The 72,089-nt window shown below is 39.4% G+C and overlaps 1 protein-coding gene and 2 long non-coding RNA genes across 3 annotated transcripts in view; all 3 read right to left on the minus strand.

Annotated features, from left to right (window-relative positions):
• Positions 1-5,126: 5,126 nt before the first annotated feature.
• On the minus strand, positions 5,127-40,731 carry LOC133469480 (urotensin-2 receptor). The gene is made up of 5 exons (XM_061756631.1): positions 40,550-40,731; positions 40,231-40,416; positions 37,838-38,562; positions 34,444-34,822; positions 5,127-7,793 (listed from the first exon to the last, which is right to left on the minus strand). The coding sequence occupies exons 3-4, from the start codon at positions 38,549-38,551 to the stop codon at positions 34,445-34,447; spliced, it is 1,092 nt and encodes a 363-aa protein (XP_061612615.1). The 5' UTR covers positions 38,552-38,562; positions 40,231-40,416; positions 40,550-40,731; the 3' UTR covers positions 5,127-7,793; position 34,444.
• Positions 40,732-48,636: 7,905 nt separating this feature from the next.
• Positions 48,637-57,112, minus strand: LOC133469672 (uncharacterized). Its single transcript, XR_009785754.1, has 5 exons — positions 56,703-57,112; positions 56,508-56,537; positions 54,843-56,413; positions 49,858-49,969; positions 48,637-49,758 (listed from the first exon to the last, which is right to left on the minus strand). It is a non-coding gene; the product is annotated as an uncharacterized LOC133469672 (long non-coding RNA).
• A 12,082-nt stretch (positions 57,113-69,194) lies between these two features.
• LOC133469633 (uncharacterized) overlaps positions 69,195-72,089 on the minus strand; it is a 10,828-nt gene continuing 7,933 nt past the window's right edge. The window contains exon 2 of the long non-coding RNA XR_009785744.1: positions 69,195-72,089. This exon is cut by the window's right edge and continues 95 nt beyond it. This is a non-coding gene — a long non-coding RNA (uncharacterized LOC133469633).

The raw sequence follows: 72,089 nt of genomic DNA on the forward strand, positions 1-72,089 counted from the left end.
TGTGAATGTGAGTCCGAATGGTTGTTTGTTTATGTGTGCCCTGCGATTGGCTGGCAACCAGTTCAGGGTGTAACCCGCCTCCTGCCCGATGATAGCTGGGATAGGCTCCAACACGCCCTCGACCCTAGTGAGGAGAAGCGGCTCAGAAAATGGATGGATGGATGGATGGATATATATATTTCTGTGTGTTTGTGAATGTGTACAAATCGTCCCAAATCCAAATACTCCTAGATTTCTCCTGGGGATACCACGGTTAATTATACATCAGCATGGCAGTGTTTGCAGCCTGTCTTCTGTCGCTCAGTGAGGTAAATCAATAGATGCACCAGCTTGATGCACACCCGGAATGCGCCTGAAGGCTTCGCTCTCTCTCTGGTAGGACACAAAAGTCATAGCGTGATCAAGCCGTCACAAAATGTGAACAGAGCGAAAGAAAACACACACTAAGAGTTTTGGTCGCTTTTTATGTATTTAGTTGTGAATGTGATAATGTCATACCCTGAACATTATACGTCATATTGACATTCAAAGGAAATAATGTACAGTGGTGCCTTGAGATACGAGTTTAATTGATGTAATTCCGTGACCACTCAAATCACTTGCCCCATTGAAATGAACGGAAATACCATTAATACGTTCCATCCTCCCCTCAGAATTATTTTTTTTTGTGTGTTTGTTTTTTTTAATCAGGAAAAATAGTACTGTATAATATTGTACTTTACAAAATCATGGAGTAATAACATATCCGTATTTTCAGGACTATAGAGCGCATTGGAATATAAGACGTGCCCACTAAATTTGTAGAAATTCATTTTTTTTTACATTTATTAGCCGCACCAGACTATATGCCGCGGATATATACGTTTTGAAATTAAATATCTACACAGAAAGATTTTCTAAATGTTTATTTACATACTTTAATTGTTTCCAAACAGTGTCTGTAACACGGCAGTAATACGGCTCAAACATAACAGAAAAGGCATTGTTTATATTCATCCTCCTCCTGTTCACTGAAACCACTGAAGTCGTCTTCTTCAGTGTCGGAGTTGAAGAGCCTCAGAACAACTCCGTCACACACCATTTCAGTCTCTCAGTCGGTGTCACTCTCAATGTCATTTTCATCTCGAGACACAGTTACCCCTGAAGTGCTGTTCTCCTCACGTAGCAGTTCAGCCTTTCGAAATCTGTTGGTGATAGTACAACCCCAATTCCAATGAAGCTGGGACGTTGTGTTAAATATAAATAAAAACAGAATACAATGATTTGCAAATCATGTTCAACCTTTATTTAATTGAATAGACTACAAACACAATATATTTAATGTTCAAACTGATAAACTTGATTGTTTTTAACAAATAATCATTAACTTCGAATTTTATGGCTGCAACACGTTCCAGAAAAGCTGGGACAGGTGGCAAAAAAGACTGAGAAAGTTGAAGAATGCTCATCAAACACCTGTTTGGAAGATCCCACAGGTGAACAGGCTAATTGGGAACAGGTGGGTGTCCTGATTGGGTATGAAAGGAGCTTCCCTGAATTGCTCTATCATTCACAAGCAAAGATGGGGCGAGGTTTGTGCATGAGAAAATAGTTGAACAGTTTAAGGACAATGTTCCTCAACGTACAATTTTCATGATCTAGAGCCCATAATTTAATCAAAAGGTTCAGAGAATCTGGAGAAATCACTGCATGTAAGCGGCAAGGCCGAAAACCAACATTGAATGCCCGTGACCTTCGATCCCTCAGGCGGCACTGCATCAAAAACTGACATCAATGTGTAAGTGATATCGCCACATGGGCTCAGGAACACTTCAGAAAACCAATCTCAGTAAATACAGTTCGGCGCTACATCCATAAGTGCAACTTGAAACTCTACTATGCAAAGCAAAAGCCATTTATCAACAACACCCAGAAACGCCGCCGGCTTCTTTGGGCCTCAGCTCATCTAAGATGGACTGATGCAATGTGGAAAAGTGTTCTGTGGTCCGACGAGTCCACATTTCAAATTGTTTTTGGAAATCGTGGACGTCGTGTCTTCCGGGCCAGCATCTGTGATGGTATGGGGCTGTGTTAGTGCCAATGACATGGGTAACTTACACATCTGTGAAAGCACCATTAATGCTGAAAGGTACATAGAGGTTTTGGAGAAACTTATCCTCCCATCCAAGCAACGACTTTTTCACGGACGCCCCTGCTTATTTCAGCAAGACAATGCCAAACCACATTCTGCACGTGTTACAACAGCGTGGCTTCATAGTAAAAGAGTGCGGGCACTAGACTGGCCTGCCTGCAGTCCAGACCTGTCCCCCATTGAAAATGCGTGGCGCATTATGAAGCGTAAAATACGACAATGGAGACCCCGGACTGTTGAACAGCTGACGCTGTACATCAAGCAAGAATGGGAAAGAATTCCACCTACAAAACAATTAGTGTCCTCAGTTCCCAAACGTTTATTGAATGTTGTTGAAGAAAAGGTGATGTAACACAGTGGTAAACATGACCCTGTCCCAGCTTTTTTTGGAACGTGTTGCAGCCATAAAATTCTAAATTAATTATCCATCCATCCATTTTCTGAGCCGCTTCTCCTCACTAGGGTCACGGGCGTGCTGGAGCCTATCCCAGCTATCATCGGGCAGGAGGCGGGGTACACTCTGAACTGGTTGCCAGCCAATCGCAGGGCACATACAAAAAAAACAACCAGTCACACTCACAGTCACACCTACGGACAATTTCGAGTCTCCAATTCATGCATGTTTTTGGGATGTGGGAGGAAACCGGAGTGCCCGGAGAAAACCCACGCAGGCACGGGGAGAACATGCAAACTCCACACAGGTGGGAGCGGGGATTGAAACCCGGTCCTCAGAACTGTGAGGCTGATGCTCTAACCAGTCGCCCACTGTGCTGCCTAAATTAATTATTATTTGCTAAAAACAATAAAGTTGATCAGTTTGAACATCAAATGTCTTTTTAGTGTATTCAATTAAATATAGGTTGAACATGATTTGCAAATCATTGAATAAAGTTGTATTTTTTTTTTACAATTATTTTTCGTTATTTTGTTTTTCCATAAGAAAGTTTTTGGGCTCTCAGAGCCCAAAAAGTTTGGGGTTTTCTGAAAACTGTCATATTTTGGGGCGGGAAAGTTATATTTTTAGAGCTAAAAAGTACAAACATTCTTCAATAGCAATTGAATTAATATTCATGAGGGGATGTAGGCTGGAGGAGTAGGAAGGGGGAAGTGGGGTTGCCTGATCTTTTTATCTGGAATCTTTGATTGGAAAGTCACCGTGAAACAAGCATGGGAGTGAAGACACAGCTGATTGGGGATTAACTCACACTACTTTTCTTCCATTCTCCACCATTGTTGTAGTGTTTATTTTCCCAGGAAATTACTTTCTTCAGGTTTCTAATTGGCTCAAATGGGCTCACGGTTGGCGGTACAGTCGCCGACTGGTTAGCAGATACCCCTCACAGTTCTGAGGGTTCAAATCACGACCCCAGCTGTGTGGAGTTTGGATCTTCTCCCCGTGCTTGGGTGGGTTTTCTACGGTTTCCTCCCACATCCCAAAAACATGCATGGTAGGTTTATTCTAAATTGTCCGTAGGTGTGAATGTGAGTGCGAATGGTTGTTTGTTTATATGTGCCCTCCAATTGGCTGGCAACCAGTTCAGGGTGTACTCCGCCTCTCGCCCAAAGATAGCTGGGATAGACTCCAGCACGCCTGCGACCCTCGTGAGGATAAGCGGTACACAAAATGGATGGATGAACGGATTCTGTTTTGATTTATGTTTAACACAACGTCCCAACTTCATTGGAATTGGGGTTGTAGTTTTTTTCACACTACTCCACCCTTTTAAGATCCACTGGCAGACCTCAGAAAAGGATGATCTTCGCATGCGGCCAGTTTTAGTGAAAGATTTCTCGCCGCTGGTCTTCCAAGCCTCCCACTCACCTCGGAGTGCCGCTTTACAAGCACGATAGACAGATCGATGGCTTAAAAGCTGCATCATACGCTTGTCTTCTTGTACTTTCCATGATGAGGGTGTGAAAAATAAAAAAATATTTTGCGTTCGTGCGTGTCGTGCTGAGTTTTGCGTTGACTGCGCCAAAAACTTGCGTTGTCGTCTTCTCCACGCTGGAGGCATCTGCGCGTGTCCAAACCCTAGTGTATTATGGGAAACGGTCATGTTTTAAGCATTTAGCCTTGCATTACGTTCGAACAAGTTTGGCAATACGTTTAAACAGGTTGGGCCTGTTTGTTTTTGCACTTATTGCGCACCGTGATAGCCGTTAGCGTAAAAAAAAAATCTATATTTTAGCCACATCGTTGCATAGGTCGCAGGGTTCAGAATGCGGGAGAAAAGTATCGGCTTATCGTCTGGAAAATTCGGTAATTACATAGAACTAAAAAGTTCTATGTACAGTGTGCATCATGATTTAATACAACCCACTGGTGTGCCTGCCTTGGCCACTGGGAGGCAGTATAATACAGTCATGCAGACAGAAATGAAGAAAAATAGTACTTCTCCTGGTACTACTGTAAGAGACTGTAACATTAAATGCTGTAATATTAGTCATTTTTCGAAGTTGATAAAGCATATATATTATTATTATGTCTACATGGGTTGCGTGTGTTCAAATATTTATGGCTTCTAAAACAGTGACTATCGATGATAACTATAAGGATGTCAATGGCATTTTCCATTGTTTGTTAGCATTAAGCAAATAAACTTTTCTGAGACAAAACTATGTGGCCGTTTTAAATACACGACGTGTCATTCTCTTTGTTTTATGTTTAGGTTGACAGTTAACTTAAACTGGGAGTGGTATTAAACAGCTTGACACCTCTTTTTGGATGAATTGCTCAATATTTGCCAAACTGCTGCTTATTGTGAAGTGAGTTGAACTGTCACTTCCACCATACAAAGCTCATTCACAAGCTTGATTTAAAAAAAAAATTAAAAAAATGTCCCAATGAAAACTCCTAAATCAGGTCACTTGTATGTAAATATGTAAACTACAACGTCTCTATGGTAAATTAAATAAGACATTCAGATTCAAATGTGGAATGAATGATGTTGAATAGGTTTACGATAATAACAAGAAAGAACAAGCACAAAACAAATGCAGATTCAACACAATTTTATTGCATACTCTGACAATAACCAGCGTGTGTGTCTTTAAACAGCAAAATAGAATTGCAAGGAAATTAATGAATGAATGTAACTCCAGTTAATACTTTTTTTAATCAATTTTTTTTTATTGTAAACATACAAAAAACAAGTTTATGTTTGATTAACTTAATATTTTGGGGGAAAATATCATCGGAACCAGTTCACATATAAATATTACATTGTCTTTTGCCTTCTTTTTTTGTTGTTGAGAAAACTGCAAGTAAAGTCAGAACTAATGTGTGCTCGTCTGTGTTTTATTTTATTTTATTTTTTTATGCACCTTCTATCTTTGGTATGGAGGAGTATTAGGGATACACTGAAAAGAAAAACAATACTAATAAAATACATTACAAATAAAGTCGTAATATTACAAGACAATAATTATTTAGGTGTGCAGTGGTAATATTAAAAGAAGTCTCAATATTTTATGATAACGTCTATTCTCATAATATAACTTATTTTTTCCTGAAAAATACAAATTCCTTCTGATAATACCGCATTGCATTTATTTCTCGTAATATCACTACAGTGACATAACATTACAGATTTATTCGTGTAACTTTACAACATGTAATTCATCATGATATATTTTTTTCTTTTCATTGTGTCCCAATCTTTTGTTTTGAATACACAATTCATGAGCAACAGAAGCCAACTATATTAGCGCATAATATTCTAGGATATGCAACGAACACTTCATTTAACCCTATCCTATTGTTATATTTTAGCAGCTTTAAAAATCAGCAGAGCTAAACTCAACCGAAGCGTTAATTTTTTGCAGATTACGGTACATAATTTTACCAAGAAACAAATTTGTTGAAATTAAGTATACAGTATACAGCACCATGCAGTGTAAGGTAGTACAGAGTAAGAGTAGTGTAACATACTAGTTATGAGAAAACTGAAAAAAAAATATATATATTAGACAGAGTGAAATTATTGTATCTGTTTTTTTTTAGATGTTTCTGATTTGACTTGTTAATGTCTGTGAGTGTGCTGTTCTGCACTTTATCCTACTGTTGTAGAATAGTGGTGGTAATTACCGCAATGAAAATACCCAGCTCTCCACAAAATAAAACATGAAAATGCAAAATGCTTGGTGCGCAAATGCGCAATGACATATTTTAATCTGGTGCTCTTTTAATATGATGGCGAGGTCTTCCAGCCCACTGGTTATCAATCTAATGAATGCAGCAGTACACAGTATGTGGGGCGGGTTGAGGACAGTGCATGAGACAGATTTCGAAAAGATCCTCTAAAATGAGCCAATTTCACCATGGCATAAATTTAAAAAAAAACAACAACTGTATTTTATTCTTGATCCTTTTGGTATTTTGAAAAAGGCATGCCACAAATATGTTCTTAAGACAGCTAGGAACTATGTACAAATATTTTAAAAAAATGCATAATATGTCTCCTTTAAATGTCAATGATGCTGAAATTATTTTGGTGTTAGGGTGACAGTTTTAGGTCAAAGTGACACAGTACTGTATAATTAAAAAAAAAAAAAAAAAACGTTAAATTTCTACAAAGAAATATTTGGGCCACACCGAAAACAATAAAGTCAGAATTTTACAAGAAAAATTATGCATTATTAAAATCAAGCCACAATACTATGAGACAAATCTCTGAAACCAAAATTACATTGTGCTTCAAAAATAATTTCATAATCTAATAACATTAATCAGTTCTTAATCAAATTAGTTCCAATGTTAAAAAAATGTTAAACTTAAGTTTTAATGTTTTCTTTTTTTCAGGTTGAAGATTGACATTCACTTGGAATTAAAAGGCATTTTGTGTTTTACAATACAGTTACGCATAACAACACAGTTGATCAAGAGTGTGCAGTGTGCTTTTTTGACAAATTAAAATACAAAAACTGGAAAACATTTGGACATTGAACAGAAAATCCAAAGAGGAAGACAAAAAGCAAAATGTGTGTTGTAGCACAGGCGGTGCGCAGATTAAACATTTGTGAACGTCTTCCAAATTGGTTTCTTCGCATTCTTGTTACATTTTGACCATTTTCTTGGAATGTTGCCATTTTCTCCTTTTCAATGTGGCTTTCATACATCTTTGTATCTTTCTGAGCATATCTTTTCAATTAATCGAGGTCGGAATACTTAATTATGAATTACTGCATTTATGATTGATGTTAAGGTGGTGACATCTGAACCCTGCTACACTTGTTTCACAACCATGCATTTTTAGACAGAAAAAGATAATCCACACAAACACGGCATCTGTTATATGCTCTGAATTAGCTTCAATAACCTAAACACAATTTCTGGCACATATATTACATATTTGGCCATGCCGACTCACATATTGCAAAACAAGGAGCACAGATGGTATACTTATTTAGCATGAAGGTCATTCCTATGTTTCATTCATGGAAAATACAAATGGGTACACATGTATGAATACGCATTGTTTGTTCAGTACACAGTTTCTAAAAGCTTTATCTCACGAGCGTCTATTATAACATGTGTTGGTGTGCACACATTTGTCATGTTTCCACTTATTCTGTTCATTTCGTAGATATGAAGGGTTCATCCGAGTCCCATTTCCATGTGGTTGTTTGGTCCTTTTCATCATTCAGCACAGTTCTCTCAGATCTGTAAGGACAAAAACACATTATACTTACAGTGTATGCATTAGTAGAACATTTAAAGACTATGTAGTCCCTGTAAAAACAGGAAACGATTAGTGATGTGTTTTATTAGGACCACACATTATAGAAAAATAAAAATACTACTACTATGAGAAGTATATAATGTGTACTATATAACCTTGAAATGTAATGAGATTATAAAGACATAAATGTGCTTGAAGGAAGTCATGCATTGCAGAGAATAAAAGGTTTTGTGATAATGTTGACCATATGTTGGATCATGTACAGTAACTGCATTGGACCACAGGCAGGGGCCAATAATTGTGTAACTGATCGACTCTTCTAGACACACCATATCTTAATCTGGAACGTGACACTCCAAACACAATCTGCACATTAATATCTACAAGGAGTCCTTTAGGCCAAACACAATTATCAGTGTGAGAGCATTGATTTGTGTCACAGCACATCAACCGCAATCTAACCTCATGGTTTTGTGGTGTGCATGAAAATCATTACGTGGAGACATGCATATAAATCAGCATTAAAACAAAGTGCTGGGTATGTGTTGATAAATCCGGGAAGCAACTGCTACATTATTTTGTTTGATTATACAAAAACACTGGCTATATCACCAACTCGTTGTGGTCAATGATAATATATTGGTGGACCAGCCTGCACACCTGATGTTTTGTGTTAACATTCAAAGCAGTGCTGTTCAGAGCTGACAATGTTTTGGTTTTTTTTGCAGTAGAAAGTACAGTAATCAAAATGACCCATAATTTGACCTTTGTCAGTTTGTAGTCACATCAGTGGCTTAAAAGTAAACGACACCTCACAATTGTAAGTAGTGCCGTGCAAAGCTCCAGTGCTGCCAGGGGCACAGTAATGTAATTTAATGCCCCCCCCCCCCCCAACCAGTCCAATCGTGTCCATTGCGCAGTGTTGCAGAAGTGCTAGTTTGTTAGGTGGTTTATTATTATCTAACTAAAATCAGAGAAAGATGATCAGAGGCGTATTTGGACTATTTCCCTTTTGCACCTTTAAAAACTAAGGCCTTTTGTTAAATCGACTCAGCCCTTGACGATGCAGATTGTTCGTTTGGGAAAATATTATCCCGTAGTACAGCACTAAGAATAGAATACACGGGAGCTGGAACAGAATCATGGAACAGTAAGGCCGGCTCGGGTAGACGTGCACTAATATAATCCTTAAAATAGCTTAGTGGTGTCTTGTGCTTCGGTATTGTAGAACCTGACACTTGTCACTGTATCCTGTTTGTGTCATCACCAAAATCCAAAACATGCGTGAGCAAACAAGCACACGTGAGTGTGAGTTCTAACTTTTCATTGCTGCTAAATATATTTCAACTGTTGATTATAACACTGCTGTAGGATGTTCTTGTTTTAGTCCATGAGGTTTCAGCTCCATGGTAACAAAACAAGCCGTGCATCATTTTGACTACATGACAAAACCTTCATGTTGGAATTGTTTGATCTTGATCATCACGATATCTTAGTGCTGGAAGAAGCCTGGACTTTAAAGGTCCCATATTTTGACTATTTAGACCTCTATAGAGTGACTCGCTAACATGAACTCCGTATAAGCTACTTCTGTTTGATACAGTTTTGTATCCGCTTTATCCATATTTAGCTAAGACCGCCTCCTCCCCTCTGATTGGTTGCCTCCCTGTAGAAGACCCACTTGTGAGAGCAAATGCGTTTATGTTGCCAGCGCTGGATCGACGTAGAGAAGCTCTAGAAATCCAAATGAGCTAATTTCAGGGCCTCTCGGCAGAAAAACATCTGGAACTCAGGAATGTGTGGCAAATTTAATTTAATATTCCACATGTTTACTTAGGACCCATAGAGCCAATGTTACAATCCAAATACTAGAAAAAGTTGTTTTGGTAAAATATGACCCCTTCCTTTAAAACGTCTAGTATTTTATTCACTTGGTTTGGTGATTGCTGTCTTTTGATTTGCTGAAAGACAATCAACTTTCGTTTTAACTGATACGTATACATCGAAGCTCACGAGAATGGCCACATAAAAAGAAAATCAAAATACAACACTAATAGGCCTATTTTTCTTTCAACTTTTGTAACTTTTCACTAAATCAAAAAATAACTGTTTTTATAGCCATAGATTGCAGTGTTATGAAGCGTTTCATTTGTGTCAAAGTGTGGTTCTTTACCTTTCAGGGAGCATTTTGTAAATTTCTCCTGCTCATTAGCTTTTTTGTTTGTTTGTTTGCAACTATTGTACTATTCGTCATCCTACTCTGATATTTCCATCTTATGAACCCAAGTTTTTGAAATGACTTTTTTGATGTGAGAGGGGCAATGTATGTCTGCCTAAAGTTGACTCATCTACTGTATTTGGTTCATGAAACCACAACCCTGTAGCCCTCAGTTTTGAACCTTGGAAAAGTATGTTGAGATCTATTTCATGGTAGCATGCTCACACGAGTGTTAGTCTGTTTTAATACGTGTTTATCCTCCTCTCCTTTCCAAAACAGTTAAGGAGCATGTGGAGTTCGAGAGGCTTAGGTTAGTGGTTGTCCTCCTTGTCCCTGACGCACATTTAGCAATTGAGTCTGGCTTAAATAGCAGGGGGCAGAAAATAGAAAGCACGACTCACAGCCACTGGCCGTCTGTCTGCTTGTTCATTGGACACCTGTTAACTTGAGATTGCACGCATCTGGACACGCGCCCTTTCCACTGATGTCTCTCCTTCATTACCACACATCCACCACCACTCCCATTTTCATTTGTGCCACTGTCCTGTTCCAACAGTGTCAACCAAATGTCTTAGTTATCACCCACACGGCAGCATCGGCCAGCGAGGTGCATATTTTCCCCAATGTGCAAAGGCATCGTAATGAGATGGCAGGGGCATTTCTCAGTGTGCCGACAAGGGGAGGGTTCAATCACTGAGGGTTGTTTATCACTCCATGATGAACAGTTGAGGTTACATGTTCACTTTGTCTCACTGCAGAAATGAGTGTCAGTCAAAAATTGGGTCTTACAAGAGCAAAAGGTAAAGTCTGGTACTATGTATTTAGGTGAACTGAAATTACACGTACAATAAACAGTCATCAAAGACAAACAACCAAGCAAATCTGTCTGTGAAAAAAATCTGTCTTACATAAAGTTGCGCTAATTTTCATAATAACTAGCCCGACACTGAATTGCCAACAAGGCTTCCTAGAGCTGCTAGGAAGTCTGGCGCCGTGTACACGCAAGCACAATATGGTGAAATTAGCAGCAAGGGCTTAGCACAAGCGCCATTCCTTTGCAACCCCGCCGTCATTATAACAAAAGTTGAAATTGGCATTTGCACTTGACAGAACCGTCTGCCAAAGCGGCGGGATTTGAATCAGAGCGTGATGAGTGAATATTCAGTGTGTACTAATTCTTTATCCTCTGTGTATTTTGACTCTCTAATGTGGGACCTGGGAACTTTTTCAAATTGTGAAAATAATGTAGAATACAGATGCATTAAAGGACGAAATTATTGTCTGTTTTAGCTATGTGCAATGGTGTGCAAAGGGGGACCAGAGGGGGCAGTGGCCCCAGGCATTCAACTCAGCGTGAGCATCCAAACGGGTTTTGGTGGGCTTTAGACCCACCTCCCATCCCACTGGGTAATATATATGTTTGTCATATTGATGATATGATGTCGAACATATAGTATTCATATTAAGTAAATACAGGTAAAATGTCACTGCACTGGCTATCTTATGTCGCACTCTGAGCAGTTTTATCCATCCATTTTCTATACTGCATAGTCTCTCTAGGGTCACTTGTGTGCTGGAGCCTATGCCAGCTGACAGCCATTCACACTCACATTCACACCTTTGGGGAATTTAGATTCTTCAAGAAAACCAACAGGCCATTTCTCAACTAGGGGGAGGTGGTTGAGGAAGCTGGAGTGCTTAGAGAAAAATCCACCATGTAAGCATGGGGGGGGGGGGGGGGGGGGGGGGCTAGTTATTATGAAAATTAGCGCAACTTTATGTAAGACAGATTTTTTTCACAGACAGATTTGCTTGGTTGTTTGTCTTTGATGACTGTTTATTGTACGTGTAATTTCAGTTCACCTAAATACATAGTACCAGACTTTACGACATGCAAACTGAACATGAATGGCTTGCTCAACGGCACCTCAACAGTAGCCAGCAAGCAGAATAGCATTCCTCTAATAACTACCTTTTTTACATTTGTCCGTAGTGCGACTCGAACCCTCTGACTACAAAGCCTAAGCCCTTACAGGCTACTGCTGTCCCAGCCACCAAATTGACGCTCCTGCTCAATTTTGGCGATTTATAACAGTACTGACAGTGTGAGGCACTAACTATGCACTATAAAAGCAAGAGAGATCAGAAGAAGCTCTCTATCTGCTGCAGAGTATGAGGCAGGCTTTGTCTGGAAAGAGAACAAAAGAAGGTATGCAGTGCTCATTGGAAGCTTTCTTTAAACGTAAGATAGATGGAAAACTAAAATGCCATGTGCGTCACAGAGAGAACTTGTTTGGCTCCAGGGATCCTTCAAAGAAAAGAAAAAAAAAATCATCCCTGATGTAAGAAGGCTTACGCTGTGATTGCATTTCTTAATAATACTTCCCTTCATTCACAGTTACATTAAGTGGTACATTAGTAAATGTTATTTAATGATTTTTTAAGGCAAAAAAATATGAAAGATTATTTTACATTTTATTTTCATGTTATTCCAATTGTATATATTCTATATGGTTATGGCTGTGAAAGTGAAACTGGCCTGCCAACTGAACTGTTGGTTTTATTTCAAACTGAGTATGTAAGAGGTATTAGTTTGTTTTTCATTCAGTGAATAAGTTAAAATGTTCAATGGAAAATAGATGAAGTAACATTGTCATTTTTGCAGTTGTCTTGTTATAGGTCATCAATGTATTCAAGTTGTCATACTTCCATCAAACTATCCAGCTATCCATTGTCTATACTGCTTATCCTCTTCAGGGTGATAGGTAGCTAAAGCGCAGCTGACTTTTGGCAAAAGGCAGAAAATCAAAGGATGCATATAGAGACAACCTTTTACTCAGTACATTCACTAGATGACTGAGTGGAAACTGAACTGTATGAAAGTCATGCGAGTCAACCACTACACCATGTGTTCAGCCTGTGGCTTTCAAATAATATCCCATGTCCCCCTGTCCTGTTCTTTGAGAACCATGGCCCCGTGTGAATTTTTACAAAGTCATAGAGTAGGCTACGAAGGGTTTAAAAGTGAGATTATCCCATCACGTCTGAAATGGAATATCCAATAGCAGCCCTTGACCTTTCAACAACCTTGTTTGAACATGCTAAGAGATTGCTATCTTACAACTGCGTGTGCATAAATCTGTCCCGGCCTACCACGCGGTCCAGCCCACTGTGTCAAAACTGACCTCTATAACAAACAAACATGGAATGCAAAGCATTCTCTGTATACTAGTGTTTCGATATGTATCTAATGCTAAGCTTGTCACTTGTCCTTGCTGCCTCAAATTTAGCATTTGGAGCTCCTCTTACGTTCTTTTGACAACACTTTTTAGCGATCTGCAACTGGGCTTGCTTTATTGCTTTCTCCTTGGCTATTTGTGTCAAGGTGGAGGCACAACAGCGTGGGCATGTTTATATCCACGTCAACTTTCCTTTGACTAAAAGCAATCAAGAGTGGCCAAGATTTGTGCGATCACTACGATTACTTCAGAGAGGTATTGCTCTTGAACAAAAGAGCCCTAATTTCTCGGATTAAGTGTGATAAAACTGCAGTTTAAAGACAGACCCAATTCAGGGCTGCAGCATTAATACTTTGTAAAGCTTATTGATCCTCTCGGCTGAAGGTTAGCGGCTTTTGTGGTCTGTCTTCACACTCAGTGCAGTATGCAAAAGCCATGATCTTTGGAAAAATAAGCAGAATTGGAGAGAGAAATCCAAGACGTTAGATGCAGGAGATAAGCAGCACAAAGAAATATGTGGTTGGGTTTCCTTAAGCATTGATCTGATAACTTTCATCAACCATTGTTGTCTTGAAAGATAAAGTTTCCACTTCTATTACTTGTATATTTCTTAGGAACTGATTAAATTCCTCATTTGTCCTTCTGTTCTCTTGTAGCTATTTCAGTTTCTGGTTGGAATAGATTCTAAGATATGCCTATTGCTGAAGAGTCTGGAAAAATATTACATGCAAATGAGCAGAAATGTATGGATGTCTTCATGAGGAAAAAATTAATCAAGCTTTTTTATGAATGCTTTGAACTCCTTTTTTGATGCCAGTGTTTTATTGAGTAGAATAATTGTGCTTGGAGGAGTTGTTTCATAGGTCTGGGCGGATATGCAGTGCAGTTCCACATCACTTTAACTATATATACAGTATAGGATTCATAACATGCGCGACTGTTTTTTTCCCCCTCATTTACCAAAGAGGCAAATTTGAATACTCGTTTATATTTTGTACTAACAATGTGAATTGATTAAAACAACTAATTAATCACAAATGTGGCTTTAATTAATCGCAATTAAAACTTGGGAAAGTGTCATTAACACACTAAAACATCGATTTAATGCAAGGGAACTGCATTTTTATTAAACTTGGACTTCAGTGGAGCAAGTACATTGTAAATTGTCATTAAATTCACGACATTGAACATGTATAATGTGAATCGTACAGACTTTAATGGTTTGAGAGGCTCTATGAAAGGCCAGTGTAGTATGTCAAAAATTATAATTAGACCTAAATATATCCACCTTGGGCGGCACGGTGGATGACTGGTTAGCACATCCGCCTCACAGTACTGAGGACCCAGACTCAAATCCGGCCTCACCTGTGTGGAGTTTGCATATTCTCCCCGTGCCTAAGTGGGTTTACTAAATTGTCCGTAGGTAAGAATGTGAGTGTGAATGGCTGTTTGTTTATATGTGCCCTGCGATTGACTGGCAACCAGTTCAGGGTGTACCCCGCCTCCTGCCCGATGACAGCTGGGATAGGCTCCAGCATACCTGCGACCCTACTGAGGATAAGCGGTGTAGAAAATGGATGGATGGATGGATATTCACCTGGTCTGGTGGTTTCCTCCCACATCCCAAAAACATGCAAAATTGCCCGAAGGTGTGAATTTCAGTGTGAATGGTTGTTTGCTTATACAGTATGTGCCCTGTGATTGGCTGGCGACCAGTTTAGTCTGTACCCCGCCTCTCGCCCGAAGATAGCTGGGATAGGCTCCAGCACGCCTCCCGACCCTAGTGAGGATAAGCGGTTTGGAAAATGAATGAATGAATATTCACCTTGTGATTCAGAAAATTCGTTGTAATTAAATGAAATGTCAATGTGTACATTTGAATCTTTAACACCAATAATGATTTAAACTCCTTTGCATTTATCCAGATGCTGAGGCACGCCAGTCATTTCACTTTATTGGAAGAGAGAGCAACTCTCATTTTTCTGACTGATGTGGCCTGAAAGTGAAAATAGTCTTTCTCATGGTACAGTGTTGGCAGGTGTTGAAAGATATTTGAAGTCTAGGGAGTCTTTTCTTGGTGACTACCACTGCAATGGGCACCCACTCAGTCATGCCAACAATTGGATTCTGATTTGTGTCGGTCCAGTGTAGTTTTAAATTTCTTGGCTGTCTCAACCTCTGTGTCTGAATCAGAAGTTGCAAGCAAGAAGATAGATAGGCATAGTACTCTTCTTTTACAGTACTTGTTGTTTCAGCTCACTGATCCTGGGCCTTTTGTTTGTCTTTAACAGGTTATTGAGCGGCGGCACGGTGGACGACTGGTTAGAGCATCAGCCTCACAGTTCTGAGGACCCGGGTTCAATCCCCGGTCCCGCCTGTGTGGAGTTTACATGTTCTCCCCGTGCCTGCGTGGGTTTTCTCCGGGCACTCCGGTTTCCTCCCACATCCCAAAAACATGCATTAATCGGAGACTCTAAATTGCCCGTAGGTGTGAATGTGAGTGCGACTGGTTGTTTGTTTGTATGTGCCCTGCGATTGGCTGGCAACCAGTTCAGGGTGTACCCCACCTCCTGCCCGATGACAGCTGGGATAGGCTCCAGCACGCCCGCGACCCTAGTGAGGAGAAGCGGCTCAGAAAATGGATGGATGGAAGGTTATTGAGAAAACTCCTCACTTCAGCTCTTTTGGATTCTGTTAGCCATTCCAACCCTTAAACCTAGGATCGAGTGAAGTGGCAATCTTGGGACAGGCAAGATTGCTTCTTTCTTTTCGATGGGTCTTACAGTAACTGAAGGCCTCTTAAAACCGCACAATGTTGACTGGGTCATCAGGAAACTCAATGGAACAGGAATTGTAACGCTCTCGCCCGAGGATTCATGTATCATATCTGTCCACGCAGAAATAAAGTCAATTTGAACAATGGAAAATAGTACAATGTGTCATAAAATGTATTACTGCTTTAACAAGTACACTTCACCCACGTGGTTCAATTAGCTCCTCCAACATCTTTAAGTTCAAATGCCAGACATATGTCAGCATTTGTGTTCTGCCGAGATAAAGTGGCGTTTATTGGTGATTTGCTTTGCTGGAGCCTTATGATCTTTTCCAAAGTAAAATTCCATCTGGTTGGTACGTCTTGAATACGTGACTCTTCTTTTTGTTTATATGCAGTTTGTTGCTGATTCAAATCATGCACACTGTCTGGAAGATAGGCAAACATGCCTCTGCAAACTGGTGCTCTATAAAGATTTAATTATTGTCAACGCAAACGACTGCTAACTCCGCTCGTCATCGACAAAGTGAGCCATGATACCAAAATAGATGTCATTGTTTAAAAAGGTCAAGTGATACAACTGACAGTTCACTGCAATTTGCATCATTTTTACATCCATCTATTTTCTCCTGCTTATCCTGTGCATGGTCACAGATGAGCTGGAACCTATCCCAACTGAGATAAATACAAAATATCCAGTTAAAGACCAGGCTGTAGATCTTATATAAGCTGTGTTTTTGACTTTCATGAAGTTACTTGATGAAGTTTTAATGTGGTCCAAGGCTGAAGATTTTTTTTTCCGGTCTGTTCTAATACACAACTTTATTAAGGTCACCATTTTGATAGCAGAAGAAGAATCCAACAATAATTTGTGAATATGAACTGTGCAAATATTCTCAATTAGTGAGATAAGGAGTCATTTATTAGCATTAATATGAATGTTATTGATGAGATGATTCATTTTGGGGTTATTAGACATTTAATCATCAAGATTTCTCATAAACTGATAAGTCATCTTGGCAAGATGGATGACCACTGCATCATTAATGTAATGTTTAGTGTAATATCCAAATCACCCAAATGTGGATGCGGTAGTTTAATTCCGCATTGACCCATGAAACTCAAAATACACGCAATCAACTCAAAATAACAAGCACGTCTGTGTGGCTCCTACTAAAATTCCACTGTGCTACACGGCAAGAAAACCCTTTGATTTTATTGATTGTCCTTCCAGTCGATTCAGTCTCACCAATAACCCCAAACCACGAATCAGCGCTGTTTGTCCACCCGCTGCTCAAGCTGAAAATCATTACAATTACACTTCCAGCCGCAAGCTACATATCCCATTACATCCGCTTGTATCGCACATCATCAGCCTAGGATGTGGTCAAAGTTACAAAAGCTTTCAACTATTCATTTTAGACCCCTATGGCTATTTGACTTGTTCTATTACTTGTTTATGTCACAAATGTGGATGACAAATTTATTTTGTGCGATATGTAACCTGAACCCAATGAATTTTTCTATTGCATATGTACAGTACCTGATCTACTGTATGAAGATGAACCACTGTGGAGTATTAATTAACAATTATATATTAATAAGGTTTGCATGCTAAATGTCTTGTGAGGTGTACCTATAATTAAGGTGTTTTTATTGATTAATTTGCTCAATATATAGTGTTTCTTGATGAACATTCTTGTTATTACATTGTGACAAATACTCCTGTTCTAAAATAGGACAAACATGGAATAGTAAGTTATTATTATTAACTGAATTTTTGGTTTTATTTCAAAATGTGTCTATGAAAAGAAATTGTTTTTGTCTGAATCGGTGAACAAGTTCAAATGGTCAGTGGACAATACGGTAGGTGTCATTGCATTATCCTTTTTGCAGTCATCTTGTTAAACGTCCTCCTTGTATTAAAGTTGTCATACTTACAGCAATCGAGCCATGTATCCGTTTTCTGCACTGCTTTTTATGTTTAAAGTCATGGAAAGCTGGAGCCTATCCCAGTTCCATCCATCCATCCAGTTTCTGAGCCGCTTCTCGTCACTAGGGTCGCGGGCGTGCTGGAGCCTATCCCAGCTATCATCGGGCAGGAGGCGGGGTACACCCTGAACTGGTTGCCAGCCAATCGCAGCCTATCCCAGTTGACTGAGAAAAATTCAGACTACATCCTGGAGATTTAGATTTTTTTTTAACAACGAAATTCGCCGCTAAAGACCATGCTCAGCACTTGGACTATGCCTTGAAAACGAGGACAACAGAGGGATTTTTTGTACTAAGCCCAAAGATATAAATATTGATAACATAAGTATTGAACTTGCCTTTTATTTGAGTTCTCGGCAAGAGTAGTGTTGATTGGGAACTTTGTGAAAAATGTACTAAGCATTTAATTTTGATTTCATAAGTTAGCGCTGGTGCACAAACAAGTTATCTTATATAGCAGACGTTTTTGCTCAATTTACAAATAAATTAGTTTATTAAAACCTTTTTTTAAATCCTCAGCCTTTCACGTGACCTTCCATTGATTAGAGCGGAAGCCACTAAATTGTACTTCTTTCTGCAACTTTCAGTTCAGTGGAACTTGTTTCGCAAATCTTTAGTAAAGCTTTCTCAAATACAGGCTTTCTGGGCTGCAACAATCCGAAAAAAAAAAAACCCCACAGAATCCTGTCGGGACTGCCATTTCCTTCTACAGTATCTGCCAGTTCAAAACTCTTTTAAGTGTCTGCATCTTATGTTGACACTGTGTGTGTGTGTGTGTGTGTGTTTGAATGGAAATTTAGTGTCTTAGAAGCTTACTGGGGTGCTTGGAAATGTTCTCATTAAAAAGAAGTGTAACATCTGCCTGCTATTCATCTTTAGTTCTGAAAATAATAAACTCAGCATCTGTCAACCATCAGTCTCATCCCTCCCTCAAGCGTCTTCCAGTTGCTATAGTCCATTCTTGGCACATGTTCCCATCATGCCTTGCTTCTTCCTAACTTAATTTCAATGATTAATTCATTGACCGTGGCTGAGATGAAAATGGGCAAGATGTTTATGAGGATACCTAAGGATACAAGACCGCATTATACATAGCATCTGCACGCTCAATAATTGAGATTGCTGGAGGTCTTAAAAGATTCATCCAGAGATACAGTTTGGGTATTGGTATCTTGATTTACAATAATCTCAGTGAATTAATTTTTTAATCTGGCGACATAATAATTTAAATTCAGTACTGACATTGAAAGGCCATGCAGCCTCAGCAGGTAGAGACACACGCTATGCTTTCAGTTATGAATTAAGGAGCTCATTCTGTGTTTGTCTCTGGTCCTGTTACTTTTTTGGCAGGTAATTATGTAAAATGAGCAAATTGTATTTGGAGCATTTCAAATTGGAGCTCTACAACCGCTTATGAAGGGCAATTTACCAGCAATCAGAAAAAGTAAACAACTTTAGCTCAAATAGTAGGCAAACTGCCATTCATATTCACAGCTATGCACAATTTTGTGTTTTCAATTAACCTGGCCGGCGTCATTTTAAATGTGAGAGGAAACCGGAGTAACTGGAGAAAATCCACACAAGCAAATTAACTCCACATAAAGGCAAGAGCTGACATTCGAACCAAGATCCTCGTAGCTATGCCACCAGGATGCATTCATTCAGTTCAATTCATGCTATCTATTGTGTAGGTGGACAATTAACGGCGTGGAAGAGGTGACCTACTGGGGAGGTCTTTGGGTTTTGCATGCTCTTTTCTTTTTACAGGTCAGTCAGAGTCAAAAGGAATACATAGTATATCTGATTAAGCCATTCACATTGCCATTACTGTACCGACTTCTTATTATATTCCTTTCCAGAATGCGTAAGATAGAACTATGATTATCTAAACATGTTGCATGCATCCATCCATTTTCCTTAATGCTCATCCTGTTCAGGGTCGAAGGGACCCAGCTGACACTGGACAAAAGACAGACTACAGTCAATCACAGCCTCACAGACCATCTTAATCTATCTTGTTTATCCTGAGTTGTCAAACAAACAAACAAACAAAACAAAAAAACAATTGCCGATTGATTGACATCAGTGTAATACATTTTTTTTTAGTGAGTAATATTTTAAATAGGCTCCTATCACACACAAATCAATTCACACATCACTCACATCAATATCTCACAAAAAGCTGAGGCGATCACTCGGCTGTGAGTTTGCTGCAACATCCTCACACGTTATACAGGATCAGAACCACAACCATCGAGATCGCTAGGGATCTAGGACCCCGCGAAGTGTTTTACATTAGGGCCCTCCATGTCAATGCTCCATACTGAAAATACTATTAAACTGTTAGTCATGGGCTCTTAGTATCGTCATCACTTCCCCCAATAGCTCCCGCCCAGGAGTGACAGACAGACCAAATTCGAGATTCAGTAAATCTCATCCCATTTTCTAGTTTAGTTGGTTTGAATCTCACAGGATGCTATTGACAGACTTAAATATGTATTCATTCTGATAGCACGAGGAGCTAAGAGGAGGAGCTGCACACCAAGACATGAGCGAGTGATATATGTGACATGTCTTAATCCAATCACAGCTTTTATTTTCCCCAACTTTTAATATAAGTGACAGTTAGTCACTCAGATAATGCAGTAATTCCTGTACGTACTGTAATTATGTACCGTTTTGTAATAATACAGGGCGTTATTAATGGATTGTGAATTACATGTGGAAGCCTTGGAGTGCAGACAAACAACAGTAGCTGTTAAGTTTCTTCCCTTTTCGGTACAAAATCAACATCACGGAGGCTGACAAGCTGCTCTGCTCTCTATTAATCAACTAGCATCGCGACACATCAAAGAATCGATTATACACAGGGAAGTCAGCTGCATTTAGTCTTTATGTGAAAAGACAAGTTGTGTAGCACAAGAGTAGGATATCAATTATTCTTTGAGTTTTATTTTGCAGTTTCAGTAATTTCAGTTCACGCTTCAATGTAGCATCAAACTCATTCATTCATTTCCATTATTATCAAGTGCTTGAGATTGGGCCTAGTAGGAGGCCTGGCCTCATCGCAACTCCGTAGTCTTGCCCTTATCATATCCATCCATCCATCCATTTTCAACACGGCTTATCCTGGTTAGGGTCGCGGGGCGCTGGAGCCTATCCCAGCTAACTTCGGGCAAAAGGCGGACTTCACCCCTGAACTGGTCGCCAGTCAATCGCAGGGCACATATAGACACGGACAAACATTCGCACTCACATTCACACCGTCACTGAGTGGGAACTGAAACCACGCTGCCCGCCGCAAAGTCAGGCGAGTGTGCCACTACACCATCGGTGACGCCTTTATTATGATGGTTACCAAAACAGTATTTTGCATTAGCCCTGTTGTAATAGAAGGCTGAGGTGAGCTGTAAGTCATTTGCATCAGACAGAACCCCCTTCCTAAAGTTGATTGATTTCATTCAGAGTCAACCAGTGACGTGGGCCTTGACTAATGTCGGAGACCTTTTATTAAGACATTTAGGAACTGTTTTAAATGAAAAAAATAAAAAATAATATGACTTCCTTAAAGATGAAAGCATTTCTTCATAGTCATTTTCAAGACCAGACTGCTTCGTGTTCTGATACACATGGCTGCCCCGTGTATCGTTTTTTTTTTTTTTTCACAATCTGTGCCAGAAACAACATTCTTCAATTTACTTAGTTGACCTTGCATGATTTTGATTTATATTATGATTCACATTACATACAATATTAATTACCCATTGCTTTGATTTCGGTTCTCATAGTTTAGGATAGGGAGGCAGTGGGATTTTATATTAGCCATTTGGGATTTCTGATTCACATAAGGGCGTAGAGTTGGAATGTATACAAGCGAATGACTTGTCCCTGGAGAACTTTCTAGTTGTATTAGGATATTTAGCATGCTAATTAATAATGTGGCTGAAGTGGTCACACAATGAATCTGTGAGAACCAGAGTAAAAGAAAGTTGGCTCAAAGAATGCCAATAAATTGCGTCCTCTTCTTGTTTATCATTGTTAAAGTCCCCACCACTTAAATGTCAAATGTCTGCTATCTTTGCTTTCAGTCTCCATGCATTATGCTGAGGTCAGTTTGTGTGACAATGTTTTATGAGGTTAAAAAGTTGTACTGTATTCTTGGGGCTCCATCGTTCATTGTTGCCAGTTGAAATTCACCCAAACCTTCCACATCCATCTAATTTCAAAAGTATCCTGAGGACAGCTTGACTTCCACTGGAGTAAAAATACAAGTACCCTGAGGTGTGTTTTCTACGAAGTAATACCATAATCCTTATCTTATTTTATCAACATTACCACAATAGGGTAAGCATGTTTGCCATCCCCCACTGCTCCATGCACATTAGCAGATTCAAATTCACCTTTAGAGTGGTTTGAAATGATTAACTTGCCATAATTTTCAGTATACCTTAAAACAAGGGTGTTGTAATTGTAGTTTGCAGTGGTGTTGGATAACACTACATCATACTGAGAGGTGTTTGTTTGTTTGTTTGTTTCAGTGTTGCACTTTCAAGAGATTTTGAATGTAATACCAGAGGAGGTGCGCAGCCTGGACTGGTTGCTAGTCAATCCCACTGTTGTCCTAATACACCCTAAAAAAATATCTTCCTAAAATAGAGATAAAATGCCTGATGCAGAGAATGAAGGGATGGTAATGTTGTGCTGCAGCGAATGTTAACTTCAATGCAAAATGTTGTTTACATTCAAAGGCTGCTGAATGCATGTTTGCTATGAATGCTGTATATTTTTGGTTAGTCCTACCCCGCATTTGCATTTCCCACAGTCAGCTGTGATAGGCTCCAGTTTAGCCACGATCCAGATGAGGATAAGCGATGAAGAGAATGGATGGATGGATATTTGTGGTTATACGGTGAGGGTTGTTTGAGAAAAGAATCAGAGATCCTGAGTGAGGTCTTTTGTGAGATAAGCTTTTTATTAATGACCCTGGTAGATGACTGGGATTTATTGGCCTACATTAGGCTAGAGAGTGAGTATCTCTCAGGAAACAGACACAAAAACAAATGTGAATGCCTTGTGACTTACAGTGATGGATGGTATTTGGGTTCCGTGATTACAAGTGCAACCATTACCACCATGATCATAACAGAAACTCGCATACGCCTGCCGATTTGACTTTCTGTGATGGGACCACACACGGAAGTCAGTTAAACACATAAACATCCATCCATCCATTTTCTGTACCACTTCATCCTCACAAGGATTGTGGGCGTGCTGGAGCCTATCCCAGCTATCTTTGGGCGAGAGGCGGGGTACACCCTGAACTGGTCGCCAGCCAATCGCAGGGCACATATAAAAAAAACAACCATTCGCGCACACATTCACACCTAAGGGCAATTTAGAGTTTCCAATCAACCTACCACGCATGTTTTTGGGATGTGGGAGGAAACCGGAGTGCCCGGAGAAAACATGCAAACTCCACACAGGCGGGGCCGGGATTTGAACCCCGGTCCTCAGAACTGTGAGGGAGATGTGCTAACCAGGGGTTCTCTGTGCCGCTACACACAGAAACATAACGCATACAAAACGGAAGGAACTACGACCATTCTTTCATGGAGATTAAACGTATCATCCTAATTTACAGACATTCTAGTCTTCAATATGCAATCAAACATGTTTCTGTGGAGAGAAATATCAGGCATAGGTTCTCGCTACCAGGTATTGGTGATCAGTAAAACCTTCTTATCGTATCACAACAATGCGATACCTCAAAGACAAACGGCCCAGTCTCGATAGAGCTCTAGACATCTGAATAGTACACTCGGATTTCAAGGTCATTTTTAAGGGAACCCACCCGATTAGGGGAGGTGTCTGTTAAGAGGGAAGGCATTTATTTTTACAGAATTTGATATGGTGAAAAACAGTTTAATGCTATATCACCACAACTCACCACAAGTCTTACCACAAAACCTCTGAATTCACTTTACAGACTCTTTAAATACTGTGGAGGGAGTTCTTTAACCACCAGTGATAAGTCTCCACACTTACCGTAATTTCTTGTGTATAATGCGCATTTTTTTCCCCCAAAAAATTAGCAAAAGTCAATAGTGCGCACTATACAGGTATGTAGGTATGTATGCTGCCATCTAGAGGTTATGAAAAAGCTTTCATTCCAATGTCACTGCCACCTAGGGTTTATGAGAAAGGTACACTTTCATTCTATTATGCCGCCACCTGGAGGTTATGAAAAAGGTGTAGCCTACAATTTCATTCCGATATGACAACGTACGTATGATTGCATACACTGTATGTACAGTTGTGCTCATAAGTTTACATAACCTGGCAGAATTTGTGAATTATTTATTCATTTATTAATTTTTTTAATATGACTGAACAACAACCTTCATTCATTTCTTTATGGTTATGCTTTGTTTAATGATAATGCTTTTCTGAAATACTTGATAGTTTAATTTGAATCCCATTAAAATAGAATTAATGGTGTTTCGCCTCGTCCTTCATGTTTTCTTTAAAGAATTGTACCCATCTTACAAATTCTGCCTGGGTAATCAAACATGAGCACAACTGTGTGTTTTCTCATTTACTAAATAAAAGTAAGGTTGTGAATTTCAAAATAAGAGCAGGAAAATAAAAAAAACTATTACGTGTTCAGATAGAGTGCTTAACTTCAGAATAATTATTTGAAAAAACTAACAAAATACAGATAATACTTCATGGTTTGACCATATGGGTAGAAGCAAAATCATGCATTGTAAAAATGCATTATACATAGGTAGAAGGGTTTTCCAGAATTTTGAGGTCAACTTTGGGGGTGCGCATTATACATGAGAAATTACGGTAATTAACTAATCAGAGAAAATGTTTACATGCCTCGTTAAGTGCTGCTGTTTTTGGTTAGCTCAGTTCATATGGGCTCACCAGTTAGCTATTTAATGCCCATGTGAGAAAAATAATGAACGGGGGTAGCCTACTTACAATTATGTTTTTTTGTTTTTTTTTTTCTTAAAGGGAATAGTTTGTCAATTTAGGGAGCCATTTATTAAGTGGCTAACTGAGGCAATAATTATCAGTCATTTGGGGAATTGGAAAATTAATATTCAATAATAGATTATTATTATCTTTTATTTTAATTTCCGACGGCAGAAAAATACTAAAGAAAGCGCGTTCCCAAACTTACAATTGTATCTTCATCCATTCATTTTCTGAGCCGCTTATCCTCACAAGGGTTACGGGAGTGCTGGAGCCTATTCCTGCTAACTTCAGGCAGGGTACACCCTGAACTGGTTGCCAGCCAATCACAGTACAATTATATCTATTGCAGCAATCCTCTCCATAATGAAATACTTAACGACCTTGATTTAACCAGAAAAAGAAGCAGCTCTCACAAAAGCAACACACCCTGAACCGCTCCATTTTTTAAATGCACTCAGCCAACTGTAACTAAATAAAACAACTCAATTTCTCTGCTTCTTCTTGAGACAACTAGTTGGCCAGGTGGTTGCTGCCATGAAGTAAATGCCACAAGGCCCAAAATGGTTAAGAGACCACCTACACAACATTGCACATGAGCTACAAAATTCCTTCAAGAAACTTTCACTTAACAATGAAACGATTAATCATCCCATTCCTTAGTGTGAATGGGCAGCCTCATGATTCATGTTCACTGTAAAAAACAAAGCAAGCCTTTTTGGGCACTTTACAGTATTAAGAAACAAAGGTGATGACATGCTGGTTCATTCGGTCCATGCATCTTGGCAGCACCTACCGCCAACGACTGCTATTGGACATGAAAAAAAAAATGGTAAATGACACTTCTCAATGGCTAACACCCTTATCTCATCTCAACAGAAGCAGAGTCTGTTCTCAAAACAATCCTTACACAATTAATGTTTGTGTGTGAGGGACTAGAACACTAGAGTGGGACTAGCGTGCAGAAATGAAAGTGAAAAGGCAAATCTTAAGATGAATACTCTTCTCAAGGTTTCGTTCCAATTTTGACAAATATAGGGGCAGTCCTTTAATGCATGCAGCACTTTTCCTGATTCTCAGCGCAACATTGCACCGAATCTCATTTCCAAGATGGCCTCAGCCATTAGGCTTCACCTCTCAAATAAAATCCCACAATGTGAGCTTCACGGATTGAAAGAGGACTCAGAAATGAAGTTGTTAGTATAAATCAGTGATTCTCAACTAGTGTACCGGGGGACATTAGTGCGCCGTGAGTGTGCTGTGGGAAATTATAAAATGTTATGAAATTGTTCAAAAAATGTGTCATTTACAATAAATAATGTATCTTTGTTCATCTATTTATGCCAGTGAGGCATAGTGACAGACAGAACAAATAAATGCTCTTCTACAAGCCCAATTCCAATTAAGTTAGGACGTGTTAAAGATAAATAAAAGCAGAATACAATGATTTGCAAATCATGTTTAACCTATATTTAATTGAATACACTACACAGTACCTCACCTATAAGTAGTACAATCAAATATGAATATCCAATATGATCCAAGTCTAAAATCGTTACATTTGGCAAAATGCCAAAAATGTGAACCACATTTCAATTTCAATAAAACAAGTATACAGAATAAGCAATCATTTCCATTTGAATTAAGACAAATCCTTCAGATTTAATTTCACCCATATAATTTGAAATGACAAAAATGGAGATACCCCACTCTAATACTCATTGGCTAATGTAATTGTGACAAACTCAGTTTTAAGTGTTGAATTATGTTTCATAATGTGCATGTACAAGAGCAAAGCTTGCTGCTCACACATGACCTTAACCCAGGATTAATTATTAAGCTTAATCACTCATGAAATTCATTAAATTTGGACATTGGTTTCCACCCAACAGTGACGATTTGAATATTAAATGTATTGTGTATCATTGACAGTGCATCGGTCACCGCCATTTTTAAGTGGATACATCTGCTTCCCTGCATTGCTATGTTAATCACACACTGAAACATACACTGTATACACGGGTAATAATAATTATCAAGTGAAGAACTGTATGTCTATTTTTTTGTCTATTTTCAAAATGGTGTGAGCCAGTTGCAATTTTAGATTAAAAAGGGTATTTTATGTTTAAATCCACAGGGGATTCTGATCGATACCTTCTCAGTTTACATAAAAAAGTGTGGGTAACAAATCTGCAGCAAGACAAAAATGATTAAATATATGTCGTTGCCTACATGAATATATATGTATTATATATTTTTATATTTGAATAATTATACTTTTTCAGTCTATATATTTCTTTATTCATTTAGACAAATGACAGAAAATTTATTTTTAAGCTTTAAAACAAGTTATAAGATTCTTTTTTAATATATGAATAATTGTACTTTTTTAGTATAGTATAAATATTTATAACATTTTGTCTTACACAGAGGCAAACAACACAGAAATGTTTAAGGTTTGAAACAAGTTCTAACATTCATTATGATAAGTGGTTGAGAAATGTGTATTTTTTTCAGATTAAAGCAATATGAAACGTATATTTTTTTTCTGTTGAGCCACGGCCACAGGAAAAGTCTGTTGTCATGGAGAAAGTGTTTCTTGTAAAGCGATATTATTCTTTTTACAAGGTCAGCATCCATCCTTTATAACCTCAAAGCAAAAAAAAAAAAAGAAAAAAAAAAGATGCCCCTGCAGTTGCACAGTCGGAACAAATATCAATCAGGATGAGCGACAGCACTGCACTGGCAATCTTCACGGCATCACATGTTCTGCAAGCAGGTGATGACTTGTGATGGAGGAGGCCAGAAATTCAGTGGAAGGGTTCTCGAACGGCTCTTCACACTCGAGCATTCTATAATACCTTCAACTGATGTTTGCCATACTCATGAAACCATTTCCGTTATTAGAGAAGAAGAACATGGGTTAGAAATTTGATACATTTATGTTATTTACCAAATTAAGCATGCAGCAGACAGTTTTGTTGTAGGACATTTTTATGTTAATATTTATGTTTTGTCATAGACAAAAACACAGTCCTGTCCGTTGTAAAACATATCGTTTAGATGACTCAGATGAATTACTTGTCAATACATTCAGTAAGAGCCTGACTTTAAAGCCTTGTTTCTCTCTTTCCTTTCTGCAAAAATCCTGGGAAGTTAGACTTTTCTGTTCCTGAGTGTGACCTGGTTCTATGTCCGCTTTTCGTCATTGGAATAAAATGGAATTTGAATAATTTAAATATCTGTATGTAATAATTATTGACTGTAGAAGGTAGCCTTAATATATTGTAACCATGATTTAAATTGTGGTCGTCTCAGCGATATTAGAAGTTAAGATTTGAGAGAACCTTTAAGTTAGTTAAGTTATTTGGAGGACCGAATCGGTTTACATTTTCACGAATGATCAAGATCAGCAGGTTCTATGCCCATCAAAGTTGTGTAAAAAGAAAAAAAAGATGTCCAAAATAAAAGTTTCCGTCAATGGTAACATTTTAATTTGTCTGATCAACTTTTGAAGTAAAAGTTATGATTGATAAAAGTCTTGGTTTCACAAAACAATATCTTAAAAAGGATGATCTTTTTTTCACTGGTCGTGGTCAATGTATTCGTGGATAACATTAAATAGTGTGTATTTGTTCTGGGAAGTCTCGATTTGGCCATGTTGACAGACAGTCACATTACCCTGGCAGGAGTCATGATTGGTTCCTTGGACAGAGAAACTTCTGACGTGAAACCAATTAAAGAACATTCGGCCATATTCTCCTGTTCGCGCCCAAGTTTTTTTCCTTTGTTTTTTAAGGCGCCTGACATACACACCTTTCAACTATGCACATTCTCTCATCCAGACTTCTGACGAACACAACCGTGCGTTATCGTGCCAAATGTGTGTGAATCCAACAAAGCAGCATGACTCGCTGGAGTCTGAGGTTGGCTGTAAATTGTGGAGCAGGGTGTTTTCCTGAGACTCGTGAATGTCATAGAAATCCATTTGGAAATAAATCAATATGAAAAATCCCTTTCGCAACGCCAGTTGGGACATACGCGTCGCTCACGCTAACAAAGTAACACTTTGGAGGAGAGCATTTTTTTGTTTTATTCTGTAGGAAATAAATCCAATAAAATCAATTTATTCAGAATATTGTAATATATATAAACCCTACTTTGATCACCTGACTTTGATCACCTGAGTGAGGGTGTTTAATTGTTGAGACCCAAAAGACCTGCCAAGCACCTCAGGAATCATCAAAGACAATGTTATCCATCTGATCCTTGATGTATCCTAGAATCGTTACACTAATAATGGGCATATGGATCCTGCCATAATTCACAGGAATGGGCGAACAATTGGCTGTTTTTTGTCAATATTCGTGTTTAAACACATTGACACAACACATACTCAATGTGAACTTGAAGTTGTCATTGGAGCGCTTTGGTGACGCTAGAATTCAAAAGCGCATGATATTTTCCTAAACTGCAAATGCCAGTCTTTGTTTAGCTTAGCTGATTAGTGTTAGACTTACATTTTCTAAAAAAAAAAAAAGAAGAAGAAGAAAAAGAAAAAAATAAACTTTTTGCCAGTGGACACATTTTCATTTAAATTGATGTGAGATACTCAGTCCATGCGTTTATACGCAGCAGTATTGAAATATCTTATGGTATGGATGCAGTACAAGGTACATGTTTGGATTACCGTAAAAAAACCTATGGCTTGAACATCTTTAGAAACTTTGCATGGGAAATTTTGCTTTATGGACGAAGTGCAGATAGGACGTTCCCATCAACGTGAGCTTGATGTTGTTTACTGTAGATTGGTGATTTACAGTGTACCCTTGTTTGTTCAAACAAGCAAATAAACCTTTAAAAACACTTGTTTGTAACTGCAAGGAAAGCATAGACAAGGAACACATAGCCAATTAAATACTACATAAAACTTAATGTTCTAGATCTAATATTTGTGTCAATCATTAAACAATCAAATTAATTAGTCACAGTGGCCAGTGGAGTAATGTGGAGGTTACGCTAACTTAAATCAAATGGGGGAAGAGTCCGCCCAGGCCAACTGAACGGTATGTAAAATGTAATATTTGTATTGTTTATGTATTATTCATTATTTCTGTGTTGTCCTTGCTCAGTGTTGGCACTTGTTGCCACATATTTCTATGCAATTTGCATGTCTGTGCATGTTTGTTGTTTCATGTGTTTAGTGAATGTAAACACAGCCGTATCTATTATGTGAAACTTGAAATGTACATAGAAATTGGCACTTCAAACATACATTATAGGCATTATCAGAATTAGGCACTTGGACCTGCAGCTTAAAATCTAGCCAAAGGCTTAAAGCACTCCAAAACAATCATGCATAATTTTGGTTTTCAATAGCTTGATCGTTTTAAGGGCGTTTAATCGTTTAATTAAACTAGTGCAAAGGGAGATTACAATTTTGCTGCAGTGAATATTAACCAGTCGATTTAAAGTATAAAACTATCTAGCATGCTGCTATTTCCTGTGTACACTGGCCTTTTCCTGCCTTTTGTTACTGTAATCATGATACTATCAAGCGTCATTATGAGTTAGAAACGCTCTGCAATTGGCAGCCAGGGATCTGTCACCGTCTGGACACATGATATTTTATCGAGGAACATTTTACCGTCCACTTGAGAATTCAGCAGTAAAACTGCTGCACTCTTGAGACTTTTTCAAAATAAAATCATAAAAGGAAATACATGAAAAACCATACAGACTAACAAAACTGTAAGTTTTTTATTTTCGGAAAAGGGAAACATGGTGAGGGACTGGTTAGCACATCTGCCTCACAGTTCTGGGGACCGGGGTTCAAATCCTGGCCCCGCCTGTGTGGAGTTTGCATGTTCTGCCCGTGCCTGGGTGGGTTTTCACCGGGCACTCCGGTTTCCTCCTACATCCCAAAAACATGCGTGGCAGGTTGATTGGAGACTCTAAATTTCCCGTAGGTGTGAATGTGAGTGCGGATGGTTGTTTTGTTTCTATGTGCCCTGCGATTGGCTGGTGACTGGTTCAGGGTGTACCCCTCCACCCGCCCGAAGATAGCTGGGATAGGCTCCAGCAGCCCGCGACGCTAGTGAGGATAAGCGGTAAAGAAAATGGATGGAAACATTTTACAACTATTCACTATTGACTGACTCTGATTTATTTTAAAATCTATTTTTCAAAGCTGCCAGTGTTAACCCAGTGACCATTTCTTTTTGTTGATAAGAAAATGAATAATGAATAAAATGTCTATGTGAAACTCTACTTTTATAGTACAGTATATAGTTTATGTGTCATCCATGGATTTGTGCATGACACATGATTCAATATTTTTATTGCAGGGTTGAATAGTTATACAAAACTTCATGCACAAAGAATCAATTTCTATCCATGATTTGTTTCCCTTCAACTGTCATTTAACAATGGTGAGACCGTTCCACAGTTAGATGCTTGGGCTTCCATGAGGGAAGAACTGACACATCCTAAAATCTTTGTTAACTGTGTAAGTAGTTAAGTGATGTTCTTAATAAAATGTAAAAACAATGAATTGTGTACTCGCCCTTCCTTACATTTGAAGAGTGAATAATGTGAATGAGCAGAGGGATTCACACAGAGTATAAATGAAGCTCATAATCGAGTGTGCATTGTGATTTAAAATTAATCTTATTCTCATCTCAATGTCAACTTCAGGGGGAGTACACAGATACTGTTTTTTAACACCCCAACTGAATTTTAAAATGTGAGCAACCACACAAATGAATAACTATTATTACCCGCTCAGCATCAGCATTGCAGCCTGGCCATCATGGAAGAAGGATCCCCCCCCCCCCCCCCCCCATGTGTGATACATTTCCGAGGTTTCTTTCTCAAGTTTTTCTTGCCCGGATGGAAGGTTTAGCCCTCGGGATTTTGTTCATTTTTGTGAACCCAAGCCCTTTGAGACTTTTTCCGATTAAGGGCTACATAAATAAACTTGACTTGACAAATGATGAGGAATATATGCGCATGTGTGCTCACTGCTGTTTTTGTGTGTAGTGTAGCTACTTGAGATGATTAACACAGCACACCACAAACATAACGATATCTCCACAGACAATCGCTAGTCTCCTCCCACAAACCAGAGGTCTGCTGTTTTTAATTGGAAAAAGCCAAAGATGCTTATATTTGGTCTAATTATCAGTATGTGTGTACAGTAAACCTTCATTTATGGTGACTATTAGCACGTGACTATTAAGAGTAGATGTACGCTGCTTGAGTGATGTGAACAACAGCTCATGCAGACATGGTGTGATCAGGCGAGTTCCTGCCTTAAGCATTTGCCCCCATTCCTCACACTGACTGTGATGTTTTTAACTACAATACAGTAGTTGTATAAAATCAAGGTAGACGTTGCTCTTTACTTGCATTTGTTTCTGTCGATACTGTTATGAGTGTGTGCATTAACTGTTCGTCAGGCCAAGGTTGTTTTTTTGTGGCTTTATTTCATAAAACTCTGACTGTGGCTTGTGTTTTAAACAGTTGCTTTTCCAGTCATAATCTTTGTGTCCTCAAGCAATTTCAGTCACTGCCCAATGTATGAGTTGAGATTACTCAGAAAGATCTTTTTTTTTTTTTTGCTAAGCGTAAGAGCCCAATTGACCTTAAGTGAGTCATTGCTGCCACATTAAAATCATACAACCAATAATGCTAACTGTATCAGAGATGTACAAGTGAGTAACTGCACTACACTGACCTATAAAAAAAAAATCTATGATGCACTAAATCTGCAATAAGTGAATCGTGTTATAACGAGGGATGACTGTACTCTGCTCTAGCGATATTATACTGACAACTCAGTACAGAGATGTGTGTTGCTTTCTCTCCAATGAGATTTACGGTTCTTTGGTTGTCATCATGTTTCATGACACACAAGTGCTTGCCAGCTCTAAAGCTAATAAAAATCCCAGTGTAAATATCCACAGCAATTCACCCTTGGCCAGATATACTGTACTTGACTTAGCCAGCTTTGAGCTGGTGAACGAGACAATTGACACTGATACTATCACACTGCTTCACCACTGAGAGTTGTTTTTAATTTGGAGAGATATTAGAGGTGTGATTGCACAAGAACAAGTAGACAAATACAAATATCCCCTGGGCCTGTGGATGAAGTTATGTATCACTCAGCGCATGATTTTCCAAGGCACAGAGTACAGCAATAACTGTGTCTGTTGCAACCGTCTGTACTGATACTATAGACACACAAACCACGAATCAGGGGTAAATCCTAACTGATGCCAGTTTTAAGTTATTCAAAAAACATTCATTCAATTACAACATTGCATGATGGTAGCATAGATAAGTACTACTATAACCAAATAGCTTTTCGTAGCAAGCTTGTATGTATTCAGATTCTAAGCTCCGGCATGTTCTTCCCTTGCTTGCGTCTTCCTCCCACATTTCAAAAAGACCCCTGCAATGGGATGGCAACCAGTCCAGGATGTATCCCGCTCAAAGTGAGCTGGGATAGGCTCCAGCTCACCCCTGACCCGAATAAGGACAAGCGCTATAGGAAATGAAGGCCTACTGTATGTCTGTGCCCATTCCCCTCCGTCACACTAGAATACATTTCTACAGTTTCCTCTGAAGGAAAAATATGCAACAGACATCTAATTTTAGTATGAGAGCATCTCAGTCATGCGTGTGAGAGGTAATCCAGAAGTACATACCTGACGACCCCTGATATTACCCATACAATGTGTACAACAGCCATGCAGATTGACACATGCATAAGTTCAGACAAAAGGAAAGAAAAGAATAGAAAAGAACCACCTACATTCTGTCTTTGAATAATTGGAGACCATAAAAGTAGATACAGTAGATGAATGAAAAAAGACTCCCCTTACATTCACTTTTTTACAAATATGGGTATCGTAAAAATGGCTTTTAGGCTCTTACAGTACATTAAATTAGAATTTAAGTGATTGTTGCTTCATAGTTAAATTTAGGAACTTGTGACAGATAACTTTAAAATCCCAGTACTCAAATATGAAACACAATGTGTTCCGAGATGCTGGTTTATTTGACTTTCTAAACAATTTTCCTCATGGGAACTACAGGAGTGGTTTCCAGGATCAAAACAATCGACATCATAAAACCTTTACAACACTACCAGCATTTTTTAATAGATAAATGTTCTGAACTATCATACGTGTGTAGAAAAAAAACAACACTTCTAAAATTAAAACAAAACACTCAACACTATGTTTGTTCATCTGTACTCGTTTCAAATTCAAAGCTTTTACTATAATATAGCCATTAAGAAGTGAGCAAGGCATTGTTAAACTGCAAATGTTGTCGTAGAATTTTCTGTTAGGTGAAAAATCAGGACCACCCAGTTAAACAAAATACAATTGTATGTCATAAAAACATGTGCCTACCTCACAAGCTGCTGTTGTGGGCACGCAAGGAGGCTGTGTGCGTGAGCATGAAGCTCTCTGTACACTGCTGACTGCTTGCAGATGGCGACCTGCGTGGCGAGCGCTGCAAACGCCCCCTCCTGTCAAAAAAACTCCCAGCTGACCAGGACCGGTTGTGCTTCCTTAAGTACTCCTTGTAGTTCTTGGTGAGCAATGTGTATAGGAATGGGTTGATGCAGCTGTTGGAGTACGTCAGACATGTCGTCAGGTAGTTGATGTTGCGCTTCGCTGCGGAGGACAGGGGCAGTGTCGGATGGTACTGACCCAGGAGTTGCCAGATCCAAAAAGGCAAGAAACATGCCCAAAATAGGAGTACGATGGTGAAAATCAGGTAGAGAACCTTCGGGGTGACAAAAGGAAAGAGAGAAACTGTTGAAGTAAAATATGTCACTGATAGCAATAAATAAACAAAATGACTCTAATTTTGTTTCCATGGAGAGCAAAGCTGATTCTAGGGTCCTGGGTTCGTACTCAGAAGAACTCTAAATGACATGCAAATATGCTCAATAGGAGGTATGGGCTGATTTGAAATATATTCTTATGCCATGAGGCCATGTTAAAACCATTGCTTTTCTGTCCATGATCTCACCTTTGATCCTCTTGCACAAAGCCAATTTAATGGAGCTGATAAGTGTTTGAACTGAGAAAAATAACAGCTAACCTTTCCTAAGAAGACCCTTTTTTTTTTCTCTTTAAAGGTAAAATATTCCGCGTTGTTTTCCACAACTGTTTTCCAAACAGTTTCCATGTATCTTAATCACATCTACGACAGAAATTACGATGACCCAATTACGACGAGGTTGAAGCTAGGGCTCCAACTAGCCCGGAGTGTGAAGAAAAAAAGCAAGACCCCATGAAGCCACTGACATTGCCAATTACACCGAAATTCGTTATCAAAAGTTAACACTGAATCTAATCTGTCACATGCATCAATGCTTCCCTTTTGCCTTTGACATGCTAGAGCTTCAGTTTTGTCACTTGAAAGTGGCCGATCTTTGCCTAGCCTAGCTGCCAAGTCATGGCCTCGGCCCCACTGCAATCTTGTAACATTGAACGGTTAAGAACGGTTTACAGGCACATTTTGAGAAATGAAGATGTACTTTTATGTTGTTTAATTTCACACTTGCTGGGTAGGAAAGCCCTCCAGAGCCAATTATAAACAATTTCAAACAAAATTTTACAAAATTTCTAAAATCCTCAAAAAATGAATTGGAATCTATTGAGATTAAAATAACATTAGTTTAACCATTTACAGAAAATGTCTCCTCTCCAATTTATAATGAGTTTGACTTTCTAACATTATTTGACGTACATTGCTTTTGGCACAAATACTTTGTACTGAGTTGAGCAAAGACACACCGTTCTGAAGGAGTAAGCCAATTGTTGCCCCCTTCCTTCAATTACTGTAAGATGTTGAAAACCTTGGAAAATGAAAATATTGCTTTGAGCAGCTGACATTTCCAGCGAACCATGGCTGACTGATGTGTGCAAGTCAAAATCCAATCAACTGAATTTGCTATTAAAATCTTGAATTATGTCGTTGTAAAATGTAAATCCATTACTTTGAATACATTGTACTGTAAGCTTTAGGGATATATGTTGTTTTGCATTGCCACACATTCTTACAAGCTGACAGGAACATACATTAGTTGCCTCAAAAATATTGGTTTGACCCAAAAAGAGGTATTATTTAGGCAATACAGAAAGTTGATGACTGCTTCAGAACAATGTACACAACATACAGCCACTGGTTGTGAAAAGACAGACCTGTTGTGTGTTTATGGTGCTAATTGTGGTGTGTTATAAAATGCTGCTGTAAAACTTGAAAAACATAAAAATGTGACTGAAAATGATTGTTTAGCCAGCTTTTTCTTTTTTTTTTGCTGAATATTTTTTATTTATAATTATTTTTAGACATTACAGAAAATAGTTCCAGTCCGACGTCATACCATGAATCCCAAAATCAAATTCAAGAAGTTAATTACCGACATTTTGTTGGGTCTAAAAGCGTGTGTTCCTTATTGTACATACTGTACAGTATCTTGGAAATCAAATCAGAAAAAACAAAGACATTTGTTGTTATAGAACAGAGCAACAATGGGTGTGACATCTTATAATAGACAGCGTGGATGTTGACAGCGTCACCGCAATTTGGCTTGTGCCTTGATAGTTTTCCTAATTCTGGATTGTGTTTGTGAAGCTGATGGCTTCATCATGGTCACTCAGATGGCTTCCTGCTACGTGCCGTATGTGCTCTTTTGTGCGCTCTTATCATGTGTGCACTTGATATGAGCCCATTGACAGTGACGTCTGTTTCCAATGTGTTTGTGAGAGAGAGCAAAGCAGGAGCAAAAAGATCAATTCATATTCATGTGACGAACAGGGGAAACAGGAGAACCGGTTGTGTTGTTTTTGTGAATCAATCACTGCTCGGCTCTTAGATGGAAAATCTGTTCAAAATTGAAACCGGTTGGACATTTAACACCACCTTCCCTAGGAATCTTGGCTTGGATGGTCCTTAAAAAGTCAGACATACAGTATAATGGAAACTTTACTTTTTTATCACTTGTGGACATATATGGATCTCTGGAGTGGCTGCCTACTTATCAAGTGTGAAAGTGCACAACCAAGTATATCTTTTGTGAGTGGCCTCCATCCCAAAATGTGTCTATAAATCCAGCGAGGATGATTTAAATAATATGGCTCCCCACACGGTATCTCCGCCCATGATTTAGCAACTAAGCTTGCCATTTTGCATGGATCTGCACACTGATAGTAAGTGTACTTTGACAGCTTGATGATTAAGTGCTACCTCCATGAGTGAACCTAAAATTGGTGCAAAGATTCAAGGGTTGAGCCCAAGTAGCCCCCCTCTTGCTCCACCCCTTGTCGTCATGGTGGCGAAACTCTGTTTGGTACACCCAATAGTGAAGGGTGCTTATCTGCTGTGCGCCATTGCTCGAAACTAATTTGGCTGTTGCTTTGACAAAGGCAATCCCTCAGTGTTTGATCTTGATAGTAATTGATAATTGTGATGGATAAAATATCACAGAAACATTTATAGATATGGACAGAGCCGTAACAAACAAGTTTTATGCTGTCTGCTCTCTTCGCAAAAAAAAAAAGCATACCCAATTATCTACACAGACCCTAATGTCACACAATCATTTGTACAAAATAAACAATAAAAGTTTGATTTGCTCAAAAGTCAATTTCCACAAAAGTCTGTGTAAGGATGGCATGATTTTATATTTGTGTTTTATTTTATCCAAATGAGCAACTATGGACTAACTTGAACCACAGAATCCTAAAACAAAACCAAATGGTGCCTAAGTCTACAATGAGATTCACTGACCTTCAGATTGGGAAGCTTATTGGTCGTTTTGAAGGTCACCGTCTGTGAAACCCAGTAAGTCCGAGCAAGCTGGATGTAGAGGTAACCAATGATCAGTCCTGGGGCAACAATGCTTGTGCAAAAAAGGAAGGTGATGTAAATCTTATAGGACAGGGATGACAAGGTGGGAAGACACATAGCCTTGTTGCCCACCTTCATCAGCTGAATGCTTACGATCATCGGTAATGTGAGGATAAAAGAAGCGCCCCAAACTAGCAGCGCAATGGCTTTTCGATATTTTTTCGACCGTTTCACCGTATCCAATGGCTTGAGCACCGCAAAGTAGCGCTCAGTGCTCATGATGGTCAGTGTGAAGATACTGGCGTGCATGGTCAGAAAGTCCATGCTAATGAGGATCCGACAGCCAACATCCCCAAAGTACCACCGCTTTAGGAAGTGTGTGCACACTACGAACGGGATGGTGAGCAGATACAACAGATCCGCCAACGCTAGGTTTATGATATAAATGTACATTGAAGCTGCGTTCCGCATGGAATGGCACATCACCACAAGGGTGTAGATGTTTCCCAAGACTCCCACAAGAAACATGATGGAGAGGATAGTGCCAATGGTAAAGGTGACAGCTGGGTCCTCATGAGAGCTCTGAGGGGGGTCGGTGGCGTTGGTGCTCCTTCCCACCAGGACTTCCACAGGAGCCATGGACACAGTGGTCATCTCAGAAGATGCTATAACAAGGAAATACAAGGAGTTAATGAAAAAACTTGATGTCTTATCAATGCTGTTAATGTATCCATCCATCTATTATACCACTTACCGTGATTTATCAATCCCCATTCAATCACAGGGAAAATGTAAATGGGGACCGAATTAGGAATCAGTCCCCTGACAACAGCAGGAAATTCAATTACAGTTGGAAAAATATGATTTGACAATCACTAAGTGTTTGTAATTTTGCCTTTATATAAATATATTGTACATATTGCTGGCTTCACCCTCACATCTCTAAGACCATCACTTTTCAGGACCCCCCCCCCCCTCCAAAAAAAACCAGAAGAAAAAATGCCATTAACATTGCATCTTCGTAAGAGAAAGCCATTTTCAATACTTTAAGTTGGACAATAATTTGCAAAAATGTCAAATCCGTGAGGTGACTGACCAATAGTATATCCATCCATCCATTTTCAACATTGCTTATCCTCATTCGGTTCGCAGGGCGCTGGAGCCTATCCCAGCTGACTTCGGGCGAAAGGCCGACTACACCCTGAACTGGTCCCCAGTCATTCACAGGGCACATATAGACACAGACAACCATTCACACTCACATTCACACCATTACTGAGTGGGAACTGAACCCATGCTGCCCGCACCAAAGTCAGGCGAGTGTACCACTGTACCATCAGTGACTTGGGCCAAAAGTATAGATTTGTGAAAATATGCAATTGACCAAATTTGGACATTAAATGTTTTCGCCCAACAGTGATGATTTACTAATTAGATTTGACAGAAGTAGGTCATTTATCATTTCGTAATGACAGCCATTTTATGCATCACAGGTATATGTCAGGGACTCATTAGTATTGAAGATAGACAATTGACAATACGGCCATAATCTGAAAGTCTGGATCCCGTTAACATCTCCAAATTGTGAGTTCCTTCCCAGACACCTCCAGTTGCTGTTTGTTTGCATAAATTCCTTCCCGTGTCTTCAGTAAGTGGCAAGCATCCTCGATTGGGTTGAAATCAGGCCATAGGCTATTCTGACATTGAAGAATGTTCAATTTATTTGACTTTGCAGAACAACTTGCAGTACTACTACCACATATCCTTCTATCATTGTTTTGCAGTCATTTACTCAATACTTTAGAAAATCTGAGTTGCGTCATACTGCTTGTAGATTTGAGGAGACTAACATTGGACAACAGCCATTATGAGGAACGCATACACTGTTGACGCTTCTATAACAGCTCTGAAAATAGCTTTGAGCTTGTGCCAGGTGTGGTTTAAAACGAGACAAAAACACCATCAGTTGTTTGTTGTAATTTTTTTAATTTTATTTATTTTTTAGCTATTGTGTTTTACTTTGTATTACAAAAATAATGACATGATGATTGTCCTGATTACAGCCGCTACCTAAGTTAATGGGTAATATCCTTAATGATGAATGATTTATCTAAGAGTTAGAGACAATATGAAAATTTATTCTTATCATCGCTCAGACAGTGCTGCGTGTACTGCCTGTATATTTTTTTGTCAGAAATCCTTGCTAATTACTCCAAAGTCTGCAAAAAATCACTTAGAATGTGTAAGCCTCTTTAAAAGGCCCGTGGACTAATTTTACAAGTCAGCCTGTCTGCCCTTTGCATCTGTAATTAAATGGCCATGCAAGTTAGTACCTGTGTTGTCTTGTTTGAAAGAAGCCTTCAGCACGTTTCACCAGTTCCATCAGCCATGCTTTTGTCTAACTTTTTCCTCCCAAACTTGGCATGTATGTCCAAAATTTCACACTCCATAAAAGCAGCTCGGGGTCCGTGAGGTGAAACAAAAGGTGAATAAAAGAAAAAAAATATTTTTCCAGTTCTCTAGAGGGGCACAAAACAAATAAAATTATTCTTCTGCTGTGACCAAAATCTGATCATTGCCAAAGAGTCCTTCAATGGTAAACCCAAGGAGTTTAGAATTGAAAGGTGCAGATTTACAGTTGATCAGTCTCACAAGTTCTCTTCCATTGCGTCTATGCAGCTTGGCAGCAAAGTTGTGACATAAAAGGAGCAGGAAAAAAAAAAAATCTAATGACAGAAATATAAAGACAGATCTTCAGTGAGCTGAAGATGACAGAGAAATGAAGACCGCATTTAAGCTACCACGCGTCTCAGAGAATCCCCCCTCAGCGAGTGTGTGTGAGTGAGTGAGAGTGAGGTAGAGAGGCAGTGAGGGAGGGGAGAGGACTAAGGAAGGGAGGGAGAGCCAGTGAGGCTCTCTTCCTAAAAAAAAATGGGAGGAAGAAGACAGAGAAGATCTGGCAATGGTGAGGTATGCAGGAAATGTGCATTCCCTTTCTAACCCTTGTACCACCCATTTCCATAAGGATGTATAGCAATGCGACCCAAGACCCACACTGACATAGGTATACAAAAAACAATAGCCAACAGAATTAATTGGTACAGTACACACTCCTCTTTTGTTCCACAGTGGCATCCAGTAACACTTTTTATGAATGGAAAGTATCAGTGGCACTGTCTCCTCTGCATGGAGATGACCCAAGCTTTGTCCTCTCAATGGAAAAATCCATTCACAAGGTGGTAGTACAGCTGGCTCACAGTATTCTCAATTATAATTACAAGAGAAGCAAAGTAATACAATGTAATACTGTACAATTCTGTATCACTCCAAACTAAACTTTAACGTTACTTAATCTTTAAATCATAACCAAGGCTAAATGAATACCTCTCTGGCACCTCATTGGATTGTGTGGAGATGATCTAAAGTTGGTACAATGTCTGCATTCCAGTCAAGGTGGTCAATGTTACAAAAGCCAAATGAGGTCAGCGTCTGTAAAACCTCAGACTGTAAATCTGAATGTGTTGTTATTTTGTCTTTTTGCTTCATTTGGTAATCCACTTCTGGACCAGCACATCCACAAATTAAAAGGATGATTAGATTAAGACTAATGGGCTTTAGGGGGAAGGAGCCTTCAAGGTACAGGAGTGGCTTTCTGGACACATTTTGGTGACTTTCTCTCTCTCTCTCTCCATGTGTGTATGTATGTGTGTGTGTGTGTGTGTTAAACCTGCAGTAAAAGTTAAATGGAAATATGTTTGAATTAAAAGCTATATGAACCACTACATTCATTCATTTTCTATAGTGCTCATACTCATTTGAGGCATAGATGAGTTAACTTTGGGTAAGACACAGTTGCAGAAAATCACTGCACTATATTATTATTATTATTATTTAACATACAAAACAAAAATCATTCTGGTATAACACATTATGATTATACTTATACATGCTCTTTGCAACAATTCTAATGCTACAACCCGAGAAAGTGTACTTACCTGCTGACAGAGTTACATTCAAACAGAATCAGCAATCATAATCCAGGCTGGGTTCTGCATGAGTTTATTTATGGCAGTCCTCCCTGCCACAGATCCACACACGGTGATATCTCAATCTGTGCTTCTCAAAGCATATACATCAGTCATTGTTTACTGCTGGAGGGGAGATGGTTTCTTACTCCAGAACTATGTAAAGCATTTGTCAGTTACAGTATTTAACATAAAAATCAGTTTTGCATGCCATCACTGACAGTGTAGTAGTTCACCCGTCTGACCTCTATTGCACTAGTGATTGACTGGGGAGTCCAGGGTGTCGTCCATGTTTCGGTCAGCTGTGGTAGACTCTAGCTCCCTATGACATTCAACAGGATAAATGGAATAGAAAATGGATGGATGGACAGTTCTGCATGTCCCCATTACAAGTTGAAATATGAGAGATATAACCTTGCTTGCCACATCCTGGCACACCCCCTTAAAAATACTTGACTGAATTGTCATATACAGTCTGTGCAAAGTTTTAGCCCACCTCTAGCTTTTCTATTTTAATGACCTTTTTCACAGCAGTTATTTTGAAATAATGTTTAAAAGAAAATACACACAAATTGCTAGCGGGGTTATGGTAAAAATACATTGCAGATTCTTACAAAACTTCGCAGGGGATGAAAAGAAAAAATGGTCTGGTGAGGAAGCGGATACAGGATATGAAGATATTTGAAATATGGATCAAACAAATCATTATGGTTAAAGATCTTATATACTGGTGTTGTCATGGGTGTGTGTTCTGGTTGTTGTTTTCCCTCTGTCTCGTACACACCTGCTCCTGAGAGCATCTTCCCCACCTGTGCCTCGTTCACCCTAATTACCCCTTGCATTTAACCTTGTGTCTCATTCGTTCTAGTCGCCAGTTCGTTGTACCTTGTCGTCGCGTTCCAGCATTCCTTGTTTCCACGTCACCGACTCACAGTAAGACTAGACCCTGTTCAGATGATCGACCTTGCCTTTTTGCCTCATGTTTTTGGATACTGTTGCCTTTCTTGGATTGCCTGCCTGTGTACCGACCTATGCCCGTCTATTAAACCTCTCTTTTTGGAAACTGTCCATTTGTAGTGGAGTCGTGCATTTTTTGGGTGCTATCCTCTGTTCCGTTCATGACGGGTGTAGTACCAGCATGTATTACTTTGTGTGTTACAGAAACAATCATCCATTCATCCATCCATCCATTTTCTGAGCCGCGTATCCTCACAAGGGTCGCAGGAGCGCTTGGAGCCTATCCCAGCTATCATCCATGAACTGGTTGCCACCCAATTGCACGGCACATATAAACAAACAACCATTGGCACTCACATTCACACCTAAGGGCAATTTAAAGTCTTCAATTAACCAACCATGTATGTTTTTGGGATGCAGGAGGAAACCGGAGTACTTCAGAACTGTGACGCAGACGCTCTAACCACTCTCCACCGTGCCCAGAAACAATCAATATTTTGGAAATTAACAATGCTGGTAATTTAGGGCAGCTGTGGCATAAACCTATTTGGTGGCAGTCTAATAAATTTCTTAAGTACTATCATTTATGTTTTTTCATGTATTATTTTTTGCTTGTGGGGTGGAAATTTACGGAGAAATACGTACTTCTGTTACGGGTATTGTCCCACGTGATTGTGACAGCAAGCTCAGTGTATGTGGGCGTGTGCGTCGATGTGTGAGTGCATGTTTTTGGGATGTGGGAGGAAACCGGAGTGCCTGGAGAAAACCCATGCAGGCACGGGGAGAACATACAAACTCCACACAGGCGGGGCCGGGGATTGAACCCCGGACCTCAGAACTGTGAGGCAGACGCTCTAACCAGTCGTCCACTGTGCCACCAAACTAAAATAAAAAAATAAGATGCTGTACTTACCATTACTGCTGAGAGTGAAAAAAGGAGGGCGAAAAAGGCAAAGATACTCCTGGCGCACAAACACAGACAAGCGCTATGCACTAGCTAAGCAGAAACACTATGGTGCTGGGACAAAATGGCGGACGAGGCACGGGCGTCTTAAAGTCGAAACGTCGTAGGTCGAGTACGTCGTAACTCGAGGACTTCCTGTACTTTCATTCCAATATGACAGTGGTACGTATGACTGTATATACTGTATGTACAGTAAGTTTACATACCCTGGCAGAATTTGAGAAATATAATTATTATTATTTTTTTAAATATGACTGAACAACAACCATCATTAATTTCTTGATGGTTATGTTTTGTTTAATGATAAAGCTTTTCTAATATGCTTGACAGTTTAATTTGAATCCCATTAAAATAAAATTAAATGTGTTTCGCCTGGCCCTTCAGAATCAGAATCAGAATCATCTTTATTTGCCAAGTATGTCCAAAACACACAAGGAATTTGTCTCCGGTAGTTGGAGCCGCTCTAGTACAATTTACAGAACATTCATGTTTTCTTTAAAGAATTGTACCCATCTTATAAATTCTGCCTAGGTAATCAAGCACAACTGTGTATTTTCTCATTTAACTAATAAAAGTAAGGCTGTGAATTTAATTTCAAAATAAGAGCAAGTAAATTAAAAAGTATTACGTTCAAATAAAGTGCTTATCTTTAGAATAATTCTTTGAAAAAATACTTCGTTTTGATCATATGGGTAGAAGCAAAACCATGCATTGTAAAAATTCATTATACATAGGTAGAAGGGTTTTCCAGAATTTTTAGGTCATTATACATGGGTGCGCATTATACACGAGAAATTACGGTAAATGGTTTTTGTTACGAAATCCAAATCACACCAAAGTAATTAATCATTCAATGCTTTTAATATTGTCACTGATGGTGTAGTGGTACACTCACAACTTTGGTGTAGGCAGCATGGATTCAGTTCCCACTCAGTGATGGTGTGAATGTGAGTGCAAATCGCTGTCTGTGTCTATATGTGCCCTGCGACTGTCTGGCGACCAGTTCAAGGTGTGGTCCGCCTTTTGCCTGAAGTCAGCTGGGATAGGCTCCAACACTCCGCGACCCTGAACAGGATAAGCGGTATTTAAAATGGATGGGTGGCTGCTTTTAATATTATTTGTTCAGCATCATTTATCAGCACTCACTAACAAACTTTTTTTTTTTTAATCATATTCTACTCTCCCCAGGCTGTCCACTTGAATTAATAAATTTAGCCAAGCACTGTAGCTGAAGTTATTTCGAACGGTTGAAAAAAGTATTTTTTAACTTCAACTTTAAGCTGCAACACCTCCCATAAATTCCATTGGAAGTGGAGCTCTTAAAAGCATAGGTGACAACAACATAAATAATTTAACCACACATGGCTACTTTTAATATTAGGAGTCTTACAATGTCGAAGATGTTACAGGTTTTATATTTTTCTTACAGCATGGTATAGACACTCTAATTCCTTGGTAGTATGCTGCTGTCAGTTTGTTCAGTAAAATGTATGCTAGCTCTTTTAAATTATTGAGAAATTCTACCTTTGAGCTGGTAGAAAAATGGAATTTGGCAAAATGCTTAAAAGTGCATTAAAATAAAATTTGCTCCGTATGCAAGGGTTTGAGCGACGTGTGCTTCGCTACGCCATTTGATGTCATAAGGAGCGCGCAACATGCATTATGCATCTTCGCTTCAAAGCCGGGAGCATTGGCAGCAAGGCGACGCCGTTTTATGCTATTTCATTTGTTCTGCTGGTGAGAGGATAAAGTTTGTCAGCCCAGTAGATGAGAGGGAGTGTTTCAGTGTCATTGTTAAAAATGAATGCACATCAAATCTAATTTGAAACACAGCAGAGAGAGTAAAGCAACACATCAAAGATAAAACGCTTATAAAAACAAAAATTATGAATAATCACACAATAAACAGTTTGGTAGGGATGTATTACAATCATTCATGGTAACACACACACACACACACACAGTCCTCTCTCAAAGTTTAAACACCGCAATAATTAAGCGAGGTGCAAGGGAGAAGTCAGTCTGTCAGTCTGTCTGTGTGTGCAACAATTACTTTGTGGCCTCTCTCTGTTGGCGTAAACACACAATGCAAATGCAATGCAAATGCAATGCAATAATCTCCTCCAGTCAGACCCAATTGCTGCAGCTCTCGGTCCATGACCAACAGGGACTCTTAGGGCTTGATTAACTAATGATTTGCTCACGAGAAAACGGGTGCAAACTTGATTGGTCACGTAAACCTATTGTATGTGAAAGCTGATTTACTAACCTTGCTCACAATGCACAGTGTCCGCCATATTTTGGAGCAGTTCATTTTGCGTATTCTGTGAAAAGTGTATGCAAATAGATGAATTTAGCACCCTAAATGCAATGTATCAAACCTGAGACAAATTAAATCTCGCATCGGAAAAGGTAGGTGCAAACAGGCACGCACAGTACTACCATAGTTAAGGCAAGAAGAGAGGCCAGAAACAAAAATGACTGACTTATTTTCCATTGAGCAATGCAATTTCTGAGCTTTTCAATGATCTATTCTACCGGTTGTATGTATGTAAGTATGGGCTTCATTACCATGATGACTGGGGATGGAGCTGTTGGGTCTGCGACGAGGCCAACGGCTACTTATGCGGAAGCAGCAACCCAGAGTGTTAATGAAAAAAAGTAACTGCCGCCCATAAAGGCAGTAACAATTGATAACACATACCTACACATAAGGACAACGTGAATCAAAAGGGGAGGCCTAAAGCATTGCAACGATTAAAACAATGTTGGTTATGTGGCGAGGGGATGATGACGACGTTACTTGTGAAGGCTTGATAGCCAGGGGAAGAAAAAGGAAAAACAAAACTCAAGACTGCATTGAAACCAGACTAAAACACATTTACTGTACAGTATGTTCATGGATCAGTGTGTCCAGCCAAACCACAGCAGTCGGCGAACATTTGGCCGATTTTTCATGGAAAAAAATGAGCTGCTGTCTGGGAACATGGTGTCCCTTGGTACATTTGTGGTATTAATGGAATACGTCCTGCAGGAGCCTGACCACACGTGCGGTATATATGAGTCTGCAGTACATTCGGCGGATAAAGACATGTCACTGTGACAATCACACACTATATAACTCTATAAGCAGGGCGTTGTTGTTTTAACCTTGCATTCACATCACAATTAGTTGGTCTTCCACTGAAAGTTTCTTATAATACTCAGGGCTATCATATAAATACTTTCTTTATATTATTCTTACATAGGTTGTAAACTTTGTGAAAATAGCTGTGCTGCTTTCACTTGCCTTAAATGACCCATGGGAAAAAAATAAAGATTTTTTGAATCAGAATCTGAAAAAAAAGGACATCAAAAATACATTTTAAAAAAATCACTGTTTGGGGCTGTGCCTTGGTTTTAAAGTCACAGTTCAGTTAACATTTGGTACAATAGGGCAACAAAATACATCATACAACTGTTGTTTTTGTGCGTGTAAACAGGAACAAAATCAATGTCAACCTGCGAACTGCTCGCATTGAATTCTTCAAGAAATTCAAATTTCTCAAATAGACAAGGCTAAAATCTTTACTTTTTGAGACATGCTAAACTGGACAATAAATAGTTGGTAATATTTTAAACCAACCCAGTGTGACAGAATATTTGTCCTTGATTTGTACTTGGTTATTTGAAAGCATTATCTATTTTTATATTTTGTGATTTGCTATTGAAGTTACCAGTAAATCTCTTGTTTAACTGGTGTTGGATAAACCCATTTTTTTTTTTTTAAGAGGACCATTTTGACAACCTTATTGAGACATCTCAGAATCCCAATAAACAGTTTTGTTACTGCGTTTAGTCCTAAACCTGGGCACGTTGCTGATAACGTTATCCATTGGCGTGTGTGTTTGCATAAGGTGAAATGAAATGAGGATATCTGATGTTGTCGACCACTGCACCCTAAGCTTGAGGTTTTGGGTAAACACTCATGAAATTGTCTTTGGGCAGTGCTTTATCATTGAAGGATAAAATCAGGTTTAGTGGTCTATATTTTCACGTGGAAATGTAAAAAAATAAATTGTGAATAATGGGAAAATAAATAATGAACAAACATCCAGCATGATTGGCCTTGGGTGTGATCATGTCTGCCAGGCATCTCAGGCTTCCTGCCTAAGTGGAGTATTTCTTTTTTATATCTTTGACCTAAATCTGTCATACAAACCTTCAGCTAATCTCAGACAATTTGTTAACATTTTAAACTTTTCTTTTAACTTATTTTGTCATGAGACAAATACTGTTTGTTTTCATTAAAGGTAGGTAGAGTAGCCAAAAGTTGTACTCAGGTAAAAGTACTGTACTGTTAATTTAGAATAATCTTACTCTACTGAGTAATTGGTGATTAACTTCAGAATTATTTTTTAAATAACGCATGAATGTCATATAATGAATGTAAGTGGTTCTGTTGCAGTACCAGTGTAAAAATTATTCTGCATGACCACATATTTTATTATAATGACACATCTGATTTAAACAGGACGCTTTAGTTAATAAAACCTGAGGCAACATGATAAATAAAGAGATCTTTTACAAAACAATATATAATACATATATAATATTTATAAATCAATAATCACTTTTATTATTATTATTATTATTTTTAGAACAATTATACTTACCTAACGATAGATACCTGCAAATATTAAAACATATTTTATTCTCTTAAAACATTTATTGGCTTCGTGTGAACACGTTAAACAAAAGTGTGTACACAATAAAATGGCATGGCAAGATAATTTTTTTTAACTTGGCTTTTATTGCATTTTAGAAAAGAGTGCTTTATATTTCTACTAACTACGGACCCTGAAAAACTAGTGTGACAGTTGAAGCATACATGCTAATACTAACGTGTAATGGATTAAACTCTACCAGCATTTTAAATAAAATATATTTTAGAATTTAGGAAATAACTATATATGGTAAAACAACAGTTAAAATCTTGATTCAGAACTATTGATTTGTGTCATAGAAGTACCACTTAAGCTTGATTCCAACAAACCTTTATCTTGTTAAATATAGTTTCAATAATATTTCTCAAAAACACTTATGTTTGCTCTCGAGTGGCACAATTCAGATAGGCATCTTAGCAGCATAAAGAGAAAATCAGTGTAATCGGATGTTCTCAGATCGGAATCAGAGCGCTTTCACATGTTGGCATCGGATATCTGCCGGTGCGATCCTGTCAAAGCGAACTTGACATCTCTGAAATATACACAACAGCTTCTTTCCAAGCAACACAAATAATCTAACTACTAAATCTAAACTCCAGCGAAAGCAGATACCATATTTAATGGTAAATAGATTTTTACAGGAAAGGCACACAATTCTTTTCAAATTTAGCAATTTTTTTATGCCGTCTTGGCTTTATATGGGTAAATGTCTTCCATGCTGAAACAGTCATGCTTTAAGTCCTATTTTCAAAACATTATTGAGTCATACTAGTAAAGTATTAGTATTAGTATAATACACTAATATCATGGCAGTCCAACGCAAATTTAATCAGAACAAATATTTTTTCAAGTTGTATGAGAAAAATCCTAAACGATGATAACTTATTTATGAAGAACAATTTCATTCAATACAACACAAAATGGTGGTGTCCTGTTGAAATTCATGCCTTGCATAACTTCATAGCAATTGTGCCCTTCAAACTGTCACGATTGATAATCGTATGATATGGGACTGGACCCAAAAGCAGGCGGCGGCGGAGGAAGTAGATAAGAATGGTTTATTAGGTCGTAGCTCAGGGAGTAGGATATCCGAGGAATGATAATGGTCCGTTGGAACAGGAAAGGTGCAGGAAGCGGGAGCGTGGGCAGGTGAAAGAGCTTGACGGTGTGGCTGGCGCGGGCAGTGAAGCGGGAGACACGGAAGGAGCACTGGGGACGGAGGAGGACATAAGAGGATTAGTACAATTGCAGGTAGCCAAGAAATCAATAGAACACTCGAGAAGGAATCATGAGAGACGGCCTGTGTACCACGAACGAGCGTAAATACTCTGGCGCTGGATTCCTGGATCTGACAGGCTTATATGCAGGCAGTGATGAGTGCTGATTGGGAACAAGTGCGCGGTTGAGGAGGTGATGATTGCTGGGGGGAGGGAGAGAGAGAGAGAGAGAGAGAGAGAGAGAGAGAGAGAGAGAGAGAGAGAGAGAGAGAGAGAAAAGCGAGGCACAAAGCACCACTCAAGTCCCAAAAATGGAACTGCAGGGCACAGGCCATGACACAAACTCTGCAGATACAAGTTAATGAATGATCTTTGCGACTCATTAAACCAATGACACTCTTGTCTTTATACATTCATAATGAGTAAACCTATACAATTCTTCTGACACTTCTCACACAAGTACATATCTCAGAAATAACAACATATTTTGCTGTCTGCTATTGTGTGAAAGTAAAATGGCTGCAACATCCTGATCCTTCAGATCACAGATCCCTCTGGTGTATAGCAGCAACAAAATGAGGCTCCCTCCAGTGGCATTAATGGTAAAGACAGCTTAACTGGCATAGAAGGACTATTTGTAAAAAAAAAAGAAAAAAAAAAAAGGAACGACACTAAGAGGCATTTGTGTTAGTTTTCATCAAAAAGACATAAAGCATTAGGAGTAATATCGTATAGATCCAAAATTATAATTAGCATCTTCAGAAAATGTGACACAACGGTAAAGACATTTTGCCATTAAAAGTGTGAAAAATATCACGCTACCACCACTAAGCTTAGTACTAGTAATCACAATGCAAGCCTCGATTGCTCACTTAAAACTACGAGCTTTTCACTGCACACCATGTTCATCTTCTGAAGAGTGATTCTATTGCGTCAAAACTCAAGCTGCTCACGGTGCCTAAGGTGTGAGGCGACGTACGATCTTTGATATGTGAGCCGCACAAATGAATGGAATGACTCAAGGAGGTTGTTTTCGAGAGCCAATTTCATACACATTAATAGTTAGGAGAATTGAAGTCCTCAGCCAAGTCTTTAAATCTTCAGTCTCCTCTTCTGAATGTGCAGCAAGTTAATAGGGTGTAAGATTAGGATGCAGATGGTTTTGTAACACTGCTTCAGTCTGGTTATAATTTATTACATGAGTGGGGATGGAAATAATGTACTATATAGTGTACTCTCAGAAATAGACTACAATTGCAGGACACTATTTCATCTTATTCTGCCATTAAGAAAAAGGCAATAGAATGAATGTTTTCCAAGATTTGTCATTATATGATTTCAAAACCATAAAAATGCAGAATGAGAATTTGGACTTAAAACAGCTTCAACATACTACTAATACTGCTACTGTTGCTATTACCATTTTAGAGATTACAAGCAAAAAGTGGCCCCTTTGGGAAGATGGTGACAGCTCCTTTTCCCATGATTTTGTATGAATATCAGTTCAATTGTATATCCAGATTATGATCATCCTCCTGCTTGATGTATTTTCTGCTTTCAATCCACTCCAGATGTCCTGTAAATTCAGCTGTCTCAGCACCATCATGGCTGCCAGTAGAGCTTCATTCTTACAATTTTAAACAATTGACTGTTCACAGAAAATATAGCTGAGGAACATTGAGATGAATGTCCAATGTTTCATTGGACAACAGCAGCAAGGCGTGGACATACAGTAATCATTGGTAATTAGTTTAGCATTTTCTGCACCTGTCTACCTAAGCGGGAGACGTGTGCTAATTGAGTGAAGAGAAGAAGATTGCAGAGGGAATTCACTTCAATAGCTGTTTAATTTTGGTGGAACACCAAACATGACACAATGACGTTCTGTCAATTTGTTTTCAGGTGTTGGCAAATTTCAATGTCCTATGGTTTTTAACGAGTCACTGATTTCCATACAGGCATCGCAGATTTAGTTCCCTCAGCATAAACATTCGTCTAACCTTACATGCACCCAGTGATTGACGGGCTACCAGTCCACAGTGTACCTCACCTCTTGTCCAAATCAGATGAGATTGGCTCCAGCTGCCCGTGACCCTGAACAGGTTAAATGGATGGATGGTTGTAATGTGTTTTCAGATATTGGCAAATTTCATTGGGTAAGGTTTGAAGTGTAACCTGTTTTCAAATGTTGGAAATTGTGCAGATGGTGAAATGTTATGTTTTCATTAAACATTTTTCTTATATATGGTATGGTTTTTAATTTAATCCTTTTACAGATGTTGGCAAGCTTCTGCGGTATGGTTTTAAACTAAACGCTCTTTCATTTACAGGTGAATTCATGATAAATTGACAGTTGAGAACAATCTTTGCTTGTAGTTTAATTCAGCTTGCTTCTGACAAAGCCATTATTTAGCCTTTCATAGTTTACATCATTAAACATTTTGAAATGTTTTTTTAAATCCTCCAATCTCTTATCATTTTCTGGTATTTTATAGAGCGCCAATAAAGTAAAAAAAAAAAAAAAAAACTTACTTAATTATGACCCTGTATTTATTATTTACCACAAACTTGAATCAGACTCATGAAACTACCTTTTGTCACATAAATCGACTAGTCATGCCCCTTTCAATTAATTAATTAGGACCATCACAACAAAAAAACAGCAACAATAGGTCTATTCAAAACAGTAAGGCATTTACTAAGTAGCTGAGCAGCAACATCAGAGAGAATACATTTAGAAATTTCTAAATCATCAGAACAAATAGTTACTTCTGTTGTTGAATAATATGACCTATGACCTACAGTACAACAAACTATTCAGTCCAACAGCTGAGAAGCTCCTTGACAAGTTAGTGCCAGGACATACTATAATTAGTTTGATGTCAAGTGTCACAGCAGTGATAATGCACTGCAAAGTTACTCATGTAAGTTTACTTCAAAAGGAGGAAAGTTTTATAAGAGTAATTGAAAAATTAAGGTGAGACAAGCCAGTTAAATACTGGGAGAATATAGTCTGGTCAGATGAGAGCAAAATTTAACTGTTTGAATGCCATAATCCACCACGTTTGGAGGAGAAATGGCACTGCTCATCACCCTAAAAACACCATACCAACAGTTAAGTGCGGAGGTGGGAACATGACGGTGTGGTGCTGCTTTTCAGCAAATGGTACTGGTGAACTTCACTTTATTGAAGGAAGGATGAATGGGCAAATGTACCGAGACATTCTTGACAAAAATCTGCTGCCATCTACGAGGGTGATGAAAATAAAATGAGGGTATATATTTCAGCAGAATAATGATCCAAAACATACTGCCAAGGAAACTCTCAATTGGTTTCAAAGAAAAAAATGAAGCTGCTAGAATGGCCCAGCCAATCACCTGACTTGAATCCAATCGAAAATCTATGGCAAGAACTGAAACTCAAGCTCCATAAAAGAAGCCCATGGAACCTTCAAGATTTGAAGACTGCTTGTGTGGAGGAACGGGCCAAAATCATACCAGAGCAACGCATGTGACTAGTTTCTCCATACAGGAAGCATCTTGAAGATGTCATTGCAAACAAAGGCTTTTGTACAAAGTATTAAATAAATACCATATTCCCTTTGTGCGTGTGTTCAATACTTTTCCCTGTGTCATTTCACATTATTACACACAGCTTAATTTCTGAGTTTATTTGTTTTACTTTCGTTGTATATATTTATTACTTGGGTTGTTCCTAACATCTGTTGAAATTTTTATGTCAATAGCACCTTTGGAAATATATTTAATGAGAAAAATGGTGACGTGTTAAAATACTTATTTCAGCTGCTGTATCTCCGAGAGGGTAGATTAAATCAAAGCCCATAATGATGACGACAACGCCCCAGAGAAAGATGAGTCACTTTATCGTTGCGTTTGTGGAAATGAACAAACAAAAATAACATAAAGTAGTTAGATTATTCAATTAATTCCACTTATCAAGCTATTGTCATACTCAGCCCTTAAAGCAGGGGTGTCAAACTCATTTTTGTCGTGGGTCACGTTGTTGATTCGGTTTCCCTCAGTGGGTCGTTACGGGCAGGCTCTTTGTCAGTGTCCCTTCTCTCCGCAGTAGTGACAAGTGTCATCAAAGATGACACTCGCACGGTTGGGGTTGTAGCTGCCTCTCTTACCCCCGCCACGTCTCCTGCCTCGTCCATTACGTCCTCGGCTTTGAAATTGGCCTTGAGCAAGTGCAGTCATAGCTAAGTGCGCATTCAGGGATGCTTTTGCTGATTCTTTGTCATATACTGCCCTGCAGTTCCATTAGTGGAGCCGGGAGGGCGCTTTGTGTCCTCCCACCCCCCCTCCCCTATCTGTTTTCAGCACCTGTCTTCAATCAGCCTCATCACCACCGGTGTAAAAGCCTGCCTGTTCCCAGAAATCCTTGCCTAAGTATTGCAGCCTCTCCTAGCAGTACCACGGCCCACCTTATGTCAAGTAAGCTATACTGTTCCTCGCTTCCCTTGTTAACTCTTGTGTCTCCTCGTTCCCAGTGCTCCCCTGTGTTCCTGACCCACATCATTCCTGCCACCAAGCCAGCTGCTTGTGCTGTCCACTGTCTGCCACCTGCCCACGGCGCCACCTGCCAACACATCCAAGACCACCTCCATAACCTTTCCTCAATAAACTGTTAATCATTTTACGTCTGCCTCCGCCTGCTCTTGGGTCCAGCTATTCCCACACATGACAGAATACTTAGGGCACTACGGACCCAGCAACTCCGGAGGCTCTGAAGAACGCATTAACCCTCCAAGGCGTCCACATTGGACGACAGGAAAAAAACCCTGAAAGAAATCCCCAAAACGCTCCACTTCCTTTCGCAACATGTCTCCCTTCTTTCCCAACAGATGCAATCCATTCAACCCCCTGTAAGTACTCCTCCCGAGCCCACAGCCTCCAATCCACCCCGCTTCCCGTACAAAGAACCTCATGTCCCTCCGCCCTTCTGCTGACCTAGGTGCATGTATTCAGTTTATTCTTAATTGCTCACTCGTATTTAATCTCCAACCGTACAGTTATCCCACCGAACGTTCTAAAGTAGCATATGTCACTAACCTCCTCCACGGCAAAGCAGCAAAATGGTCCACTTCATGATGGTGAAACTCCTCTCCGGTACTTCATTCGATTCTTTTTCCGCCGAACTCCGCAAAGTATTTGATCACCCAGTTCAGGGCAAATAAGCCCCCTCTCGCCTGCGCATGCTCACACAGGGCGCTAAATCAGCAGCGGAATATTCCATTGAGTTCCGGATATTGGCAGGTGAATGCGGGTTGGAGGACGCGGCGCTTGGGGGGATTTTTTCAAATGGCCTCTCTGACCAACTCAACGATGATCTAGCGGTCAGGGACGAGCGCTCCTCTCTCAAGGATCTCGTTGCCCTTTCCATTCGGCTTGATTACCGACTGTGAGAGAGAGCACAAGAGAGGAGGGTCCGCATATGTAAGAATCCTCCCTCTCAGAGCACCACGCTGTCAGCTTCTCACCCGCCTCCCGCACCGTCTCCCGCACTTCCGTCACTCCCTGTAGCTACCACAGACCCCATGCAAATTGGTAAAACACGTCTAGACCCACATGAGCGTCAGCGTCAAGTCATCCAGTGTATCTACTGCGGTCAATCCGGTCACTTTATTTCCTCATCCCCCCTCTGATCAAAAGACCAGGCTCACCGCGACCCGTGAGCGTCGTGGTGACCCAAACCTCCATTCCCTCAAGCTCTCCCAAGAGCGTTCATGCTTGCATTATAGTTTCTGCTCAGAACACCTCCATTACTGCCCTTATAGAGTCCGGTGATGATGACAACTTCATTCATGAAGCAATAATTCACCAGCTCCAAATCCAGTAGCAGCAGAACAGTGGTGAGGTGTGCTGTAGGTGTGACAGACGAATTTAAGGTGGAGGTGGGACTGCATCAGGGTTCAGCCCTGAGCCCCTTCCTGTTTGCAGTGCTGATGGATAGGGTGACAGATGAGCTTAGACCCGAATCCCTGTGGACCATGATGTTTGCAGATGACATTGTGATCTGCAGTGAAAGCAGGGAGCAGGTGGAGGAACAGTTAGAAAGATGGAGGCATGCACTGGAAAGAAGATAAATGAAGATTAGCTGAAGTAAAATAGAATATATGTGCATGAATGAGAAGGGTGGTAGGGGAGGAGTGAGGCTACAGGGAGAAGAGATAGCAAGGGTGGATGACTTTAAATACTTGGGGTCAACCGTCCAGAACAATGGTGAGTGTGGTCAGGAAGTGAAGAAACGGGTCCAAGCAGGTTGGAACGGGTGGAGGAAGGTGTCAGGTGTGTTATGTGACAGAAGAGTCTCGGCTAGGATGAAGGGCAAAGTTTATAAAACAGTGGTGAGGCCACCCTTGATGTACGGATTAGAGACAGTGGGACTGAAGAGACAACAGGAAGCAGAGCGGAGGTGGCGGGAATGAAGATGTTGAGGTTCGCTCTCGGAGAGACCAGGTTGGATAAAATTTTAAATGAGCTCATCAGAGGGACACCCACGGTTCGATGTTTTGGAGACAAAGTTAGAGAGAGCAGACTTCGATGGTTTGGACACGTCCAGAGGAGAAATAGTGAGTATCTTGGTAGAAGGATGATGAGGATGGAGCTGCCAGGCAAGACAGCTAGAGGAAGACCAAAGAGAAGGTTGATGGATGTCGTGAGGGAAGACATGAGGGCAGCTGGTGTTCGAGAGGAGGATGCAGGAGATAGGCTTACATGGAAAAGGATGACACGCTGTGGCAACCCCTAAAAGGACAAGCCGAAAGGAAAAGAAGAAGAAGATTAGTGCAGTTCTAACAGAGCATAAAAGAAATATTATGCATTTATTCTTCAATTTAAAACAGTCCCCAGGTAAATTATTAACAGACTATAATACATCAAGGATAAAGAATTATAGCACGCTTCACACACCATGTTTTTTATTTTGGTGTCCGTTTGAAAGGACGACCTTGTCTCATGCAAAAGAGCCAGCCCTCATGCCGCCTTACTGCTGGGCCAGTTGCAAGTACGGATTTTGTTGCCATGTCGACTAGGGGTGCTTGCACTTCGAGCCCAGAGTCTAAAAAAGGGACTGCAAACTGCAATGCACACGTGACAGTGGACCTGTGTATTGGTGCAGCAGACATATTTCCAAATATATTTTCCCCTCCACCCTCACCGCATCAACAACATCACAGAGAAATCAAGTATGAATTGAGTAGGAAATGAACTGAAAATGCTGACCTGACCTGACTGTGGTGATCTACCATACCTATATGGCAGCAGATGAGTGAGTGAGGAAAACCATACATCAGATACTGATTTCAGAAAATCTTTAAGAATCGGCAGGCTAGAAAGAGGGAGAAGAGAACGTACATTTTTATTGATCGTCCTGGTTCACAACAGTGTGAATTAATTGTTCTAAAAGTGCTGATTTTCCTAGCAGTAAAGTGCTTGGAAAGAAAAGTCGCCAGCAATAACAGCCGCCAATGGTCATAATGAAACATAGGGCACTCGTTGTTCAATGGAATGTTCCATAGTTCAATATTGGTACATTTAAAGGAAACTATAAATTCAAGGACATACTGTGATAAAAAAAAAACACATGCGCAATATGCTACAGTTGCAAAAGGCTGAAGAAGAGTAGTAAATAATGGATGTTCAGAGAAGAGCGTGACAGGAGAATTCAAACTGTTTTATTGTTTTTACTTGTTGCATTGACTGTTATAAACTTATTTTTACGTTGCATTACATTGTATTACATGACAAAAAAAAACAATGTTTAGAAGGACGTGTTTTCATCCATCCTTACATTTTCTATGCCGTTTGTGAGCGTTCGACAAACAAACCAAATACAATATACCGTGTGTGCCTTACAAACCAGCAGTAGATATATTGAAATTAGAAGTCCACCAGTCCATCGTATGTCTGTCGATTTCTTTTTTTTGTCTCTCTCTCTCACGCCGTCCGCATATGTCACCCGACCGGGAAGTGATCGCTCACACAAGATTTACAAAAAAAATAACACCAACAATTTGCCACCATTAGAGTGTCAGCCTCACAGTCGTGAGGACCGGGGTTCAATCCCCAGCCCCGTCTCTGTGGAGTTTGCATGTTCTCCCCGTGCCTGCGTGGGTTTTCTCCGGGCACTCCCGGTTTCCTCCCACATCCCAAAAACATGCATAAATTGGAGACTCTAAATTGCCCGTAGGTGTGTATGTGAGTGTGAATGGTTGTTTGTTTCTATGTGCCCTGCGATTGGCTGGCAACCAGTTCAGGGTGTACCCCGCCTCCTGCCCGATGATAGCTGCGATAGGCTCCAGCACGCCCGCGACCCTAGTGTGTTTGCCACCAAACCTACTATAAGCATCAGCTACAAGGGGTACATGCTGGACTGGCCTCTCGGCCTTGGCACATGTAAAAAAACAACCGTTCAAACCTATGGAAAAAGTCTTCAATTAATAAGGCCCACCGCACACCGAGAAACGTGGCCTGAAACCGACCAAAGTGTCGCACAGCGTGCAGGGTTCAGCAATTAGTTTAATGAGTGGCCAACCGTCGGACACTGGTTATGCTGTGATTCAAAATTGCCAGTGAATGGCATTGTAATGTCGCCGATGTAAAAGAAAATGCACTTGAGCTTTCACACACAAAAAAAAATGCTTCCCAGTTGTAGGTACAAGAGAGACCCAGCAAGCAATGTAAACTATTACTGTATCCAGGAAAGCAATCAAATTCCAGTTACTTCATCAAACCAACAATAGTTACAATCGAGTCAACAATGACTCTTAATGTGGAACCATTTGTGGATAACAACTTGAAGAAAAGGAAACCCAGCTTTCCAAAAACATTTTTTACAACTAGGCAGACTGTTTTCTAACATTTTTTTAAATTTTTTTAAGAAAATGACTGGGAGGTCATTGCTTATCATACAACCCACAGTGAAGGTGCAGTAAATATAAAAGTGAAACGAAATGGACGGCTTCAGCGTGTCCACACAATTTTTGTTATTTTCCTTAGTAAAAAGTGTATTTGATTGTTATAACTTTTTATTTACACTTTAAGAATGGAATTTTACTGGTGTGTTAAGCACGCAATGCATTGTGGGTTAATTATTCATTCCGAAGTGAAATAAATCGTCATTGAGGTAAGGACTGACTCACTGAAGGACTTACAATACTTAGCTTGAATAATATTTACAATGAAAAGTGAGTGCTTTCAACATCGGTCTGGAGTCCGGACTGCTTATGAGCTGATTCACGTAAGTACGTGCTTCTTTCCCCGTCAATCACCCCTAGCTTTGCTAGATAAACAGCTGGTTAAACTTGTCACCGGGAACAAACGTTTCCTTGTTCTTTGCATCAAAATTGATGGGAGTAAGGGTCTCTGTGTGTGTGTGTGTGTGTGTGTGTGTGTGTGTGTGTGAGTCCTCCCAATAACACACACACACACATACACACAGACCACAAAAAAAACAAAAACAAAAATAAAGCGGAGTGCCCGGAGAGAACCCACCCAGGCATGGGGAGAACATGCAAACTCCACACAAGCGGGGCTGGGATTTGAACCCCGGTCTCCAAAACTGAGGCAGATGTGCTAACCAGTCGCACACCCTGCCGACATATATATATATATATATATATATATATATATATATATATATATACACATATATATATATATATATATATATATATATATGCACGCACATGCAAACACGCACGTACATTGGGGTGAGCGTTCACAGCATTATTAATTATTGGTTTTGTTATTGATGTATTTATGTATTCATATTTGTTATTTATTATAATTAGGGTTTTTTATTAATCAGAAATATATATTTGCTATAATAAACCTGTGTATTCACCTGTGGCAATTAATACAACAAGTCATGGCTCCTTGCAAATATATTAGCTTTGTGTTCAACTAACTTCTTTTTGACAACTGCAACATGTTTTTGTGGTTCAATAAGAAAAAATAATGCAGTACAGTACACTTATGCGAAGCCTCAAAACCGGACAGAGGGTCAAGGTTTTTCCATTGCAAAGAACAGAACACAAGAACGATGAGGTAGACACTGTGGTAATTTTGGTCACTCTAATTATGACGTGAAATGTTCATAGTGTTTGTTGAAGTGTCCACTACTGGGAATTGGTTGGTCACTTATTTCTGTGTAAGAGAAAGCTGTTATAAAAGTCTTTTTGTGTTGTTACTTCACTACTATTGCAGACTTCCAACAACAAAAACAACTAAATCCCAATGTTTTGATGGTTGTTTTGGGATCTCAAGCTGTGCGCGTAATAGCTGCAAATGGAACCACAGCTGCGATGGACAGAGGAGAAGCTGACAACGCTTGATTTGAATCATCAGCATCAACACACAAGCAAGTCATTGGATACACTTTGCACAGTTGAGCTTCTGTTTGCGCAGCATTTAGCGGCTAATTAACACACAGCAAGTAGTGTGACCTCAGCGTGCTGCAAACATAACAGGCTGTTCCTTTTCAAAGTGAACTAAAACTTATTTCAGTGCACAACAGGCATGTTTTCTCCCTTTAAATGGAAGAAATTAAGTATAACCCAAATGAGCAATTTGTGCTGTCTATGTGGTATTCTGTCTTTGGCAAACAGTTGCCATGATCTCATTTCACTCATCACTTTGATCCATAATCCTTCCATCCAACTGCCAGCAGCTATTTAAAATAGCCAACCCACACTCCCATAATTTGAGTGGTCCTTTGGGGATAAAAGGGGTTCAGGGGAACCTCAAAAGCCTCCAAAGCCAGAACCCTAATAATTAAGCCTTGAAAGTCACACAGAAAAGTAATCATTCATCATCATGTGAAACATTAGCATATCGTGATACTTTAACCCAGTCAGCATCTAGGGAGGATTAACTTGTGTTTTATTTAAAATGTGCTTTTTATTTATTTTAATACAATGTTTTCAAAGTAGGCGGCACGGTGTACGACTGGTTAGAGCGTCTGCCTCAAAGTTCTGAGGACCGGGGTTCAATCCCTGGACCCGCCTGTGTGGAGTTTGCATGTTCTCCCCGTGCCTGCGTGGGTTTCCTCCGGGCACTCCGGTTTCCTCCCACATCCCAAGAACATGCGTAGGTTGATTGAAAACTCTAAATTACCCGTAGGAGTGAATGTGAGTGTGAATGGTTGTTTGTTTATGTGTGCCCAGCGATTGGCTGGTAACCAGTCCAGGGTGTACCCCGCCTCCTGCCCGAAGATAGCTGGGATAGGCTGCAGCACTCCCGCGACCCTAATGAGGATAAGAAAATGGATGGATGGATGTTTTCAAAGTAATGCCACTAAGAGGGAAAGAGTCATGATGACTATAGAACCGGAAATGGAACTTGTGACGTGAAGGCAGTGTGGCAGTGCTACATGCATCACTGTCACAAAGTAATCGTCTCTCTGCACATTTGTCACTGCATTAGTTATCATCAAAATGACTATTGAGTACACAATGTGTTCTTTTAAAGTTTTTACATTGTGGCTTAGCAGGAGTTTTATTTCATTTTAATTTTGTTGCTTTATTTTCAGTGATTAATTATTTTTACATTGGTAAGACAGTTAAGGATATTAAAGTTTTACCTAAAAATGCCTTTAGAGTTTTTGAAGCAAGCAAATGCTGCGGCAGGAACACATCATTTGAATGAGGAGTACAGAGAACTAACAAACATATTTCATAAAATACAAAAATTGCTGTTATTTATGTTGATAATTGTAGTCCTGCTGTGACAGCAATTTCCCACACTAATTTCAGAATTCCCGTTGCTGCAGCACTACCCTTTTGCAAAAAAAAAAGGTTATTCTCTGGAAAATTATGTTCGGTTGTGCTCCTGAGGATCATTCTGGTTAAGTTGAAAATACAACTCGTGGTGGGAACTGTCAAAGAAAAAGGATTAGGATCCTGGTCTGAGTTATTCCATAAGGGACAAAAGAAAACATGTAAGGTTTCTTCAGCATGTTTCCATGAGAGTTTAGTAAGAAATATAAAGTATGAGAGGCTTAACTGCATTCTAGGACTGTGTGCACAAAAACCACTTCTGAGGTGATTTCTCAATACAAGGCCCCTTTTCACCATATTTACTTGTTCACGGGACAAAAAGGCCCTATTGCCCATTAATGTTTTGCTTTTCCACAACATGAACATTTACTGTATGTAAATCAGCCTAATGACACAGCCAAAGTAACTAGACTACACTACAATGAAGGTGTCAGTAGAAAGAAAACCAATTGCGTCTATAAAGCAACAGGGTAGATAATGTTAAGTTACAGTTTACACTAAAGTAAGTTATTATACCTCAGGGATCAATGAAATTATCTGATATGTAAGAATACAGTTAGTACAATTCATCCCTAAATTTACCTAAACACATTAAAAGAGGGACTACACCCTGGTTCTCAGTAGGGTTGGGAACGATAAAACGATACAACCGGATAGCCATTCGTAAAGGCGAGCGATACGACTGTATTGGTAGCAGACTCTGTTATCGATACAAAATCCACCAGGAATCCTTAGATACATCGGTTGTAGGGCTGTGGACCGGATATCGCGAGGCAAGGAATCAGTTGCCTGAGGCTTTATGGTTTTCATCTCGTAAAACAAGCGTGAGAGGTCTCACGCAGTGCTCCGCAGGTAACATTATGTTTACAACCAAACACAGAAGTGGTGAATACTAACGACACTACTAGTTTAACTACATTTCTCTGTAGTGTCACTATTTCAACATCCAATAGCTTTTCAGTAGATAAGCTACTTTCGTGGTCACGGCGATAACAAAGTAGTGTTCCCCTAGGCGTTGTAAACACTGAATGCAACGTCACGTTACGTTATCGCTATTCCGCCTTCAACACCGGGGCCGGCAGCGAAATATGCGCCACAGATTGTAAACATGCAGATAATATGGCAAAAGTAGGTACATCTCGACAATTTCCTTGAGCTATACGGTAACTCAGCAAACTAATGCTTCTTCTCGAGTCCTCACGGTCCACTTATACGTTCATGTTGGTACTGTGTGCCCTAAAAAAGAAACTTCCGAGAGTAGGAGGGCTTACTCTGAGCGTCTGTTGGAAGTGAGGTTTGGAGTGGGGTCAAGGGGTGGGGGACAGGGTGTGTTGAAGAATGAGGTTGGGGAGGGTGGCATTCATAAAGTGAGATAGGAGGTAATTCAGTGGGACACCTGATGTGTTATGAAGTGGGTTGTTGAATCTGAAACAGATGATAGTTAGTGGTCACATAAATAATTGTTTCAAATGATACTATATAAATTTGCAGAAGACTGGAGAAGATCAGTCAGTGGACAGAGCGACGAAATGTTAAAGGTAAACTCTTCTATGGCTGACCGGCATGAGCAATTAAATCACATAGTATCCTTATCCTACCAAGCACTATGAGCTATACAGTATTGCTCAATATGTTTACGTCTGATTGAGCTTATGGAGGAGGAATGTGCTACTATATTTAAACAGGGTTTGGGGTAGGGTTAGGTTTCACCATCTCACACTGTCTCCTGCTGATCGTCTCCTCTCATCTCTTTCACATCCCTCCTCTCAGACAAAATACCTAACATAGGAGGAGTCAGATTCATTTGCTCCTTAATTCTTCCCTGCACCCAGAGAGGGCAGCAGAATGAACTGGATGAGGAAGGGAATGGATGCTTGACCTCTCAGTCACTTCATCACCCCATCAGTCAAAGAAAGGACAAATGAAAAAGTCCTGTATGAAAACCCATACATCAGGGAATTAGACAGAGGAGCTGAATTGACTCTTAAAAGAAGAGATATTTACCCCTCCCCCCTTAATGAACTATAATTTTAATATATCATTTGGGATTACAATTATCTCTTGAACTAAACTCTTCAACTGCCAGTTGAACTAAGCTAGTCATCACTACTTAAAAGTTCAAAAAGTCAGTCAGCACTCAGCAAGCAGAAAACAAAAAACAAAAACAAAAGCAGTGTACATGTGTGCAGTGGCGGTCCTAGCTTGAATGGCACGGTGTGCGAGATGCCCCATGACTCTATAAATATGCAGAGATTGTGAGGAGAAAATCTTCAAAAATCTTTAAATTGTGTTGTTGTGGTCTATTTAAATTATTCATTTGATATTATATACACATATATATAATATAAAATTCATATATTTTTGCATAGTTTACCCACTTTAATGTTAAAGATCATCAAACAAATGTAAATATCAGACAAATATAACACAAGTGAACTTAAAATGCTGTTTTTAAATGGTAATTTAATTTATTAAGGAAAAAAAATCTATTCAAAGTTACCTGGCCCTGTGGGAAAAAGTAATGCCCTCCCCTAAACCTAATAACTGGTTGGGCCATCCTCATCAGCAACAACTGAAATCAAGCATTTTCTATAACTGGCAATAAGTCTTTCATATCTCTGTGGAGATATTTTGGCCCACTCTTCCTTGCATAATTGTTTTTAATTCAGCACAAATGGAGGGTTTGAACAGCCTTTCTAAGGTCATGCCACTGCATTTCAATCAAATTCAAGTCCTGACTTTGACTAGGCCACACCAAAACCTTCATTTTGTTTTTTTAAGCCATTCAGCAGTTGACCTGCTGGTGTGTTTTGGATCGTTATCGTGCTGCAGAACCCAAGCGCGCACCTTGAGGTCATAAAGTTATGGCTGAACATTCTCCTTCAGAGCAGAATTCATGGTTCCATTAATCACAGTAAGTTGTCCAGGTCCTGAAGGAGGGAAGCAGCCTAAGACCATCACACCACCACCATCATATTTGACTGTTGGTATGATGTTCTTTTTCTGAAATGCTGTGCAACATTTACACCAGATGGAACAAAACACACAGCTTCCAAAAAGCTTAACTTTTATCTGGTAAGTCCATATAATGTTCTCCCAAAAGTCTTGGGAATCATTCAGATGTTTTTTTTTTTTTGCAAAAGTAAGACGAGATTTTATGTTTGTTTTAGTCAGCAGTGGTTTTGGCCTTGGAACTCTGCGATGCTGTTTTTGCCCAGTGTCTTTCTTATTGTAGTGTCATGAACTGATGTTAACTGAGGCAAGGGAGGCCTCCAGATCTTTAGAAGTCCTGAGTTCTTTTGTGGACCCCTTGATAAATCATTGCTGTTCTCTTTGTAGGCCAGCCACTCCTGGGAAGGTTCACCACCGTTCCATAATTTCTCCATTTGACGTTATTGACTCTCCCTATGGTTCGCTGTAATCCTAAAGCTTTAGAAATGGCTTTGTAACCCTTTCCAGACAGCTGTGAATTACTTTATTTCTTCACTGTTTTTGAATTTGTTTGGATCGTGTCATTTTGTTGCAGCTTTTTAGAACTTTTGTCTGACTTGATTTTGTCAGACAGGTTCTGTTTAAGTGATTTCTTGATTGAACAGGCCTGGAGGTAATCAGGTTTGTGTGTGATCAGTGAAAATTAACCAAAAGTTGTGATTAGCCATGATTTAACAAGTGCAATAACAAGTGGGGTAATTACTTTTTCACATAGTGCCAGGTAACTTAAATATAGTTTTTGAATCAAATCGCTACCTGTGTATCCAGATATGTATTGAATCGGCCTCATGCCAGAGATTCCCAACCCTAGTTCTCAGTCAATCTCACGGTAACTAAGAGCGTGAACTGAACCCGTGCTGTTTGCGCCAAAGTCAGATGAGTAGCACTGCGCCATCAGTGACCCTACCTGCCATTCAATGTACTGTAGTTGAGTTACTTGTTAGAAAAAAAAATACTACTTAGTCATACTTTACATTGTATGCATTATTGGTAATGGTAAAATTTACCATTGCGAAAAACAATGAATACATAAAATTAGATACAATTAGCCAAAATGAGAATATTGCTTCCAATACACTTTTTGTTCTTTGGTATTGTTAGCAGTTAGCTGTCAGCTAACTTTGCTAGTTAGCTAAAAGGTCAAGTGGGTTAAGATGATGTCCCTCTTAAGTGAAATAAACATTCTGACACACCACAGATCTGAGTGTTGTTAACAAGCCTGCTAAATTTGAATGAATAGAAAAATCGCAAGGTATATAAAACATCCAAATCATGAAAAACTGAGATGCTCCCTCAGCTGTGAGAAACTGTAGGTGCGTCCGCTGAATGTGCTGAAACCACACCTTGCTCAAATTTCAAGTGTCAATCAAATACGTTAATTTGTCTAGCATATGCCTACACATCCACATATGTTTGAGCCACAAAAATATATTTTCTAAAAATGTCTGGCGGCTGGAATATATCCATATAATATATGTGTTGTTAGGGGCTTTTCCATGCTGCAACGGGAGGGGCTAGCCACCAGCTAGCTTGCGGGCTACGGGCTTCTGGATGCCGAGGACCATCCAACAGGTCCTGATAATTATTCATCCATCCATTTTCTGAACCGCTTCTCCTCACTAGGGTCGCGGGCGTGCTGGAGCCTATCCCAGCTGTCATCGGGCAGGAGGCGGGGTTCACACTGAACTGGTTGCCAGCCAATCGCAGGGCACATACAAACAAACAACCATTCGCACTCACAGTCACACCTACGGGCAATTTAGAGTCTCTAATTAATGCATGTTTTTGGAATGTGGGAGGAAACCGGAGTGTCCGGAGAAAACCCACGCAGGCACGGGGAGAACATGCAAACTCCACACAGGCGGGGCCGGGGATTGAACACAAACACAAAATACATCACACTTGGGAATTTAAATAACGACACTGAGCTGCACTTTTCATGAATGGCTGTGCCATAAAAGCAGATCCCAAAAATAGACTAGACAAAAGGTCCAAAAAACTATTTTAATTCAACAAAAGGAGTATGCAAGGGCGAGCAGTACAAAACCAAAGAGACATGCACGACAAGAGTATCAAAAAACGAATAACACAGGTAGACACGACAAAAGGTCTGTGGTAAAAAAAAAAAACCTACTCCTTGAGTAAAGTAGGATGAGACAGCACAAACGTCGGTGGCGAACATGGGGCAACAACGAGTGAATATTCAGCCGTCCGCACACTCTCACGGTGGCACCTAAAAAGGCTGCTGATTACAATTCGCTGTGTCAATGCCCACCATCATATGACACCACTCTAAATTGACTAATTTTTCCGGGTGTAGGCATAGCTTGCTAGCTAACTGCATAATGTGGGTTTAAAAATGGATCAAGTAATTATAAGTAAGTAACTCTCAATTGTGCCGGATAACCACAGATGGAACTAAGGCCGTTTTAGCCACGCCACAATAATTTAGAAAACTATGACGGTGAAAAACTGTTTAACGCTATATCTCAACACAGTTCTCAATATTTGCACGTTTTCAGCAAGTATCTTAATTAGCGACCAATCCAGGGAACGTTGCTTTAACGACGACTACCGCTAAATCTGCACAACACACTCAGAAAACCCTTACCAAGTCATTTAGCAAACACGTACCATATGACAAATCAAGTAAACGAGACATAACCAACGCCATCAACTACATTTCTTTCTGCAGTGTTCTAGCCAAATTTGTTTGCCAGTGTGTGCTGTTGTGACAAACAAAACTCTGTTTGGTTTAAAAAAAAAAATTATTGGTTTACATTTTGACATCTAAATTGTTTTTTTTTGTTTTGTTTTGTTACAAAAGTTTAGCTAAAATACTATTGCACAAACCTGATTTGGCATATTTTCTTGTATACAGCCTGGACATAACTTTAAGTTGTTAATTGTTAAACATTGCCATACAATATTCGTGTGCAATGTTTTGCAGTAGATGTATGAAGCACCTTATAAAATAAACAAGAGTTGTTGTTCTGAAACGCTGTTTCTATCAATCATTGTTCTGGGAAGTAAGGAGAGATTTATACCATTTTTTGTTGTTGTTTTTATTTTTTCGGATATCGTCAAATTATTGCTATCGTAAAATAAAAAAAATTAGCAATTTTTTTATGCCCCTATTGCACACCCCTATAAGCTCTATCTTCAGTATGAAAAATAACTTTAATCTTGGATGATTTACAAATAAATTGACTTGTTTTATGTTTAAATCCCAGCTTCCTGAGAGGTCTGAATTTATCGTCAATGGTCGGCATTTCAGTCATTCTTCACGCTGTCATTGGTCGGTCTCCATGTCAATTATTACAGCTGCACCTCTAACGTGACATGTGGTTTACTTGATTATGGTAGAATATACAGTATTTGCTGGCTGATGAAAATCCACTAACTTTACTTGATAATTCTCATTTCATTTTAACTTTTGTAAAATGATAAGATTATATATGTCCTCTGACGTCCTATTGAAGGTACTGTATATCGTAACAACAAATTTATAACCCCATGATTCTCAATTTGCTGCACACACAGGGACCCCAACCCTTATCCCTAACCCCTCATTTGTTCTGTTTTGGAAACAAATGACATCATAAATCACTCTGAACAGAAAAGCCAATCGTCTTCACTTTGTTTTTAGTGGGAGATCAACATTGTATCATATATGCAGGTCAAAAATTGGATGGCTCAATTTCAATATATGAATTATCCACCCATCCATCCATTTTCTGAGCCGCTGATCCTCACAAGGGTTGCGGGAGTGCTGGAGCCCATATATGAATTACGGTGATTTAAATGTAAATTGAAATGCTTCATGACGTCGTTGGATTTGACAATACTGTAAATTGAGAGGAATATAATTGACTCATAATTGCTGGTATGTCAAAGAGAGACATTGTTATGTGCATTTGTAAATTATGACCATGTCCCTTAATCCAAAATATCCATCAATCAATTTTCTATACCGCTTGACCTCATTTGGGTTGCAGGTGTGCTACAGTCTAACCATCTTACTTTGGATACCACAGCACATATACAGTAGATCTTACGAGCTAACGAACCACTATACTCACTAGCTGGTGTACCTACAGTATTTCCCTAACATGCATGTTTGTGGAATGTGTACCCGATGAAAACCTATGCAAACACTGGAAGAACATGCAAACTTCATATAGGAAATGGGGGGGGGGGGGGGGGGCAGCATTCAACAGACATTAAATTGACTGAATTAAGATTACTTGGCCTATCGGCATCATTTGAAAGTAGGCTATGGCAAATCACACAAGGGCTGAAAGTGACAAGGTATTCAGCAACAAACAAACCCAAATCATATTTTCAGTGGATATAAAAATAAATAGGTCTTAATGAGAACAAAGGTACAGTCAATGGAAAGGAGGATTCATCTATTTTGTCATCTATTGTTTTGACGTCCCACTACAGACCAGCAAATTTGAATTTATTAAACCTCCCCTCTCCCTCCCCTTCTCCCCTACCTCAAAGGTTTAGTACCATGATCTTATGCAGCTCCAAGGATCTTACAGGGTTTTAATCAATACATGTCAATCACACTTTCCTTTAAGAGGAAATGAGCTTGAAACGCAAAGCAGAACATAAGTCACAAAGCAAAGCAAGAGCAAAGCAAATTTATTTATATAGCGCATTTCATACACAAGGTAACTCAATGTGCTTTACATGATTAAAAACATTTGAAAACAAAGAAATAAACTGCTTATAAACATTATAACAAAGAGAAGAAGAAAAAAATATTAAAACAGCGTACAGTGCAAGAAATATCATTTAATAGTGGAAATGCTCTAAAAAGCATGAGAAAAAAGAAGAGTTTTTAACCTGGACTTAAAAACATTCACATTTGGGGCTGATGTCACTTCTGTTGGCAGCTTATTCCATTTGTGTGTAGCATCTCAGAGCCCCACTGGGTATACACCCATTAGCATTTCTTTCATGTATTCAGGAACTAAACGATTTAGTGATTTATAGACCAGTAGCAGAACTTTAATATTTATTCTAAAGCTGACTGGGAGCCAGTGTAAATACTTTAGAATTGGAGTAATATGCTCTGATCTCTTTGTTCTGGTCAGAACCCGAGCTGCATCATTCTGAATGAGCTGCAGCTGTTTAATGCTCTTTTTGGGGAGTCCAGTCAGAAGACCATTACAATAGGAAAGTCTACATGAGACAAAATCATGGATGAGCTTCTCCTGGTCTGCTTAGCACATGTAAGCCTTCACTCTGGATATGTTCTTCAGATGGGAGAAGGCAATTGATGAAATTAAAATCAGGTCGGAATCTATCAGTACGCCAAGGTTTCAGACTTGGTCTTTGATTTTTAAAGAGAGACTCCAGATATTTACCAACAGCAATCCTCTTTTCCTCTTATTGCCAAAAACAATTATCTCAGTTTTGTTGTGGTTTAATTAAAGAAAAGTTTGGCTCATCCAGTTATGTCTCTGTTTTAGACAGTGACAAAACACCTCAATTGAACTGTAGTCATCTGGAGACTCTGCTAGATATAACTGTGTGTCATCTGCATAGCTAAGATAGTCAAAACTTAAAAGTTCTGAGGAATTTGCCCCAAGGGTAGCGTATACAGGCTGAACAGGAGGGGTTCAAGAACTGACCCTTGAGGGAAGCCATAGGTCATTGCCATTTGATGAGATTGAACACTTGGTTCAATGGTTACAAAATAACTCTTTTCCTCCAGGTAGGACCTGAACCATTTAAGGAATGTTCCATTTAGTCCTACCCATGTTTCCAACTTGTTCAGCAGTATATTATGATCTACCGTATCAAAAGCCGCACTGAGATCCAACAAGACCGGAATTGACACATTTCCCGAGTCAGTATTCAACCTTATATCATTTAGCACTTTGATAAGAGCAGAAGAACTCTGATGAGTTCGGAAACCTGATTGAAACTTGTCAAAAAGTCAATTTAAGTTCAAGAAAATGCTGAGTTGATTAAAAATAACTTCCTCAACAATCTTGGCTATGAAAGGGAGATTTGAGCTAGAATTTTCCACTTCAAAACGAGCGTGTGCTGAATCTAAGTGACACAGCTGGGACTTGTGGTTCCTCTGAAGCGCCCCAAAGTTCAGCTCAGTGGTTTAGCCATCGGGGAGAGCTCGCACCAGGAATTGTAACATTTCATTTTCTCGCACCCAAGGGTGTATTGCCCTTTTGATTTCCTTTCTGGAAAGCCTGAGTAACTTCCCCCAGGCCACCTTGCAGCACTTTTCAGGGCGACTTGTGTTGCTCTCCAATGTTGAATTACAACTGAGTTGAAAGATCTCTTCCCTTGAGACTTGGGCTATTCCATAAAAACTCTAAAGAAGAAGTGAAGAATAGGACTGTGGCTATAATATTCCATTATTAACCCATTTAAGATAACACACAGACATTATAGTGTTAGAGTAAGGCAAATAAATTCATATTCTTATCAGTTCCAACACAATACAAACTTGTGGGCTGAGATGGAAAAACTTCTGTATTCTGTATGTTTTAAGAAAAGGGGATACTATGGATTTTTGGTAAGGTTTTTTATCTTATGCTTTCTTGTAGCTGAGCAAGTTGCAGAAAAAAATAAACAATGAGAAGGGATTCCTTTTTAATAAATATTTGTATGATTAAAATCACATTTAAAAGGAAAACCTGTTGATGAAATGAGGTTCTAGAAAGCTAAACTAAATGAGAGAGGATGAAAGGGGAGATCAGACGCACGTATGGACCAATTCAGTGAAACGTAGCGGAGAAATGGGGGCTAACTAGGATGATAAGCCAGTGAAAAGGTTAATGGTAAAATGGATGAGCTCAGATGATCTGTCATAATCCTCCCTGTGCTGGGTGGAAGCAAACCTTAGCACAGCGACGAGGCTATTTCTATGGTCTAACCCCACAGAGATCATTATGTGCGTGTGTGCTTAAAACCGTTCGTCATCTTTATGTCTTGTCCTGAATGCAACATTGTAAAATACAGCAGGACCCCAACTCTTGTTTTATACCTTACATATAACACCTTCACAAAAATTTGAAGTGTTTTCATATTTATTTATTATAAAGTCCTCCACCCTTAAAGAGACCATTTTAAGAGACTGACAGCTGATCCCAGGTCAATTATTAACCTATAGCTGCAAGGAACTTTTTTATATGGCAACTCAGAGCCGTGAGGTCAAATCAACAATTCAAAAATGGCTAGCGAAGCTGACATTGACCAAAAAGATACATATGTAAACAAAAACATTCCAGTTTGTCATCATATACAGCAAATTTCACATCCAGACTGGTTGAAACAAGCGTAATAATAATGCATTACACTTAAATAGCGTGTTTCTTGACACTCAACGACACTTTACAATTTCATGCATTATTCATTCACTCCTCAGTCACACCCTGGTGGTGGCAAGCTACTTATCAATAGAGATTCCTCAATGCTCTGGATGTTATGGGGTACCGAGGGACGCAGAGATGAAGCGCTGCTCCTTCAAGTCAAGAGGAGCCAGAGG

This window comes from Phyllopteryx taeniolatus, chromosome 19 (assembly GCF_024500385.1).
Source record: "Phyllopteryx taeniolatus isolate TA_2022b chromosome 19, UOR_Ptae_1.2, whole genome shotgun sequence".
Taxonomy (NCBI): Eukaryota; Metazoa; Chordata; class Actinopteri; order Syngnathiformes; family Syngnathidae; genus Phyllopteryx; species Phyllopteryx taeniolatus.

What these genes read in the sequence shown, in the direction of transcription:
- LOC133469480 (XM_061756631.1), bottom strand. Translation starts at nt 38,551, where the DNA reads ATGACCACTGTGTCCATGGCTCCTGTGGAAGTCCTGGTGGGAAGGAGC. An exon ending in ATAAGCTTCCCAATCTGAAG is followed by an intron (nt 34,823 to 37,837) that starts GTCAGTGAATCT and finishes GTCACCCCGAAG; the next exon opens with GTTCTCTACCTGATTTTCAC.